The 72,089-nt window shown below is 39.8% G+C and overlaps 1 protein-coding gene and 1 long non-coding RNA gene across 4 annotated transcripts; both read left to right on the top strand.

Annotated features, from left to right (window-relative positions):
* Positions 1-5,991: 5,991 nt before the first annotated feature.
* On the top strand, positions 5,992-7,643 carry LOC134082222 (uncharacterized). The gene is made up of 5 exons (XR_009939606.1): positions 5,992-6,154; positions 6,273-6,363; positions 6,565-6,633; positions 6,768-6,852; positions 7,131-7,643. It is a non-coding gene; the product is annotated as an uncharacterized LOC134082222 (long non-coding RNA).
* A 27,581-nt stretch (positions 7,644-35,224) lies between these two features.
* On the top strand, positions 35,225-60,453 carry etv1 (ETS variant transcription factor 1). 3 transcript variants are annotated; one of them, XM_062537869.1, is made up of 14 exons: positions 35,225-35,315; positions 35,687-35,818; positions 36,165-36,243; positions 36,422-36,469; positions 36,878-37,105; positions 39,620-39,667; positions 42,869-42,998; positions 43,965-44,144; positions 44,520-44,767; positions 56,517-56,585; positions 57,345-57,413; positions 59,012-59,181; positions 59,493-59,594; positions 59,693-60,453. In XM_062537869.1, exons 5-14 carry the CDS (start codon positions 37,045-37,047, stop codon positions 59,912-59,914), a joined length of 1,299 nt encoding a protein of 432 aa, XP_062393853.1. In that variant the 5' UTR covers positions 35,225-35,315; positions 35,687-35,818; positions 36,165-36,243; positions 36,422-36,469; positions 36,878-37,044; the 3' UTR covers positions 59,915-60,453. The 3 variants fall into 3 exon arrangements, with proteins under 3 accessions (XP_062393853.1, XP_062393852.1, XP_062393854.1); XM_062537868.1 differs by having other exon boundaries at positions 36,874-37,105; XM_062537870.1 differs by having other exon boundaries at positions 35,298-35,315; positions 35,697-35,818; positions 36,874-37,105.
* Positions 60,454-72,089: the final 11,636 nt, after the last annotated feature.

The following is a 72,089-nucleotide window of genomic DNA, read 5'->3' as shown; positions in this document are numbered from 1 at the left end:
GAGCCACAGTGACGTCCAGCTAAACCTTGTTAATTTTAACAGCTAGAAGCTGTCATGAAGGAAGGCGGAAAACTAGAGCGATTTAAGTGCAACAGACTTTATTTTCGCAGAGAGAACACATCATACATACATTCATTACAAAACCTTACGACACTGAAATTTGCCCTTTGAAAATAATTTAAAATATATAATTCATGAATGTTGCGTTTGCCAAAGAGAATATAATCATCTCCTATATGGCTATCCTAAGCCATAAAATGTGTCAATATAATATGCTACATTACAGCAAATAGGCTGCACATGTACAGGAAAGGTGTTATGTCCGAGATAGTCCATCAATTCAGCACGGTGCTATGCTGCCTGAAACTTGCGTACGCGAGTTCAGGCTAGATGTGAGATTTGAGCGTTTAGCACCGATCACGTTTACATTGATAAATGCTGTAGCCTACTTTGCGTGGAAACAAGCGTACGCTGGTTTTACGCCTGTTTTTGGTCGTACGCACGTTTCATAAATGAGGGCCATTGTTAGGCTAATTCACTATCTCAAGACTCGTCATGGATATAACACGTTTTTTTTACAGTCTATGGTGTGTGTGTGTGTGTGTGTGTCGGTACGCAAGCTGAGTCAGTAGCCTATAAGTTAGCAACTTTGAGGTTGCAATGCAACTTCCCATTGCCAACCAACTAAGTTGCTAACAGGTTAGCAAATATGGTTTTGGGAAAAGGATTCAGACACTTTCAAGAACAACCAGACAGACGACATCTGGGTTGCCAACTCTCACGCTCCCGCCGTGACACTCACGATTTCAGCATCAATCTCACGCTCTCACGCAGACACAAGAAATGTCACGCCAAAATCCATTCTTCTTTTTCTTCAACCCGTTCATAATCAGTTGGTGACTAGACCACAGCAGATCATAGCCTATTGTAGACAGAAGACGAACTAAGGCATGTATAGGCTATAGGCTATAGGCTCTTTAGATCAATAGCAGGTATAGGTATAATATCTGTCTACAACGTTCTCAGCGCAGAGAAATTATTTGCGGCGGGCGAAGTGCAAAATGCGCACCATTCGTTTCTGTCGGATTGCTCACGAAGTTCACACTGATATGAATGACACTTGACAGAGCGCAATCTTTCTGATGGCAGTTAATGCAATTAATGCAATTAATGAAGCCATTCAGTAGCCTATTCCAGTTTTTAAATTGCAATAGGCCTACATTTCTACTTGTTCTCCAACTTCAGGCAGTAGGCACTGACAGTAACAAAGTTATGTCCGCTTTGTTAACTTGACAGCGAGCGAAGATATTCTATTCTGTCAAAAGTAGGGCCACTGCTGATGAGCTATTCAACATTCTCAACAATTACCCTAGTCTACCTGGCAGAACATGACATCAAATGGGAAAGCTGTGAGGGACTCGGATGGCGCACATACGATAGCAGGTAAAAGAAATGGCCTGCAGACCGTGATAGAGGGGGTAGCGCCCGATGCGCAACGGACGGACTGTTTCATTCAGGGAAGCGCTCGCGTCAGGGCCTGACCTGACCTGACTGAAATTTTGAACGAGGTTGTGCTTCATTTAGCCTATAACACAATGGTAGCCTATAGTTGGCCCTATTTCTGTAATTTTGGAAATCATCTTTTTTTGAAGCAAGGATTAACACCTTGTCAATGACAAAAACTGACGATATTGGTCATTGATTTAGATTTTTATTTTCTCTATTTCTGAACTGATATTTAGGCCTATCTGTAGCCTAACTGTTACTGAGGTATATTTAGCAAGTGACGTTATGTCAATAAATTTGACAATTTTGAGCTTGACCTAGGCTACTACTTTTTTAGAGTGATGATGATGGACAGGTGGGGGTCGAGAAAGCCCCCTTGATCAAAGTGGGGAATGAAAGAAAAAGTTTGAGAACCACTGCAGGCTATGTAGCGCCCCAAAATAATTAACTAGGCTACTGCTCTTCCACTTGTTTAGTTTTATTTTATTTTTTTTACTAGAAAACAAGCATTAGCATCCCAAATCAAATCAAGAGATATTAAAATTATTGACTGATTGTCAATATCAAAACAATTGTGACACATTAAAATTATTATAATGTTTTTCACTGGCTATGGCTCCTAACTGATGCATGAGATATATAGACCTAAATTTATGTATGGATAGATAGATAGATAGCCTAGCCTACAGTACAGCCTTCTGTAAATAGCTATATTGTATTGGATGTGAGTTGTATCGGTCTACAACACCACTAAATGACATTGAGAAACCCATGCTGATATATTATATTCACCTGTGTAACAACCATGTTAGTATATGTTGTGGTCTAGGCGGCCCGTGTGTCTGGCAAGGGGCCTGCACTTAAAGATTGTGCTGATACCTTTTGCAACCCCCCCCCCCTAACTTCACAAAATCTCACTCCAGCCAAACACCCAAAGTTGGCAACCCTGCATCTCTGCCTCCTCACCAAAGGCAGTTGAAAGTTGCTGCATCACTTGGTGAGGGAGGGCTGCTGATATTGAGACTTGAGGTGACCGTATCGGTCACCCCGATATCCCCTTCCCCAACAACACACGTGACTGTTTGTAGGCCTTTTTTGTTTCCAGAAAAGGTACATGTTATGCTACCTTGGGGCTAAAGTTCGATCAAAGTACATGCCAAAATGTGAAGGCCACCTTAGAAAACAAAAATAGCCCCCAACCATTAGGCTATCCCTTTTTCTGACATTGGCTTTCAACTAATACAGATAGCCTAAGTAGACTATTCAACCAAAAACATTGATTGATGAATAACCAATTGATTGGTTATGAGTAACATCTTGGTTAAAACCAGAATGTCTAATAAGGGACGGGCTCTGGTTAAAACAACCAATGCTGGCTTTACCAATGATATTAGTATTTGAACAATCTGTTTTTAGAGTGTAGAGTAATATCAGGGACAGAATATCAAAATATTCACTGAACGATGCATACTGTATTTTGTTTTTGGTTTGCAATGCCTTTGTACATTGGTTGGTCAAAAAAAAAAAAAAAAATCCTATGAGTGAGGGCTGCCCACAAAAAACCTGCATGGGCCCAATGGTACAAAAGTTCCTCTGGGCCAGAATGGGCTAGCCCACACTGGGCCAGCAGGGGCTTTCTGGGGGCAATCAGCTAATTGTGGGCTGCCCAAAGAGAGCCCACAGAGAGCCCAAAGGTTTGGTCCTGACCTGGGCAAGCCCACGCTGGCCCTGCATGGGTTTGTATGGGTTTGGCCCTAGCCCACACTACCCGAAGAAATACCGCATGGGCCCCATATGGGCCCCGCAAGGGCGTGTTTGCTGGGAATGTTTCATACTTTTTATTGATCCTTTATACCAGGGCTATTCAACTTCAGTACCAAGAGGGCCGGATGGAAAAATCACTGGGTTTTCAGGGGCCGCATAAAATAAGACGCCGCAAAATAATTGTATCCAACAATATTTGATAAAATCAGAGTAAAATTCAGTTCAATTCAATTGAATTTTATACACTGGCATAGAAACTAAGAACATAGCCTATTATCCATATCCATAAAAAAAATCTTCTCAGACAGGTGATAGGCTGCGACACAAACTATAGAAGTATTTGAAAACACCCAGGCTAACCATAGTATTTCATACCTGATGTCTGATAGCTGCCATATCATGCATCAGTGGGAAAAATTGCAGTGTTGATTTAACTAGCCTACTTCAAGATAATTAGGCTCATAAGTGTTTCAAACACACACAGCCTACAGCGCCAATCTCTCAAATATACAAGCATTGAATTTAAAGAAAAAGTAATGCCAGCTCTGCCTCTGTTTATCTATTTCACGATTTCTTACCGCCAAAGATTCTAAACTTCGAGCCTGCGCAAATCACAAACAATAACATTCCCACGAGTTGAGTGAAGATGGCTCTGTCTAAAGAAACGTCTAATTGACAACGAGAATCGTTCATTTTACCCTCTGCAACAAATACGAGACTTTCATGTTTATTGTGCAACGAATCCATCGCTGTAAAGAAGGAATATAAAGTCAAGAGGCAGTTCTCTACAAACCACAGCTCCTTCACTAACTTTCCCGAGGGCTTGGAGGAACGGAGACCGGGTATGATTGTAACATTTTTGATTTGCGCACGCTCGAGGTTTAGAATCTTTGGCGGTAAGAAATCATAATTTAATCAACATTTAATGATAACATTTAAAACTAGTTACACATTTGGAAATGTCAGTTTGTGTAGTGATGTGCTGTGAAGAATTAGTCTGGCCAATAGGGGCGGGCAGACAGTGCGCTACTCGCCAATCATATGATCTATGCACACCCGTCAAAGCGAGTTAATTCTCATGATGAGACACGCGGGCCACAGGAAATTTGAAGCGGGCCACATCTGGCCCGCGGGCCGCTAGTTGAATAGGCCTGCTTTATACCCTCCTGCATCACATAAAAAAATCTACCCATTTATATTTAATGGAACATACGTTTCTTCAAGGTCAAAGGTAGCAATTTCCAATGCATTTTGCCATTGGGATTTAATGGGTAAAATTTTAAACTATAGATATCAACTTGAAACTTTCTCAGTTGTTTACTCACATTAAGGCAAAGATTTTTTGTATTGCAAGTTTTCAGAAATGTGATGTTTAGATATGCAAATGAGACCAGTTTTACTTAAATATGCAATAATTTGCATATATTTCTAGAAAACTAAATCTGAACAATAGGTACAGTCAGCTTCAAAATAATTGCTGCATTTTGCTTATATGTTGGATACCAAAAGCCTATGCAAAGGGAATATTAGATAACACTTCATATCACCTCAAAAATGAGGAAATCAAGTCAAGTCAAAATCAATGCGTTTCAATGGAAGTACAGTAAAGAACAAATGATTGTCAATGATATGGTATGATGGAAGTATCTCAATGCATGCCAAGTCACATAAGGAAGATATTGACCTTTAGACAACATATCAAGTGACTTGGAATGCATTGAGATACTTCCATCATACCATATCATTGACAATCATTTGTTCTATAATGTACTTCCATTGAAACGCATTGATTTTGACTTGACTTGACATCCTCATTTCTGAGGTGATATGAAGTGATATCTAATATTCCCATTGTATTTTGGCTTTTGGTATCCAATATATAAGCAAAATGCAGCAATTATTTTGACGCTGACTGTACCTATTGTTCAGATTTAGTGTTCTAGAAATATATGCAAATTATTGCATATTTAAGTAAAACTGGTCTCATTTGCATATCTAAGCATTGCATTTCAGAAAACTTGCAATACAAAAATCGTTGCCATAATGTGAGTAAACAACTGTGAAAGTTTCAAGTTGATATCTTTAGTTTAACATTTTACCCATTTCACCTGTAGTAAATCCCAATGGCAAAATGCATTGGAAATTACTGCCTTTAACCTTGAAAAAAAACTATGTTCCACTAAATATAAATAGGTAGATTTTTAATATGTTAATTAGATATACCTAGGGATCACAAAAAACTTGGAATGATTACTATTGCAATTAGTTATGGGTCAAACGCTAGATTGACTGGCCTATAACCGCTGGTCAGGTTTTAGCTTGCCATTTGGCGTTTTCTTTAATGTGTCAACGTCCTTATTTTTTTTTTTCCATAAAGGTTATCAAGGAAACAAGTGGTGTACTGGATGAAGTTTGATGGACTCTTCTGATCAGGTAAGGAAAGGTCCTAAATTAATGAATATCCACAATTACATTTTGATATATTTTCCTTTTTTTCCCAAGTCAATGAATCAACAATTCCAAGAGGTGAAACAATGCATTTTCGACATCAACCAGTAAATTTAGACGTGTATATTAGAACATTTTTCACGATTAAATGATCTATAAAACATTTGGCCACTGTATTATTATTTCAGATGATCATGTTTTGAGTTAACTCTTGTTTTGTCTGTGTCATGGTGATTGTAGGTGCTGCAGGTGTTCCAGCTACTGTTTGGAGAAGATATTTCCTCTCAATTTATGGAAGTAGGGAATTTTTCTGAAGGCAGAAATCAAGGATTCAAGAACCCAAGTTGGACTCTTGATTCCACTGAGACCACTGTGTGCATTTTGAAATGTTCCAAATGTGTATCACGTCCATACGGAAGAAGTTCCAAGCCCACAAGTGAGTTCACTCACCAGATAGACACACATACGCATATAACACTAATATGTGTGCATGTATTTGTGTCTGTAACGGTTAGTTTATCCCCTCCTTTCATGTGTCTGTTATGACTTTGTAGTGGGCTCTATGAACTGTCCAGGGCAAAGTCGGTCTACCCTGATGACACTCCCTGTTCCTTGATGGTAACCATGGCTGCTGCCCTCAACGTGGTGGGTGTGGACTATAGGGCATGTTATTGAGCATGCTCTAATTTGTTTGTCATAAGTGCTATGCAATACATTAATCCAGAAAGTAATCATGATTATTGCAGTTACTTAAAAGTAGTCTTGAATTTGCGATTAGCCATGTTTTACCAATTCAGTTTGTTGTACAGCATGCATCATTTTGTTTATTCTTACTTTTATTGACAGAGCCCTCAGAAATAAACTGATATCAATAATTAATATGGATGGTGATTGTGGCAAGGGTGCCTCCATAAGGTAATTATCGTTTATATTTGTACATCTGATAGACTTACCTTGCTTATTTTTTTTTAATTCTATGATTTTACAGATTAATCAACAATAACTAATTGTAAGGCAATCTTTTTTATTATTATTATTATTTTTTAAAGGTGCCATCCAGAAGCCCCAGCCTGGAGCCAGTGGCTGCTATTGCAAGACTCATGGGGGATGATCTGCAGGCAAAGCTACGATTAGGTATGATAACACAGAGACATACTACTGCGCAGAAGTGTAGGGTCACTTTCAAATGGCCTCTCTATTAAACTAAATAAATAAATACCGAACATATCTAAGTGCACTCCCAAACTTTCTAATACAAGTATATGTTGTTCACATCTGCATTACTTATAACTATTGTGCCTGACTGCTTGTGTGGGTTTGCTTTTATGTGTCACACACAAGCAGAGTAGTTTGCATTGATTATATTCATGGACAGGGTCAATTGTAATGTATGCTTCCTTTCTCTTTCACAGACACTTGACATTTACTGCGAAAGGTACCATCAGAGCACCTCTCCCTACCCTGCAGGATATCTATACCAGAAAAGTACAACAACGGCCCAAAACTATTTCCAAAAGACATTTCACACCCTGACCATGGACTGTTTAAACCACTGAGGTCAAGCAGACGTCTCTGTTCCCACATGGCTAAAACAGAAAGGAAACAAGGAGTCTTTTCTCAATATGCTGCTCCATCGCTCCACCCCTGAAACATCAGTTTCGATCTTGAACACATGAGGATGTTGCCTCAAGTTTGCCTGCAGACAGTCAATATAGACAGGTGTGTTGTTTTGATTTGATGTTTAGATTGCCATGCATACAGTATCTTTACAATAATGATGAACATGTATGAACAATGAACAAATTCTCATTTGGTTTTACCTACATTGGGATTAAAGGAACACTTAACCGTTTTTTCATATTAAACTACATTATTCCCTTAACTAAGACGAGTTGATACATACCTCTCACGTTTCAATGCGTGCACTCACTGGCTCTGGCGCGCGGCGCATCTTTGATAGCATTTAGCTAGCCCAATGCATTCATTAGGATCCAAACAGAGATGAAGTTAGAAGCGACCAAACACCTCCATGTTTTCCCTATTAAAATACAGCTACACGAGTAGTCACACAACCAAGTATGGTGAGACGAAATAAAACGTGGTGCATTTGTAAGAAGGTTAGAGGGATAACTATATTGTGTGGCGCAATAACATTGGGAGCACTTAGACTCTGCGCAGTAATATCCTCACTCCAAAGTGAAACTGAAAGTGCAGGATATTATTGCGCCACACAATATAGTTATCCCTCTTACCTGCTTACAAATGCACCACGTTTTATTTTGTCTCACCATACTTGGTCGTGTGACTACTCGTGTAACTGTATTTGATAGGGAAAACATGGAGGTGTTATGTCGCTTCTAACTTCATCTCTGTTTGGATCCTAATGAATGCATTGGGCTAGCTAAATGCTATCAAAGATGCACCGCGCGCCAGAGCCAGTGAGTGCACGCATTGAAACGTGAGAGGTATGTATCAACTCATCTTAATTAAGGGAGTAATATAGTTTAATTAAAAAAAAACGGTGAAGTGTTCCTTTAAATAATTTTGATTCTAAGGGCTCTCAGGGAACAAGGAGACGATGGCCCATGGGAGCCATGCAGTTTATTTATTTCAGTTAGCCTATTGGCTGGTTTCATTCTCATTGAGCTCATTTTGTGGGCAGCCGTGGTGTACTGGTTAGCGCACCGGGCTTGTAACCGGAGGGTTGCTGGTTCGATCCCCGACCAGTCCACCATGGCTGAAGTGCCCTAACCCCTCACTGCTCCCCGAGCGCCGCTGGTTGGGCAGGCAGCTCACTGCTCTGGGTTGTGTGATTCACCTCACTGTGTGTTCACTGTGTGCTGTGTGTTCACTAATTCGGTTAAATTGGGTTAAATGCAGAGAACTGAATTTCCCTCACGGGATCAAAAAAGTATATATTCTATTCTATTCTATTCAATGCAATTCAAACCAGCTAATAGGCTAACTGAAATAAAAGCATGCCAATCTCTTGGTATGGTGAAGGGTGTGTGTTGATGTGGGGTGATTTTAATTCCAGAGTCCAAGGGGACATAGTGTCCTGGATACATGAAATAACTGGCATTTTAAAAATAAAACAAATACAAATCTGCTAACCTCTATGGAAATTTAACACATAGGTTAACATAGGCATTCCAATACTTATATCCCCTGTATTTTAAGGAACAATTTATTTATTTACGATACATTATTAATTCACAAAGAAAATGTATGTCCTTAAAGGTTGAATATTTCCTCATTTTTTCATTTAAAGCATTAAGAGCAATTTCCAAAAGATGATTTTATATTGTCAACTTTAGCTTGTGTTCCAATACATTTGGGCTTGACTGTATGTCATTATTTATTAGTTAAATGTTTATGATTGCTTTTTGTAATGTCTGCACCTTAAAGTGTCAAAGTGTCAATGTAGTATATAGTTCATGAAATAAAAGTTTTAAATGCTACGGAATGGTCTATTTTTCTGATCCCCAAACTGATTTCTCAATTGTAACTCCTCCTTCTCAATAGTGTCTCATAGCAATGTCTCCTCATTTGCTCTATTATTTCTCCAAAGGAGAAACAAGTTATAAATGAGACTACACTCAAACATATAGGAGATCTCCACTAGGTCTCCCCTATTTCTCCTGTGTCTCAAACGAATATCTCTTTTGTGGCTCCTTCTTGTCTCATTAATATATGTCTCACCTATTTCTCCTAAGGCCATTTTAGGAGAAAGAACTGAGACAAAAATGATACTTCAATGATCCTAAAATGATCCTTAAATGAGAATCTCAATTTTGGCTCCTGAGCAACAGAAGAGATACAAATGAGAAACATTTTTTTCCTCTGGGTGTTTCTATACCATATATTTTGGAATTCATATATAAGTGTACATATATTGTTGATAATGTTAAGTATAAAAAAGTCATTTGTGTACTGATTTCGAGACTATTACACTTAGTCATTTCTTAAGTGGTGTGTAGGTCTAATTGAGTGTGCATTAGTGGTGTGTGTAATTGAGTGCCTGTCGCTTAGATACGTGAGGGTAGCCTTCAGTCTCAATGTCGGGAGTGAAAAGAAAGTTGCATATAGTGCATGACAAGGATATGTGGAAGCAATTCATTTTGCTTTCTGTGTCATTAGATAAAATACATGTTCAAAACATGTCGATGTTATAAGAGATGAGTGTCTTGCAATGTTTCATTTTTCATCCACACGTTCAAACAAACAGTGCAACAAAAGTGCAACAAATTAGTCTAAATAACATGTAGGCTAGGGAATCAAGTTCATCCACACAAACTATTTAAAGATTTTAAGTTTAAGAGGGTGAGTTCTTAATTAACGATAGGCCTATATATGATTTGTGACATTGATTGTAACAACATACCTAGTCTTTGACCAGATTGGCGATTTTCTCGAGAATTAAGGTTTCTCCCGCGGGTGTCTCCTTCTATCGCAAATTTAGGGTTAGGGTATAGGGTTAGGGTTTGCCGACATTGGTGCTTCTTAGCGTCATCTAGGCTACCGTTGAGGAGTTTGAAAAGGAACGAACGGGTCTCAGCCCAAGATCAGATTTTGTTTTGCATGAGAAAATGGATGTATGGCGTTAGTGCTGTGCGATATGGACAAAAAGTTATTTCCCGATATAGGCAATTCTATACCACGATAACGATATATATCCCGTTATAGTATTTCTACTTAAAATGATATATTTACATCCACACATGAATGCAAATTTTTCTAATCATCACTACCTCTAGTTAGAAGCATTTATCCTGGTCATTGTAAGTGCCATTCACACATGCTATATATTGTTTTTTTCAGCACAGTCTAGGCTACCCAGATCTGCCACAATATCATGTATAAAAACTTGCATTGATTTGATTTAGATTTTTAGGGTGTTTTCACACCTGGTCCCCTTTAAAAGAACCAAACTCAGTCCTCTTTAAGTGGACCAAAAAGTGGACCAACAGAAAAAGAACTCAGTTCTTTTTGTGTTCACACTGTGAGTTTATGAGAAAGAGGACTGGGTTCTCTTCCTGGTCCAGTTAAGCTTTGTTGGGGCCTCAGTCCTCTTTCTGTTCATACCAGGTCCTCTAGAGCTCTCAGACCCCTACTGCACTGAATCAGAGAGGGTTAAAGCAGAGCGAGAGGCCCCAACGTTCGACCATTTCCGCGTTCTATTATTTCAATGGGGTTGGGAGGGAATCCCCCTATGCAGACCAGAGTAAGCCCTCGCTGCATTAATGTCAATGGGAGACTTGTGGAATGTTATCAATAAGTTGGTCATTATGGCTTTCTGGATTTGTTGACTGCATTTTGAAACATTTTGTCATGATCTGTAAGTTGTTCCAATCATTTCAAGCCTAATAGTGTAATTTTTAGTGTATGGATCTGTTTGTTAAGAAAATAAATTAATATCAGACTATGCTGCTGCCGGTTACTGTCTGGTTTCTAGCTAGCTAGCTAGCTAGCCGCTTAGGTAAGGTAACATTTTAAACGGAGCAGTGTAATTTCTTTGAAGTGACAACTACCTGAATAACATTAGTGACATTAGTTGCAATAGTAAATACAGTTTAAGCGGAGTCTTTCAACTATAGTGACCTGGCAGCGCATAGCATAGCTTGTTATGGTTAATGCCATTCACTTACATAGCTTATAAGCTGACGTTTGCTAGCTAGCTAGCTCGGTTCACAGACTAATTAAATTATTCAGTCCTTGTCCTATAGAATGATTCATTGGTATCATGCATGATTTTAGACAGTAATACTGTAAACACAATGTTTATCTGCTCTTATCATGTTAAGAGAGAGAGAGTTTATTTAGTGACTACTGTCCCGTTTTGCTCCCATAGTAACGTATTGTGTTGCAGTATCTTGATAGTAATGAAGGATCTCTGACTGAATCCTGAGTCCCGGCTGAGACGGTCACGTGACCAAGCTACGGCAAACGGAGAAGGTTAAACCACAGTGCAAAAAGGCGAATGGGAACCCGGTGCGCTTTGTGTTCACAATGCCTGGATTAGGCGAACTGTACCGCGGACTTTTTAGCGAACCGTACTGAGACCACCTCCCGAGGTAGTCTCAGTTCGGTTCGTTTTAAAGGGGTCTGGGTACGGTTGGAGTGTTCACATATGCGCAAAAAATGCTGAGTCATCGATCTGAGTTCGTTTAGATGGCTGAAAGGGACCAAGTGTGAAAACACCCTTAAATAATAAAAATGTAAAAAGCATACTATACAATTTTTTACATTTTTATGTATATCTCACCACAGCAAGCTGACAGCTCGACCTGACTTACATGGTTGTGTAGGCCTGACTGCCCTGAAAATGGCAATATAAGAACCATGGTGGAGGTATACTTTGGGGCTGAGCAATTTACAGAAATATGTGGTGTGTGCCTTCCAGAAATAAATGGCAATTTTTATTTAGTGATGAGAAATGACTTTTTGACACTTTTTGCGCTCCATATTTGTTACACTAGCTGATCTGACCTGACTTGTTTGCGGTAGCACACATGTAGTGCACAGATGATGATTCACTATAATATTTTTTTTCTGCATTGCAATAAACAAAGTAAAGGCAAATGTGGATGCAATATGAGTCTTGAATTGGATACCATACAGGAGTTAGCTAGGATCTCAAAACCGTATTATGAACGTGACTTGCCATAGAGAAACACATGAGAACATTGGATTATGAACATCTATTATGCCACACAAAAACATGGGGTAAGTGGAGCTAAATTAAGTTATTATTTTGCTGTCACTTCGTCTGTTTTATGGCCTAGAAGGTTGTATTTGGTATCTGTGGATAGCTCTAGCTCTTCTCTTTCATCTGAGATGCGTTCCATATCTTTCTGATGGCGGTTTCACGAGGAAATCAAACGAGAGTAATGGTAGCCAAAGCTATATGACATTATTATTTCGTCTGTTTTTATTACACAAAAGGATCGATGTCTTTGGTATCAATGGAAAGCTCTGTTTCTCCTCTTTCGTTTGATATGCGTGTCATGTCTGTGCGGTACCGGGGCCGTGAGTATTTCAAGCGAGAGTCCCGGATGCGCGGGTGAACACAGAGCAATATAGACTGTAAATATGATATACTTTGATTTAACTTCATGATTTTATTTTATTTTCATACTTGATCGTACAGACAAGTGTTTAGTCTCGTTGGAAAGCCCCGGTTCTGCTCTTTCGTGCAATATAGGTCATCCCGCTGTGACTAATAATCGCGGAGCAATGTAACAGAAAATAATGGGTGTGTTTTTTGACACACTTTGCGTCCGTCGGGCTCATAGGGTTAATAGCACTACTGCGCACACGAGTGTGTGAGGGGGAAAAGACGTAGGCTACAGCCACAGGATTTTAGGGGAGACCTGCCTTGCGCGCACCGCTTATTCAGAAGAACACAGTCATTCTTAAAAGTATTGTAAAGTAGGCTAACATTAGGTGTTACGACATTTTTAATTTCAGGGTATTGCAATACTTAAGTTGTATCGGTGCACCGTGCAACACTAGTCTTTATGCCAATGTCAAAAAAGTGTCATTTGCTTACTAATCTATTAGTTGCCTTCGTTCATTTGCCTGGCCACCCATCCCAAGTCAGTAGATTAAGTTTACGTTGCCCGCTGCGAGAAGCGGCAACGCATCTGCAGTTATCTGAGCAGTCACAGCCACACACATTAAAATTACGATATAAACGGTAGAGGACTGTATCGTACGATAGACATTTTTCTGTCATACAGCGATATATACCGTAGTATTGCACAGCACTATATGGCGTGTGTGCGTGTGTAAACAGGCAAAATCGTGTGTCACACGCCGAAAGCGTGAGAGTTGGCAGCTCTGTAGGCCTGTCGTTGTGAGATCATTGTGCTACCGATCTCTTAGAAAGAATGAGGAGCCGCAAACAAGGTGTTTTAAACATTGAATCTGTCAGGGGCAAAAGGAACAATGGCACCGAAATAACTATTGTTTACATCAGTCTTTTCGATGGAGATGCGTTTTGTTAGGCTAGCTGGTTTTGACCCAAAAGCAGACCAGGTGAGAAGCAAATGTTCAATTAATTGGTTTTATTTTCCAGTTCAGTTCAAGAGTCAAAGCGCAGAAGATACAAAATCCAACTTAGATCATGAAATAAGGCCAAACAAAAGTCCATTAAGTGTCCATGGAACTAAGGAAGGTCTCGACTACACAGAGCAACCAAACAGGTAGAACAAAGGGCAAACCTCTTCCAGCGGTGAACAGAAAACAGATAATCCAAACAGGCAGAGTATATCCAAAACGAGCAGAGTATATCCACAGGCAGAGTAGCACAGAAACTTGCAAGCACAATCCGACAAGGAGAACTGAGACAGCTGAACTTAAATAGGGAGACAGAGACCAATCATTGGGCAGGAGAAAACAAGGTAACAAGCAAATTAATTGGCAGGACAGGTGTGGACAAAAAGTGGCGGGAAAAGAGGGAGAGTGGCGTCACAACCACAAACACAAAAACACATGGTCCCCAAACAAAGACATGGCATGACCAACAGTACACAAACAGACCAGCAGGGTGTCCCGGACTCAAACACTGACACTACCCCCCCCTCAATGAACGCCTCCAGGCGTCACTTTGCGTTGGGCGGGTTGCCGACTGCGAAAGTCTCTAATTAGGGACGGGTCCAGGATGTGCCGGGCCGGGACCCAGCACCTCTCCTCAAGGCTGTAGCCCTCCCAGTCGACGAGGTACTGGAGCCCCCGACGCCTGACGTCGAGAAGCTTGCATACCGTGTACACGTCAGAAGCGTCAACAAGCCGTGGGGGTGGGGGGGGTTTGGGCGTAGGATGCAAGGGACTGGTGATGAACGGCTTGATTTTGGAGACGTGGAAGGTGGGCTGAATACGGCGAAGGGGAGGGGGGAGCTTGAGGCGGACAGCAGTGGGGCTAAGGGCCCGATGAAACGGGAGGTCAGTTTACGGGACTCCATTCTCAGGGGAAGGTCCCGGGTTGAAAGCCATACCCGCTGGCCCTGGCGGTAGCGTGGAGCTTGGGTGCGGTGCTTGTCAGCCTGGGCCTTCATCTTGATCGAGGTACGAAAGAGGGTTGCCCGGGTGCGTTCGACGGCAGCGGCGGATGAAGGATTCGGCAGAGGGAGACCCCACCTCCAATTCCTGGTCTGGGAAGAGAGGTGGTTGGTAGCCCAAGGAGCACTCGAAAGGGGACCGGCCAGTGGAGGAGGAAATATGGGAGTTGATGGCATACTCTGCCCAAGGTAACTGCCGGCTCCAGGATGTCGGGTTTTGGGAGGCCACGCAGCGAAGAACCGTCTCCAGTTGCTGGTTAGCCCTCTCCGTCTGGCCGTTGGTCTGTGGATGAAACCCAGAAGATAAGCAAACAGATGCCCCAAGGAGCTTACAAAAGGCTTTCCAGAAACTGGACGTAAACTGCGGACCTCTGTCCCGTGCAGCTTGAACACATGTTGAACCATTATATTGGCCGTTTCACTGGCAGATGGAAGGCTGGGTAAAGGAATAAAGTGTACTGACTTAGAGAAGCGGTCAACAACTGTGAGAACAGTGGTGTTGCCATCAGAAGGGGTTAGACCCGTGACAAAGTCGAGGGAGATGTGAGACAAGGGTCTTCTTGGGACTGGCAGGGGTTGCAGTAAGCCAGCAGGAGGTCGTGTGGAGGTCTTGTTCTGGGCACAGACAGGGCAGGCAGCGACGAAGTCACGGACATCCTCCCTCATTGTAGGCCACCAGAAGCGCCGACTGGCTTGAGTTCTTCTAGACCCCGGATGACAGGACAGCTTAGACGAATGACCCCACTGCAGAACCTAAGAACAAACAGAACTTGGAACAAACACTGGCTGGGCCCTGCTTCCCTAGCTTGGGCTGCAGCCACAACAGACTCAATCTCAAAATGCGCTGCCTGGACAAAGCATTGGGCGGGCAGAATGGGATCAGGTTCTTGGATCTTGTCACAGGAGCTGAACTGTCGGGATAGGGCATCAGGCTTCAAGTTCTTGTGGCCAGGACGATAAGACAGAGTAAAATTGAACCTAGAGAAGAACATGGACCAACGAGCCTGGCGAGGACTGACCAGGTGAAACGCTGCTTCAGGTTCAGAAATGCCTCTTCTGCCTTGGTAGACCAGGAGAACTTAACAGAAGTAGAAGTCAAAGCTGTTAGGGGGGCAGCCAATGCACTGTAATTACGTATGAAACATCGATAAAAATTGGCAAACCCAAGGAAGCGTTGGAGTTCTCGCCGGGTAGAGGGTGTAGACCAGAGGTGGGCAATTATTTTTCCCAGGGGGCCAAATGAGCAACTGAAAATATTTTGGCGGGCCGGGCCAAAATGCTGAACTCAATTATGCATAATATACATTTTATTTCTATATAAAAGAGCAGCAAATAGAATTGTTTTGACCACTGGTATCATTTATTCAAATAGAATTTTCAAAATGTGAAACATTTTAAACATTTTCAGTCACATTAATAACACATTAATAACAAAGCAAGGGTTATTATTATTTCAGTGAGAGAAATCTAGTCTCTGTTGAGCTTTAACAAGTCCATCAAAGTCAGGTTGAATGTCTGAGGTGGAGATGCGAAGCACAGCTGACAGATGTGCATCAGTGAGAGAGGATCTGTACCTGGATTTGGCAAACTTCATGATGGAAAATGTCTGTTCACAAATGTAGGTGGATCCAAAGAGAACCAACATCTTCTGAGCATGTCTCCTCATGTTTGGAAAGTTCTCCTCCTTGAGAGCAGAGTAGAACTCTAGCAGTGATGCTGACTTGAAGTGCTCTTTTAGAAGTGGATCAGACTGCAGGTCAATCAGTTCGAGTTGAACGTCAGTGGGTGCACTATCAATGCTGCTGGTAAAGGGAGAGGAAACCAGCAGCATTTCATCCTCAACCTTTCTGAAATCTTGAAAGCGCCTTGAGAATTCCTCATGCAGTGCTCCTAACATGGATGAGTACCTGTGCCGTTGATCAGCTGATGGTTTGACTTATTTGAGGGTTTTCATGTGTTCGAGATTGTTACTGCCTAGTTGCCTTAAAATTAATTGCAACTTTGTCATGAAGGCTTTCACATGGGTATGCATTTCATGAGCAAAAAGGCCCTTGCCCTGCAGTTGTGTGTTCAGTCCGTTCATCATTGCAGTCACATCAACAGCAAATGCTAAATCTGCCATCCAATCCTCATCAGACATCTCTGGTATGGTTTTGCCTTTCATCTCACAGAATTCTTTTATCTCTGATTTCAGATCCCAAAGCCTTTTGAGCACTTTGCCCAGGCTGAGCCATCTGACAGCTGTGTGGTACCTGACATCACCATGTTCGCTCTCTTGCTCCTCCAATAGTGAAACAAACTGCCTATGATTCAATGCTCGTGCTCTAATGAAATTAACTGTTGTAGTAACAACATTAACCACATGACTGAATTTTAGCACAGACTTGCACAACGATTGCTGATGAATGATACAATGTATAAACACCAGTTTCTGCTCTGCGTTGAGTTCACTGACTTTATCTTGCATTCTTCTCAACAGCCCAACATTTTTCCCGGTCAAATTCGGACATCCATCCGTAGTAACACCTGCCAGTTTGTCCCATTCGAGTCCCAGTTTGTCCATGCATGCGTTTACCTCGGTGAACAGATCACTCCCATTGTGGTTCCTTTCATTGTCCGCATTGCTGCCAGCTCCTCCGTAAGCTTGAAGTCGCGCGTTATTCCCCGGAGAAATATGGCCAGCTGGGCTGTGTCACGGATGTCACAGCTCTCATCCAAACCCAAAGAAAAAAAGTCGAACCTTCCCACTTCACTTTGCAGCTGAAACTCCAGATTCTCTGCTATGTTCTCCACCCTTCTCGTCACGGTGCGGCGGGACAGCGGGATGTTTTCAAACGCTTCTTTTTTCTCTGGGCATAGCAGTGCTGCAGACTCGACCATGCACTCTTTCACAAACTCGTTTTTGTATTTCTCGGCATGTTTCGTCTCGTAATGCCGTTTCAAATTGTACTCTTTAAACGCGGCGACATGCTCCCCACAAACCAAACACACAGGTTTACCCTTGACTTCAGTAAAGAAAAAATTAGTTGTCCATATTTGTTTGAAAGTTCTGCTTTCGGCATCCACTTTCCTCTTTTTGGCATGAGCCGACATTTTCGCATTTTCGCATTTTCAGGGATTATAAAGAAGGTCATCAGTTCAGGGGTGACACGGAAGGAATAGAAGACAGGTTGTCAATCACACGCATTTCACATGTAGTTGACGTGCGTGCATTGTGAGAATAAACTGAATTCAATTCTAAAATAAAATAAATGATATTATTATTTATTATGTTTTATTTTGTAATTGTGTAGCCTAATCTTTCGCGGGCCAATCAGAATCATCCCGCGGGCCGCACAATGCCCAGGTCTGGTGTAGACCATTCCACCACTGCCTTGATCTTCTGTTGGTCCATCTCAACAGTACCTGCGGAGACCACATACCCAAGGAAAGAGATGGAGTTCCTGTGAAACTCACACTTTTCGGCTTTCACATAGAGTTGGTTCTCCAGGAGGCGTTGAAGCACCTTTCGGACATGGGATGTGTGTTTGGTTAGGGACCTGGAGAAAATTAGGATATCATCCAAATAAACAAAAACAAACTTATTAATCATATCTCTGAGTACATCGTTTACCAGACATTGAAAAACAGTTGGTGAGGCCAAATGGGAGGACGCAGTACTCATAGTGACCAGAGGTGGTGTTAAAGAGGAATAATGCAGGATTGGCGATTTCAGCTCTGGTTTCGGTTTCGTTTTTCGTTTTCGCTCGTTTTATGCTTGCATATTTCTCTGCAGAGCTTCCCCGACAGCTTTAGCGTGTATATTTATACATATAGGCTATATATAAATATATAAATTGCAAGCGTGGTTCTTCTTGTTCCTTTCGCGTCTCTGACTTCCAGATGTAAACAGCAGACGATCGTTTATCAGAAAGTTGCAAGGTTGTAATATCGGATAGGGATACTAGGGGCGGGAGCAAATGTGACTGTTTTCGATAAAACTTGTCAGTCAAGCAAAACGAGCGATTTTATGACTATGAAAAAGTTGCATAGGGTCTCTTTAAAGGCCTCTTGAAGTAACTCAAATGCTGAAGACATCAAAGGGAACCGGTTCTTGATGGTGACATCATTGAGGTCTCTGTAGTCGATACAAAGTTGTTTGTTGCTAGGCGACGCCGTGGCGCTGCTCTTGTGGCGACCGGCTATGCTGGCATAGTGTTTTTTTGTTGTATTGTTTGTGTTGTCGGTGTTTTTGACGTTTTTGTGTTCCTGCATCGTCTTCCTCTTTGTTTTTGGGTCATGCCGATATGAGATGTGCTGCTGCTCTTGGTCTCAGTGGGACACGGCAGACTTTTTGGAGTTGCATAGTGACGGAGCGTGGGGGGACGCCACTTTGTTTTCGTTGGATTCCATCGGGCTACCGCAACTTCTAAAGGCTGGTTTTGGTTCCATCCGCCATGGGATTTTCTGGATGGACAAGTGGAGGCGGTCTTCCAGATGACGGCCGACCTGTCGGATACACAGGAGAGTTTCTACTGGGTCAGAGAGACTTGCACGGTTGTTTGCTGGCATGTTCGTGGATGGGCCTGTGGAGTGGCCTATTCCTCCGGAGCTATCTTGGGCTGACGGTCGCGGAGGACGAGGGAGGCGAGGCTTCAGCGCTCCGTTGGGGCTGGATGGAGACGGATGCAGCGCTGGAAAGGCACACGGAGGACGAGTCTGTATTTATGTCAACAACCGCTGGTGCTCTACAGCTGTCATTCGAGACTAGGGGACTGGACCCACACACACACACACACATGTCACAAGGTGACTTGGGAGGGAACCAAACGTGTGGCAAATTGTTCCCTTGGGGAAGACAATTGAGGGACACCGCCTGGAACAAGATGGCTGCCCGGGAAACAATGGATTGTTTTAATTGGTATGAATGAGTTGCAGGTGTGTCAGCAGGGGCGGTGATTGGCAAATTGGCCACAGCCCTTACCCTTTAAAGACATTGTCCTATGGACGCGGGGGAGAAGACACACACAGGAGAAGAAGTCCATACCGAGCGGCCGCACGGGTGGGCCAGCGGACTGGACTATGTCGGCGACGGCGCCTCCCGACGGACTGGGAGGCGAGCGCGGGGCTAGGCCTAAGATGTCCCAAGGAACCGGGACTTGCGCGCTGGGTCGGAGGCCCCACATCAACGCTGTATCAAGCCAGGGGAGCAACCCTCTGCCATGCCTAGGGCATGTGGACGAAACCGGACGTGTGAGTAGCAGTTGCAGGCTGCCGAATGCTGCACCGTTGGAATGGACTGTTTATACCTTTTAATGAACTGTGATGCCGCGTAGTGAATACCTCCGTCCAAGGGAGGCCCCAGACCTCTGCCTGTTTGCTCACAAGTGTGTTTGCGGTGGCTACCCATACAAGGACTTTATTTGCTGTGTTTGCTACATATTTTGCACGTTGCCTTAAAGGGATAATCCGGAGTGAAATGCACTTTAGATCAATTTTTCGGACTATTGGGAGTACATACGTTGAGTTGACACCAAAATCATGTCATTCGGATGTATTTTGAGAAAGTTCGAGCTCACCGTTTTTAGCCAAAACTCGTTAGCCTGGAGGTGACTCGGGCATGTCATTTCGCCGCTACAAAACGCTATATTTATACCTCTTCTACTGTTCCAAACAACACTACACTTACGTGGTAGTGAGTAGAGGGTCCCTAAAGCCAAACCGAAGTATCCCCACGTCTTCATGTGGTCGGATAGAGAGTCCAGAATGAATTTAATCGAGTCAGTACCTTTCCGGAAATGTCGCTGTTGCAGCTAGCAACGTTTTCACAACACTTTACTAACATTTCCGGAAAGGTACGGACTCGATTAAATTCATTCTGGACTCTCTATCCGACCACATAAAGACGTGCGGATACTTCGGTTTGGCTTTAGGGAACCTCTACTCACTACCACGTAAGTGTAGTGTTGTTTGGAACAGTAGAAGAGGTATAAAAATAGCGTTTTGTAGCGGCGAAAGGACACGCCCCGGTCACTTCCAGGCTAACGAGTTTTGGCTAAAAACGGTGAGCGCGAACTTTCTCAAAATACATCCGAATGACATGATTTTGGTGTCAACTCAACGTATGTACTCCCAATAGTCCGAAAAATTGATCTAAAGTGCATTTCACTCCGGATTATCCCTTTAATCTTCCCCAGGCTGATATGGGCCGACCGCGGACAGCGTGTCCACTAGCCACCAGTGGCAGAACATTTCCCACTCCCCTTTTCCCCTGTTGTTAATTGTGTGTTTTAAATACGAAATAAATCCTCTATTTTGTTTATTCACCTTGCCTCTGTCGACCTTATTGTTTGGGCGTGGTCAATGCTCCCCTGTGTGGAACGGTAGAATGGGTGGATGCCAGTGGCGCCCCCTACCTGTGACACACACACACACCCTTGTCTGTCCTGTTCTCCCCTTGTCTTGTCTTGTTTGTCTTATATGTTGTGCGTCTTATGTGTCGCTATGCCTGCATGGAGAAATTGCCCCTCGGGGATAAATAACGTTTTTTGAATTGAATTGAATTGAATGGTGAGGAGCCGTATTTCTTCCCCACAAAGAAGAATCCAGCACCAGCAGGAGAAGAGGAAGGACGGATGATGCCTGCTGCCAAGGAATCCTGAATATACTTGTCCATGGCTTCGGTCTTCGGCTGGGAAAGGGAGTAAAGACGCCCTCTAGGGGGGGATGTGTGTTGGGAGTAACGAATTACAAAAGTAATGTAATTACTGTAATGTATTGCTTTTTGCTGTAACGCGGTAATGTAAGGCATTCCAAAAACAAAATGGGTAATATTTTACTCGGTACAAAGGTCAGTAACGCAAGTTACATTGCAATTAAGTGGTGTTTTGTTTTTATTTATACAACAGTTAGGTCCGGTCAAACGATTTAGCAATATCTAATTGGACGAGACGCGTTCTATCAGTGGTGATTTTAACCGATATCACCACTGGTGACTCTTCACAGCTAATAATCACTCCGCGATGGTTGATTCTTCGCTTTGATTTAACTAGAGACGGCATTCCATGTTCTTTGACTTAGCAGTTGCATAGCAACCACACGCATTCTGAGCTAGGCCTACTTCGCATAGCGGAGGAACTGGGCTAAATAAAACGATGGCAAATAATAATTATCCTTCCTAAAAATGCATTGGGGTATCTTTTTTTTGTTGGCAATAGAACTGTTGTATAAAAGCATTATCACACTCGTGGTCGTGGTGTTGTTGGCCAATATCGCCACTGCTGTGGTTCGCCGCAGGCACGAAGCCGAAGGCTGAGTTTACAATTCAGAAATTCAGGTAGCCTATAGATAGGTAGACCTTCTGTAAACTATAATACTTAGTTTTTTTTAAGTAAAACACAATACTGTGACATTGTAATGATTTAATAAAGTTTCTCAGACTCAAGTGCAGTTTGTTTTTTCTTTACTTAAAGAGTCACAAGGCCACAGTCCAAAAAGCAGGGTGAATAATCCAAAAACGTAATCCAAACGTAAAATCCAAAAACGTAGTTTTAAAACAGGTAACTTCTTCAAAGGTTTAGTATAGTTTCCTCAAACAATCCAACAAACAATACCTCACGTTGAGGCAACAGATACTGAGTTCTTTTATAGGGCAAACACTAATTACAAATTACAAGTCACAGGTGTCAATACTCCAGGGAAGCTGCGCCAGATTGGAGTGGGCGTGTCTGTTGCTGTCCCGATTGCTGCAGCGAGTCAGGCCTTACAGTATCCCCCTCTCTACGGGCGGCTCCAGACGACCCCCTGGTGGACGGACGGCCACGTTGACGAGGTGCGGGGCAATCTGGATGGGTGTGATGGAACTCCTCAATGAGAGATGGACACAGGACGTCCCGTGCCGGAATCCAGGACTGCTCCTCCGGGCCATACCCCTCCAAGTCCACAAGGTACTGTAAACGACCCCTCCGCCGCCGAGAATCCAAAAGGGTCTTCACAGCATACGCCGGTTCACCACCTACGTCCAACGACGCCGGGGCATTCACAGGCGTCACCGCTGGTGGATTCATGGGACTGTAATGGACTGGCTTGAGGAGAGAGACATGGAAGGTCGGGGATATACGATATCTCGCGGGGAGCTGCAGGCGATAAGATACCGGGTTAATACGTTTGAGAACTTTAAAAGGACCAATATATCTGGGACTCAGCTTGTGACAGGGGAGACGAAGTCTGATGTCCCGTGTGGACAACCACACTCGTTGCCCAGCCTGGAACTCCTGGTGTGGGCGGCGCCGTCTGTCCGCAAAGTGTTTCTGGTACCGAACCGCCCTCTGCAGGTGTACATGTGCCGACTCCCAGACTCTCTCACTGCGATGGAACCAATCCCCTACTGCCGGTACATCAGTGGAGGACACCTCCCAAGGAAACAGTGGCGGCTGGTATCCTAAGACACACTGAAAGGGAGTTAAACGCAGAAACGTATGACACAAAGAATTTTGAGCATACTCGGCCCACCCCAAATAGCGACTTCAGTCCCTCTGGTTACTGTGACAGTATTGCCTCAGATATCTCCCCATTTCCTGATTCAATCTCTCTGTTCGACCATTAGATTGCGGATGGTAACCAGACGACAAACTAACGGAGACTTGCAGACGTTGGCAAAAGGGAAGTGAATTGGGGGCCCCGATCAGAGACAATATCCTCCTGAATCCCCAAAAAACTGAATACATGATTAAAAAGACACTCCGCCATCTCCATGGCGCTGGGCAAACCAGGCAGAGTAATCAACCGGCACATTTTGGAAAAACGATCAACAATGACCAGAATGGTGGTAAAGCCATTGGACAGAGGGAGGTCAGTGACGAAGTCCACACTGATATGAGACCAGGGACGGTGCGGGATCGGGAGAGGTTCCAACATACCTTCGGGGAGGCCTCGCGAAGCTTTTGATTGAGCACAGACAGGACAGGACAGTATGTAGTCCCTCACATCATCCTTTAAGGAACGCCACCAGAAGCGTCGGGAAACCAGCTCAGTTGTCCGGGTAATTCCTGGATGACCAGAGCTGAGGGAGGAGTGTACCCACTGTATCAATTGAGGCCTCATCGTAGCCGGCACAAATACCTTTTGGGCCGGGGTTTCGGGCGGTGCTGGTTCCCTTTGAAGAGCCTCTTGTATTTGGTTCTCAATCTCCCATCGCACAGGAGCCACGATGCAGGATGGTCTTATGATTGGCTCCGGTGTTGACCTTCCAAGTGGACTGAACTGCCTGGACAGGGCGTCGGCCTTCCCATTTTTAGAACCTGGGCGAAAGGTAATAGAGAAGTCAAACCGGGAAAAAAACAAAGCCCATCTTGCCTGCCTGGAGTTCAGTCTCTTTGCCTCACGGATGTATTCCAGATTCCGATGATCCGTTAGCACAACGAAAGGGTGCGTTGCCCCCTCCAGCCAGTGTCGCCACTCCTCAAGAGCCAATTTCACAGCAAGGAGTTCCCGGTCACCGACATCATAGTTCCTTTCTGTGGGAGACAACTTATGGGAAAAATAAGCACATGGAAAAAGCTTGCTAGGATTGCCATGTCTTTGGGATAGTATAGCGCCTACCCCTACATCAGAAGCATCCACCTCAACTGTAAATGGGAGTGAGGGATCTGGTTGTTTAAGTATGGGAGCCGAACAAAACAGAGTCTTCAGGTCATCAAATGCCCTTTGAGCCCCATCATTCCACTGCAAGACCCCCTTTCCTTTCTTGATGAGGGCTGTGAGAGGAGCCGCTACAGGGCTGAAACCCCTAATGAATCTCCTAAAAAAATTGGCAAAACCAAGAAAGCCCTGGAGACCTCTCACCATCGTCGGTGCAGATCATGTCTGTACTGCCGCTACCTTGTGGTCGTCCATCATCACCCTGTCAGGTCCAATGACATAATCAAGAAAGGCCATGCTTCTCTGGTGAAATTCAAATTTCTCAGCTTTTGCAAACAGTTGATGCTCTCTGAGGCGCTGGAGGACCCTTTGGACATGTTGCACATGTGATAGTGGATCAGAGGAATAAATCAACAAATCATCAATATAAACCATCAAAAACTGTCCCAGAAAATCCCTAAAAATGTCATTCATGAAAGACTGAAAAACAGAGGGGGCGTTAGGGCATAACTGTGTACTCATAATGTCCCCTGGTGGCCACAAAAGCAGTCTTCCATTCATCACCCTCACAAATTCTGATCAGATTGTATGCACTACGAAGATCGAGCTTAGAAAAAATGGTGGTCTTGCGCAGTTGTTCTAGAGCAGCAGGGATCAAAGGCAGAGGATAGCAGAATTTCACTGTGCTGTTGTTAAGGGCTCTGTAGTCAATATAAGGACGGAGGCCTCCATCTTTCTTCTTAACAAAGAAGAATCCGGATGCAGCAGGGGAAGTAGATGGTCTAATGAAACCTTGGCTCAATGCTTCATCAACATATTTCTCCATAGCCTCAGTCTCTGGAAGAGACAAAGGATAGACACAGCTACGAGGTAGTGGGGCCCCATGTAACAACTTGATAGCACAATCTCATAACCTATGAGGTGGTAATTCAGTTGCTCTAGATTTAGAAAACACATCAGAGAATGTGTGATACTCAGATGGTACAGTCATAGCAATAGGCATAGCCTCAGAAGGGCTTTCAATAGATGTGGAACGGCAGGGAAATAATGAGACAAGAGGCCAAACATTGTGGACTCCAAGATTTTAATTCACCATCCTTCCAAGATATAACAGGATCATGGAGGTGTAGCCAGGGATACCCTAGCACTAACTGGTCATGAGGTGAATTAATAACAACAACTTGCAAAGTCAGGGATACAGTCTGGTGTGTGACTTGACCAGTGCCCATAGGCCGTCCATCCAGTGCATTTACTGTCAGCGGTGGATTTATACACTGCAACGGGAGCTTTAGATCAGCAGCCAGTGTGGCATCGATGAAGTTACCAGCTGCCCATGAATCAATTAACGCTGGAAGAGACAGCATTGTCAGAGTAAAACAATTGCGTAGGTAGAGTTAACTGTTGATGTGTAACATTGTGCAAAACAGTCACTCTTACCCCTGTGCCGACAGCTGACGGATTCTTGGGACGTGTAGTGCAGTTTCGAAGCTGATGTCCTGCCCAGAGCGGTAGATATAACAGAGTGGCGACACTCCCATAGACCTCCAGAGGAAACAATGGCGGACGTTTTTTCAGGCTACTTCCGCGTTATGGAGAGCTCAACAGTTCTTAACAGTGACATTCGCGGAATTTGCCTCATTCACTTCCATTGGTGTCTGCCTAACTTTGTCAGCGGTAAGTAAACGAAAGCACGACCTTTTTTTAAACTGTTATATATTTCCTATATAAACTGTACCGGTATGTACTCGTAGTGTTATTCGAGTTGTTTGTGCTGCTCGTTTAACTGTTATTTTTGTATCTTAGTTATGACCGAAATTTCAGAGCATAACGTTACGTTAGCCTACAAAGCTAACCTTAGACGTGGAGGGAGGCTAGCTTAAATGTAATGTTCCTATGTCAATAAGGAATGTCAGACATATCACACTTGGTTACGCTACTGTAGTAGAGCAACGTTAGATAATATATGGGGTTATCAAGGAGTTTGTATGACATTTATAATCCTATTTGCTGAACCTGATGGCGTGAGCTAATGTTAGCTAGTCAGCTCACGCACATTCGAAATGCAATGAAGGGGGAACAGTAACGTGATCTTAATGCATGCATCAGATGTGCTCGTTATCAACGAGTTTGTGATTAAGTTGTTCTTCAGATGAACAGTGGAACTAATTAATGGGATGACATTTCATTTAGACCTGATCTAGCTTGTTAGCTTGCTAGATGGAATGTTTCATGGCACTATGAAGTGAACCTGAAGCTAAACTTGAGATCAGAGAGCATGATATGAACTCGGGTACATCTCTTCACAACAGAAATTTCAGTTATGAACTTCAGGGAGCTGTAGAAGCAAAAACTGTACTATACTCTCCTGCCGTGTGTCACTTATAACTGTCCAGTCCTGCCCCTAGTGCCTCTACTGTTCCAACTCGGGAGTCGGGACAGTGGCAGGAGACTGGAGCTTGGGATAGGGGCGCGTGTACAGTGCAGTACTTCTTTTTGTCTCAACTGCTGTTGGATGTCAGGTTGCAGTCAATATTATTCTACATTGAATGTAGCCTACATTTCTGAGGTCTATATCACCACAGCAGGTTGATGTATTTGATGGAATAATTTTGATTGCAATGACTATCTTGCAGATGCTGAAAGTGACGTGACAAGACATTGTCTTCAATTAAGTGGTCCTTGTAAGTATAATAATTTTCTTTCCTTTTTTTTTTACCTTGTATGGATAACTGAAAAGTGTAGGTTAATGATGCTCTAAGGGCAGAATTAGGTCCATCCATAGAATAAGAACAATGTTTGCAATGATGTAGCCTAGTCTAGTTAGCTGTAGTGGGTATAGGCTACTGTAATCAAAAAATGTTAATATTTTAAGTGGGTAGAGATGGTAATGCTTTTAAGTGGGTATACTATCTCTCTCTGTAGCAGTGCCACTGCTTTGGTTGACACCATAAGGGATTCGGTCGTCCTTGCCCGGACCAACTGCTCCACTTTACTGATGATATTGAAGGCCTCCTGCAATGGACAGGAAAGGGTACCTCTCTTAAATTCCTTCAGTTGTAGCAGTACACTACATTTGCTGTCAGCACAGTCATTGTTGTCTGTACAGCATGCTGGCATTCCTCACAAAGTCAGTTACTGATTACCCTCAGTATTGTTCTTATTACAATAAGAAAAGTCTCCTTGTGTTGATGGCTAAAGTGCAGTGATTTCTTATAGCCTGTCAGCTTTTTATTCTCAAAATAACTATGAAAGATATTGTTGGGAATCATTGGTGTTATAAAAGTTATAAGGTGTGGCACCCCCAACCAACCTTGAAGGGGTCGGCCGTGTATGGGTATGTAAAACTCTTGCTGGCCTTTTGCTTTTGTTTATGCTAATACCTTGATGTGGCATCTGTGAATGTATTGTACCAAGTATACACTGACTTTTACCTGCTCTCTCCATTTTCCACTGTGCCTGTTCTTGCCTAGGACCAAGGATGCAGAGTATGCAGAGTATGAGTATGTGTAGTATTGACTGAAATTATCAGAGAAGGTCATTTTTTATGGTTTAGGTCCAAACGAAGGGACCCTTCCAACCTCAGCATCTCCAACACCTCCTGTCACACCTCCAGCCAAATGTGCTACATCTTCCTCAGTTAACCTTCTTGTAGGTGTGCATGTCCAGCATCCTTTGCACATTAATGTCTTTAGTTGTTCACACACGGTACGGTTGTTCAGATTTGGGAATCTGAAATGTTTTTCAGAATGTCTTTGAAAATATAAATGGGTGTTAACCCTCCTTTTTATATTGCAGTCTCACCATATCTCCCTTACGCCTTTTCTGTGTGTATTCCTGTTCTTGATGTTGTTAAAACACACTTGTTCCACACATTGAAAATGTAATAAACAAATGTATTGAAAACTCAAAATGTATCAGTCATCCTTTTTATGCTGTTCTAAGTGCTTTCTTGAAACAGATGATTGCTTATTGAGTTACAATGTTATTGAAACAGTGGGTGTCCGGAACAAACTGTTGAACAAACTTAACTTTAACATACACACTTTTAACATGTTGGCTGTTATTTATCGTTCTTTGTTAATGTATTTTTATATGTTTATGGCTTAATCTGAAAATATTACTAAGGCTGTGTGGTGGCCATATTTAGGCTATTCCTTAAAATAAACAAATTAACAGATTGACTGCATTGATCTGACTTTTAACGTATAACCTGTTACTGGTTACCATATATTATTTGCTAGATATTTATGGCTTAGGCTACTCCTAAAATTGTGAAGGCTGTGTGTAGGCCTATACTGTATAGTTAGGGTGGCCACCTTCATCTCATCAAAAATAACTGGAGAGGACACTGAACATCTCAAATGCCCACGGTAACATTGGATACAAAATACATACATTTCAACCATGTAAGTTTATTATGCATGACGACAAACTGGCAAATCACGGAACCAGGAATGGAGCTGATGCCGAGAGGTATAGGCTAAATGGCAGTGTCAGCTACCATAGAATAGACTATTTCAGAACGATGTTTGCAGAGCAAACTTGCGATATGTCATGGGCACTAATGTAAACATGTTAACCCACGTTATAGCACTTCAAATTGAACTCGTGTTTGGTTTGTTTCGATGTTTCCCGTGATCATTGCTGTCTATCCCATAGAAATAACATGGCAGCGCCAGGGCTGTTAAGAACTGTTGTAGCGTACATGAACCACGTGACGGCGCGGCGGCGACTTCAAAGAGTGTCGCAACTCTCTCTATCTATGGCTCTGGTCCTGCCTCCCCACAGTACAAGCACAAACACTGCTGTAAGCGCCTTTGTCTCTCCTCCTGAGACAGCGGCGTTCGTCCCAATTGCATTAGTTCCGGGAGGGGGAGTGGCTCAGGTTCAGGAGCAGATAGGGCAGAAAACACAGACGCTCCAGCTGGCCTTCATTCGCGCAGCAGATTGTCAATGGCAATGGACATCCGTATGTAGCGATCCAGTTTACGCACATCAGCACGACAGGCCAATTCTGCTTGCAACATTCAGGATTTAAACCTCTGCGATATATGGTCAGCAATGCTACTTCATCCCATCCACTGCCAGCAGCCAGTGTCCTGAATTCCACGGCATAGTCCGCTGCAGAGCGCTTACCCTGTCGGAGCTCACACAATAAGTTGCCCACGTCTCGGCCAGCTGCAGGGTGATCGAACACCTCCCTGATGAGGGCATGGAATGCCCTTTCAGATGTCAAAGCGTCATGTTCCTGGTGCCATAATGCTGTGACCCACTCAAGTGCTTTGTCAGTAAAAAGCGAAATCACAAAATGAATCTTGTCGATATCAGCAGGGAATCGGTCGTGATAATGAGTGAGATACAGTGAACATTGCATCAAAAAACCCTTGCACTTATTCGGGTTGCCGTCATACTTCTCAGGCAAGGCAATCACTGAAGGTGGCTGATGGCTTAGACTTACAGGTGAAGGAGATCCAGGTGATCGGAGGTTTGCTCGCGTCACCAGGTTATAGTAAGAGGGCTGCCCGTGACCAGACAGCAATATAGGTTCCAATTAAAGAGGAACTATGCAGGATTGGCGATTTCATCTGTTTTCGGTTTTGTTTTTCGTTTTCGCTCGTTTTATGCTTGCATTTTCTCTGCAGAGCTTCCCCGACAGCTTTAGCGTCTATATTTATACATGTATAGGCTATATTTAAATATATAAATTGCAAGCGTGGTTCTACGTCTCAGACTTCCAGATGTAAACAAGGAGCGATCGTCTCCTGCAGAAAGTTGCATAGGGTCTCTTTAAGTTTAAGGGTGGTAGGCAGTGGCATCAATCAATGAGGCAAAGGGGTTCAAAATATTACACATTTATTCATGATAAAATAGATAAATATCAATTCATTATCTACAATAAAACGGGTAAAATGTACAATAAACACAACATTGTGCAAAATGCAGCAAGACAAGACAACAGCCAGCAGTACCGCCACCAGCCACCAGCAGCGCCAGATATCTCACAGCAGTTCCTAGGTCCAGACAGCAGCAAACAAGCAAACTAGTAGGCAGCAGCAGCAAGCAAGCGAACAGGTAGCTTCCGTATAAGCCCAGCCTAGCCAAGCAGTCTGCGCCGTAGCTTATAAGTGGTCCAACAGCACAATACCGTTCCGAGATCCTCCACCGATCATAGGCCACTCAGCGCTCCCACCTCGATCACCAGCAGCGACGTAATCGCTGCGCTGAAACACAACGAGACTTTGGGCAGTGTGGAGGACACTACGATACAAATGCAAGTTACGTCCTTGAAGCAAAAAGGAGCTACTCATCACCGGGTGCAGACCAAATCTGCCACCCGGAATAAAGCTTGTGCGCGTTGCAATACCAAAACCACAGGGCCGCTCATCTGCTGGAGGCTACTTCTGGCTCGGCCGCTGTGACTGGTGTTCCTTGCCGGCTGGGTTCCTCTGCCCAAGACCGTTGGCCCTGCAAATATAAGACATCCCACACACCTGCTCCCACTCATTCAATCAAGCAGGCCCCTCCCATTGGTTCAATTGAGTCTGTTGAGTTCGTTAATTGCCAGTTCATGATTGGGACAAGTCACAGGATTAAAGTCTACATGCAAAAGCACAGCAACCCAAAATCACAACACACAAATATCCAAAAAATAATCAAAAAGGTGCATTAAGACACAACTGTGAAATTACATTCTACACTCGTGAACAAATTACATTTGCCACTGTGTGACACTCGCATCAGATCCACGAGCTCCTGTATCATTAGGTCCACATTAGATGCGTGCACCGGAGTTCCTGCTGAGTCTGTCATCCCAGGTGAGGTATTCTGTAATGATTTAATAAAGTTTCTCAGACTCAAGTGCAGTTTGTTTTTTCTTTACTTAAAGAGTCACAAGGCCACAGTCCAAAAAGCAGGGTGAATAATCCAAAAACGTAATCCAAACGTAGAATCCAAAAACGTAGTTAACAGGTAACTTCGTCAAAGGTTTAGTATAGTTTCCTCAAACAATCCAACAAACAATACCTCACGTTGAGGCAACAGATACTGAGTTCTTTTATAGGGCAAACACTAATTACAAATTACAAGTCACAGGTGTCAATACTCCGGGGAAGCTGCGCCAGATTGGAGTGGGCGTGTCTGTTGCTGTCCCGATTGCTGCAGCGAGTCAGGCCTTACAGATATCCTGCTAATTGTGTGTAGTGTGTTACCTGTTACCTTGAGTTGAGTTCGTGAAATTGTTGTGTCCCTTGGGAACCGGGGAGGGGGGGAGTTTACGCGTGTGCGTGTGAGCTTGTCATAGACGGAGCTTGTGTGTGTTGTGTGTGCGGTTCCGAGAGTGAAGTTGGACATACCGTAGAATTAGGTGCGGTGAATTACTCTGTTATAAATAGTCACCCAGCACCCCACCAACATCCAAATGACAAAATAGTTTAAATTGTTTGTGCTTTGTTTGTGCACGATTGTGCTGGCAAAATAAACATTTGGGCACTATTGTTTCTTCTTGTGTTATAAGCGTTATTTGCTGGCGTGTGACCCCAGGTCACTAAACAAGTTTAATATTCTTATAGCGGTTTGGGCACAAATGTTTATTTTGCCTGCACAATCGTGCACAAACAAAGCACAAATGATTCCAACTTTTTTTTTTAGTCATTTGGGTGTTAATGGGGTGCTGGGAGTGTTAAGAAGATTTTCGTTTAGCACGTTTCTCTGCAGAGCTTCCCCTACAGCTTTAGTGTGTATATTTCACAACACTCTTCAATCGGTCAGTCTGCTTATTCATGTGCATGATCGTGAGGCTCCAAAACTTTCTGTTCGTCGTGCCACCTACCTGGTGGCACAAACTTGCAAGCATGGAAGCGAGACAGCCATCATTGAATCAGGAATAAGTCCAATAACCATTCTAATGATTCCGAAGCTGATCAGTTATGGTAAATTAAGCTAAAAAAACATAGTTCACGTTTAAATGGCCATGCCAGCATATGTTGGTCATTCTTGCAAACCATTACCATCTTACACCAACAATGTCAAGCTTGGCAGGCTGGTGACCAGCAAGACCATCCTCCTCAGATGGTCATGCCAGCATGTCCACCTGGTGGCCTAACCAGCTACACCAGCAAAGACCTGCAAGAGCTGGAAGAAAGCCAGCAAAGATCGGCTCAAACCAGCTAAATCCAGCATGAGTTGTTTTTCAGCATGGTTCTGAATGGCAGATTCTACATGAGAATACTACAATTTGTTGACAGTAGTAACACATGAATGAGCACACTTTTTTGGAGGGAAAAATTGATTTTTGCCAAGAATCGATAAGATGCACAAGCCACTTCTATACTGTATGTTTTATAGCAGCATCTGGAGTATCCACTGGAAACAACAATACCTCTTACAGCTTTACACGTTTACATTTACACACAATTTTGAAAACAGGGCTTTTTTTCTAAACATTTCACACAATTAACCAAACACCACACCCAATTAGCAGAACACAACAGGTTGTTAGCAAAATGGAATATTTCTGTCAAAACAATAAACAAATTGATAAAACCTTGTACTGTTCTCATATCACTAACACATTCTTTGAATGATTCTACACTGTCTCCATCTTATACCAACACAATAAATTCAAAACACATCTGTAAAAACCCTCTTCCAATATATGGATCTTATTCAGACATATTGTTTGAGAGCAGTAGGATCATTTAGATGACAAAAATATATTGATGAACCCTCATCAAGCAATGCACAAAACTGATGCTGCAGACAATAGTTATTTATTTCACTGTACCATATGTTCAGTTACAGTGACAAGTCAATCAACAGAAAATGGCAAATGTATAGTTCTTACCACTGTAAAGTGTAGAAAATAAAAAATCTGTACACAAATAAAAAGTACTGTACACTTACAGTCACTGAAGAAAAACTAAATCAACAATACAAACAAGTAACAACAATACGTAATACTCTAATCATCTCTCCGTCTAGCTGGATCAGGCCATAAGAGTTCATCCACATCACAGGCTATGGGTGCCTCTCATTTGGGCTTTTATACATCCTCCCTCGGTCCTCGGGCCTCGATCCTCATAGATTGACATAAAGAATGATGGGGTGAAAACAATGGGATAGTCTATCCAGTGTTAGTTATAGATGAGTGGGAACGCCCCTCGAGGATTGAGCATCGAGGAGGCATGTTGTGAAGCACCTTATGTCTTCGTTGGCAGGGCAAGACTGCATAACACACCTGTGTGCTGCGTTTTCAATTTTGCACATGTGTGCTTACACACCTGGTGAATGTGATTATTCAATTTGTTCATTAGTGTGGTCATTGGCAAGCCAGGGCTTTGTAATGAGAAGGAAGTACCTTACAATCTTTATCTGTGTCTAAGGTGTGAAAATGTGTTTTACGTTTTGACATTCACTTTGTGTAATGTTTTGCAAAAAGTGTGAAGCTGAATTTGTGCTTACTGTTGTACTACTCTGCGCAGGTGTTTTGCTTCTTAAGTGTTAAGTTTTGTTAACTGTCAGAATTTTAGTGTGTAAACGATTGGAAAAAACTGTAATTACACCGTCTCTTCTAAATCATAATGTAGCAGCATAGCCGCTAAGAACCCGCTATGCTTTCATGTGCTGCCAGCCTGCCACTATGTTTTTGAAGTCAGTGTTGCACAACTGAAATACGCACAGAGTTAGCAATTCATGGAAATGTGTTGAATCTATACAGCCTAATACCTATTCTCCATTCAAACTATACAGTGTGTCTGGAATAAGCAATGTGACAACCAGCCCTGGTCTCCTTAGTTGAAAACTTTTCTTAAATTGAGTCAAATGATTTTACAAGACAGTGCAATTGAGTTAAATGATTTTACAAGACAGTGCTATACTGAAAACAATACCAACCAAATGTTCTGATCTTGATATAAGATTAATAATACAACAATACAGAACTGTAGTCTTATAGAAGCCCAGGACACGTTACACTGAAACAGTCAGGCTAGTAAGCCTAATCAAGCATCATCCCCAGATCTCACACATAATAGTATAATGCAACCAACGCAGAATCTATTTATAGTTTTTTTTCCGAATGGTAAAACCTCCCAAAATTAGTTATCGATCAAGCTTGTCTTCTCAATCTCTATGTAGCTCCATTTTACCTATTTTGCCTATAACTACGTTATACTATGCATAATTTGGAACACATCATGAGCATGCAAAAAAGACAGAGTAGGCCTATAGATACCAGTGTGTATATATATATATATATATATATATATATATATATAACCTTCACTTCAATTATGAATTCAACAAAGAGAGGTGGCAGAGTTTTCAAGTTCCCACTGCCTCACAATAAGATCAGGTTGGTGAGAGGGCTCTTAACAGTCTGTACTCACTGGTGTGTAACATGGCCAAGAATATAAAGATTACTACGCTGCCTGTGAAGAATTGAGCTGTCCTCCTTCATTCGTTGAAGAGTCTTCAATAATCAGTTTTCCTTAAAATAAGCATTTCCATGAAGGATATGCCGATTGCAACGTAGCCTTTGCCTGCAACGTAAAACGTGCTTAAACGAGGATTATGATTCAAACATGGGAATGGGAGTGTCACTTTATGTAGGCTAGTGCAAAACTTACCTTGTCTTACCTTGGGAAGACAAAGGACAAATAAAGTGATTTGTAGCCCCTCAGAACGTAGCCAGTGTATGTAGGCTACATTTGGGAATCACACCAGCCTGACTGACAGTCGACTGAGACTACAAGCCAACCAATCGGAGGGGATTCCGGCTGTTTCGATGGATAGAATAACAGACTCCGATGAATACTGTTCAGCATGAAAAGAGGATGAAGCACTAAACGAGCGCGTAATCTATGCACAGGTTATCATGTTTGAAGTTATTCAGGTGAAGCTCACTTGAATATAGCCTTGGTAAGTTAACACTTTCACTTGCACCATACACGATTTATTTACAGCTTTAACTCGGTGGCTATGATGAAATTAACAGTTAAGTGTCGCGTCCCCCTAAGTTAAGCTACTTCAGAAGCTGATCTGTGGTATTCAGAACTGTCTCAGGGTAAGCAGTATACTAATCTAATATAGTTGTAAACCAAGGACACGTCAACCCCGTATTCTCTCCGGCGATAGATGCGGGCTTGTTGCGCCTTTTAACGTGCTCAATCGGATTTTAATAGACCTAAATAGCCTAAATATACCTATACACAGGTATACATTACCCGTAGCCTTAACGTATAGGCTATTGAATCATTTGTAATAGTTAATGCACGTGTTTATTCCTCAAGGCGAATACAGCTTCTGATCGGTGGGGCGGATGGGACAACACCGCTAATGAAGAGGCTACATCTAAACAGTTAGATGGGACAAAGAACATGGATGGATTTTACGACCAAAAAGTACCTCTCAATAAACCACATGTGAGTCAGATGAAGTTCATTAGCTACAATGATAATATTAGTGATTCTATGATAATGAGTATGATGAACTGTGGTGTGACCAAGTGGGTAGACTATATGAAGGTTAAATGTGTATGATTATTGATTTATTTTCAAATTACATAACAACCTACTGTGAAACATGATAGCCAAATGCCTTCCATAGTTTTGGCCTGTTGACTGTGTTAGCTCCTGTCCTGATTTCTTTTTCCTTCGGAAAAGTAACACAGGCTTAGAGTAATTTCTGCCTGTTCACTCCCAGCAGTAGCCAACATCATTTTTTCTTCTGTATCCCTATGCCCCACCCCCCACTACTTTGAATCCACAGGGGAAGACTTCTGGTGAGAAACCAGTCAATGACAGAAAGCAAAAACACATTCAATCTAACCTGGCATTTGGCACAGAGGGTAAGCTTGGAATTAGGATGGACCAGAGGAAGTTCAATTTACAAGTTGATGTGCACTATACTTAGATGCTTTGATTTCGTTCTCATAGCAGCCTCCGTTCTGATTAAAATGTTCATCTCATAGCTTCAACAATGAGGTCCAAAGTCAAATGTACCACATGTTTTTATTTTTGTTCCAGATCTCTTTCAGGACCTCTATCAGTTACCGGAGACCTGGCTCTGTTCAGGTAGGTGTCTTGGGTGAAATGAAAGTGAAGAGGCTATACAGGGGTGGTGTTTTAGATGTTAGGTTTGTGTCTTTGTGTAGGATGAGCCTCAAGTTACCTTAATGTTTCAGCCAATTGTTTGGCATAGGCACCTTGTGTGTCATGCATGCATTATAGAACTTTCCAAGCTTCAACCTGGGAAGGGGGCAACTGAGAAGACTACCCAGAATGTCATTACATATTACTCTCTTATCAAGCAGCACGCTTAAATTCCCTCTTAGATTTCTGCAAACACTGTATCTCAGTCAACCTGACTACATCCTTGTACTTTTTCTAATCTTTCACCTTTTTTCTTCTTCTGTTTCTCTGTGTATCTCTGCCTCTCCTGTCTTATTCTTTCTTATTTTCTCTTTTTTCACTGTAAGTCAGTTTAAAGGTCTCTCCAGTGCTGAAGATTTATTGTTTCCATTACCCGCTGTTTTGGATAAGTTGGATTGGTTTTATAGTCCACCATTTTGCCATCACTGTGGACTTTTTTCTTCATTTATTTATTTTCTAATGGCAAGATTGGCTGATTTTTGGGTAATTCGAACAAGATGCTTCAGGACATAAGCGCCAGCGTCTTCTTTCCTACCAGCTTGCAGCGCAGACCCGTAGGTTAGTGAATGCTCATTCCCATTGTAAGTTTAATTCCACTCATCTTTAAAAACTATCATAATGTGTAAGATATGTTTCTACCTGTTCATTATCTTATGTGAACAAACTCATGATAATATATTAGTTGCAATGAAAAAGGCAAAAAAGCAGTTGGTGTCTTTCTATGGAAGTTTGGCATATTGCAAAGCATTTGTGTACGTTTTATGAATGTACGTTTAAAGTTAAGTTAATCAACATATTGATAATAGAGCTTTAGAATTTATTAAACATCGCATTTTCAAAAAGGAGCAGTGGTTGCTAATCTGTCAGCATTGCAAGTGCATGATCCAAAAGGAACACTAGTTGCTGATCAGTCATTAAATAAATATTTCTTCGCTGTGTTATGATACACGTATGTTATGTTTAAAATAATTAATAGCGGTTCCAAATACCACAACTCCAATTTGTGATATTTCATTACATTTTAGATGTATGACATGTTAAGTATTTTAAGCAAAAATACATGCATTGATAGAATTAAATTATTTTATACCTATTTTTGTAATACGTCAATGCAGTGTTACTGGGTTTTTAGTAATATTAGTGGCCTAACTTAATGTGATGATAATGATTAAAGCATGCTTAAAACAATACTTATGTTAGGGAATGACCATATCCAAATGTTAGGGTGAAATATTCTATCAAAAATACATATTTTGGAGCTTGTATTTTATCTGTTTAATTAATTATTGTTAACAGTTAATTATTGCATTTTAACTTGTATACAATGTTTAAAATAATTTAGAAATTGTAGGTATTTTGTTTACTGTAATATATTTTGTAATACCATTTATTGTGTTCTGAAAAAAAAAAAAAATACCAACAGATGAATGAGGGACAATCACCATTCCAATAACTTATTTCCTTTTTCATGAACTTAGAATACTTTCAATTTGGTTTAAATATATATTTAAAGTGAAATGTGTGCTCCTCAAAAATATTTCGGGTGGACATTTTTCATGCTCTGTTTCAGCTGTACATTGTAAAGCCTTATATCACCAGGGGGCATCTTAAAGAATAAGACATCTTTTAAATATTTTAGTTTCTCTGGAGGGAAGAAGTGTCTCTATGTAGATATTCCTGAAAGAAATATAATCCTGCCGAGCTCATATCACTGAGATGAACATCTCAACTGTGTAATTTTAAAAGATGACTTCCTGTCTATTAAAATAAAGGAAAGAGCTACATTTCTGCACCCATGTATAAGATTGATTGGGTCTAGTAATTGGAAATAAGAGATCATTATGGGAGACAGATTGTTCTTCAGATAGCATGATAGTGGTGGATAGGTCTCCAGTCTTGGGTTTGAAATTACAAGAAGTGAAAAATAGTTTAAAAAGAATAAATGGATGATTTAATGTCCCACAGTGGTAGGCTTTTGTTCTCATCTGGTGTTTTAGATGTGATTTAGCATGACCCATATTGTTCTTAAATTGATTGACTCAGACATTACATTTGTAATTGACAAGGGGGAAACAGTTTATAGCCTAATCATGTCATATTTTGAAAACCAATGCCTTAGACAAGCAAATTTGTTTAAAAAAAAAAAAAAAAGTTTTCAGTCATCCCACCTATGCTTATAGTAAGATAATGCAGTAATGGCTGTAGACTAACAGTAGCCCATACCAGGATCCCAACAGTTTTCTTTTCACTCTGTTCCTCCCTTTTTTATGAATGGCGGCAACGTTCTTGGCCTGGCATTCTCATTCACATGTTGACACACATCTCCCTCTACCTAGCCTGGTAGGAGCTCTCTCTGTCCTGTCGAACCACATTTTCACTCGCATGCTTTTCAGCTCAACATTCACAGAAACCAATTCCAGTCGTGTTTCCTTATTACATTCTTTTTCCTTTTTGGTTGCCTTTTTACTCTTTTGAATGAGAGATGGTCTGAATCAAGCCCATTCACAAATGTCTTGGGAACATATGACAAGAAATATAAATATTGTTTTTGAAGATTCATGACCAGTGTTTAGACATGAAACTGATTGTAGTCTTCCATGATGGAACTCTCTTAAAGATCGTTTTCATTTGTAAAATTGAACTTAAAGGCACATTGCAAATGTATGTGTATAAAAATGTGATGTCAACAAACATACAGGTGAGGCCTCGGTCAAAGCTTCAGAACCTCAATAGAGATTAGTAACAAATGCTAAGCAAATGTTCTTTTTTAAAAAAGCAAATGTTTCACACTTTTGTTCTGAAATTATGGACAGGATTGGCCTCTTGACTATTTTGCATTTGTGAGTTTGTGGTCTGATTAATGCTGATTTTAAAGCTGGGTGTGCTTAAACTTATTTAACCTTTAAATGGTTAGTCACAGAAACAGTTCCACATAACAGTTTGTTCTATTCATAGTGAGCTTTTCGTCCACATATGGTGTATTTACAGAAGCCTGCCTTTTGAAACATTTCATACTTGACATTTCACCCTTATTCAAACATTACTTTTATCCTCTCATTTTTCCCGATCAAGCTCTGGAGAATGATGAACAGTTTGTTCCAGACTTTCATAGTGAGAACTGTGAGTATAATCAGACTTTTTATTAGACTTAATTATGCAAATGAGTCTAAATAATTTACATGGTGACTGACCACAATACAAAGAGATATACAGAGAATTTTTATTATCACTAAAACTGACCTGGCATTACAGCTCCCTCTGGAGGTTAATTTCCTTGGTAAAACACGGTCCTGATGCCAAACTCTCATATGCATGATCCGGGATGATGTATCCTGTAGCTCCTGTAGAGTAGAGGGTAAAGAGAAAAGGGTAGAGAAATGTATTCAAAATTGTGGGAGCACACCTGCAGTGAAAATTTATGTTATGTAAATCTGTCTTAGATAACTCTGGATAAAAACATCATCTTAACAAGTAAATGTTCGTAATTTAAAAATCTTTATGTAAGCTGTTATCTTGAAAGCTTTAAAATATAATATATAATGACACACGCTGTAATGCGAGTCCACTGCAATTTCGGTAGAATTATGCCAGTTTCATACTTCTACAGTTGTCGAAAACTGTAGTATTGAATGCCTCTTAATAGGCAAGTTAAGGTCATATTTCAGCTTATATTTTACCATTTATTTGCACGTTTAATGTTGAAGTTGGCTATTTTTGTGTTAAAACATACAGTACATGCTTGTCCAAGCATGCTGTCTTCTTAAAATGGACATAGGAAGCGCAGTTGGCATAGTTGTAGGCGGCAAAATGGTAGTGCCAGCGTCGGAAGTGGCAAGGACCATGAATGGCATGGCAGGGTGCGATACAAGCTTATGTTTTAAAAATTAGCCGAGAGGGGGCATGTTGCACACCTCATCAAAACAGGGTCCGGCTTGTCCATTTCTGGAACAGCATCCCATCTCTGCTCTCTTTCACATGCATAATGTGTTACTTTCTGCAATTGTTTGTATTATCTGATTACCCTCCATCAGGACTTTAATATCTTCAAGATATATATTGAAGATACACATGTACATTCTTGAAGATGCATATCAAAATGATGAAACTGCTATGACTGATGTTCCATAATATATCTGCGCTGTGCTATTATTATATTATTATTATTATATCAATCATGTACTTATTAGCTAGTTAGCTAGAACCATGCTATTTTGCCTGTTTTTGCCTGGTGCTTTGTGCCTGTTTTTAGAATAGACACATTATGGTTCCAGAGAACAAGTGTTTACCACTGTTGAGATACACACATAATTGTGCGAGTCATTTTACGGTTGCTGCACATCCTGAGTGCAGCACAGAATAATGAATCAATTTTGCAGTAAGACAGAAACATTAAAGAAATAAGTAGTTTCTTAGCATTTTATTCACTGTTCATGGTAATGTACTGTCATTTCCATGCTGGTGTTTGAAATACATTGCTGTTGCATGTATGGCAATGTTAGCATGTATGCACAGGTGGGGCAGTCAAGAGCAGATGGACACGGTCAAGGGAAGTTAGGCTTCAGAGTGGGCAGCCTCAGCACTCCCATATGGGCAAGTCATGTTACAAGCAGGGCTGAGATGTTATACAGTCACAATCAATTTTAGGTACAGCCAGTGCCATGTTTTTTTGTTATCATCATTTCTACCAAACACTAGTACATTTGAAGGGATGTGTCTATTTGTATTTGAACAATCACAGAAGAGTATTTTAGGTAATTTAAAATGTCAGCTATTATTGATTCGTATTCATCTCACTCTGTATTCTTTGATACTTCCTACACACACTGATAGTGTATTATTCCTGTCATCAACAGCGAAACTATAGTTTTAATATTTTTACGCACTACTCACAATCAACCACGCACAATTGCATTATGCAATATCTACTATTCGTTTTGCCACATTAATATGATCTACCTCACAATTTCCAGTGTCACAAGAATATTAGACTTACACAGTATAATAACATTTTACATTACATGGAATACAATGCAACAGCCAGTGGAGGAACATGAAATGCACAATGTCAATACAGTGTCTATCCTATAAACAGCCTTATTTTCATTAGACGTAAATCCAATATGAACTGAATGTTGAATTTGTACAGGATGTAATGAGTATTTTTTGAAAAAAAAAAAAACATTATCCATGGTTCTTGCATATTTGGAAGTTAATTCATTAAATAAAATATTGACAAACAAATAACCAAAACCCTTGGTAAATTCAGGGGCATTGTGCAAGAAATGGTATTAAACAAGACTCTTCTCCCTACCCTTTTTTTACACTATTAACGTTGTCTGCAGAGAGCCTCTGCATAGATGTGTAATGATTTTCTATCATTGAGTGATTAAGTTGTGTCCAAAGGCTTTACTATATGCTTTTCAAAACTGCTCAATGGTTTGGTCCCAAATGAAAATGTACACTAACTGTTATCCATAAACAGACCATAGGTTGTTGTAAGACCACAGTTTCCCTTTAAATTGGGCATATTCAAATACTTGTCATTACAGTACATATTAATTTAGAGGCTATTGTAAAACTTAAAAGATTCACATTAAAAATCTGGTTGGAACATGGGCAGCATACTGTACCTCGGTAAACTTAAGGTCAGGTATACCTTTGCAATAGGGTTGTCTGAAAATCTGTTTGCTCTTTGCGTATTGTTTGTTTTACTTAAACAAAATAAGCTGACCCATTTTGTTTTAAATATACGGAGACCGATTCAATTCTTATTATTTTTAAATCAGTTATTGTAGTAGTTTACGTTCCATTTCACTCCATCACTTCACTCCATCCATCACAAAGGCTCATCAGAATTATGTGTATACAGGGTAAAAGTTCAGCATAGGGTGGCAAAGTAGACCTAAAACATTTGTAGATAGGAACAAAAAACTCTTTGGAAGAACATTGCACTCAGGGAAGGAATTGGCATGCTGCACATTTAGAATATAATTTTCTATGATGGGCTCCAGAATCATTTGCACTTTCCATATAACATCAATTCTACATCACCCACAATTTAATCTTTTATTTGGATAGTACAGTGTAGAGAGACGGGAAACAAGTGGGAGGGAGATTTGGGGTATGATCAGGAAATGACTGCATGTGGGACTCAAACTCTGTTTCGGTGGGCTCATGAAACTGTGCATGGGGAGATACTGCTACTTGTGCTACAATAATACTACATCAAAACATGTGTATTTCCTGTACATGTATGGAAGACCTGCAAAATGTTCAATTCAATTTTCTGTAGTTTCATTTTGCTGTCTTTTGCTTTTACAGTGTCATTCCACCACCTGCATCTGAAAATTAAAACAGAGCCACATAGCCCCTGTGCAAAACTCAGTACATCCTGCAGCCACGAGCCATCGTACAAGCTGCATTATGGGGAGAAGTGCCTGTATAATATCAGGTGGGTATCTTAATGTAATACAATTCATACTTTCTCTTTTACAGAAGTGCTTCCTTTTAGATGTAAGAGACACAAGTATATATATATTTAAGAAGAATTGTGAAAACTATTAAGAAAAATGGATCACTTTGAATATGGGTGAATAGAATCAATTTCAATACGACTTTATGAATATGGCGAACACAAGCCCATCACCATATTATTGATTTTTTCAGTTATAGTGACAGTATGCTCATAATGTTTTGATATTTCTAGTCTTATGTTTATGTGACTCGTTTGTCTAACTATAGCATTTCTTTAAAAAATAATAATAATAAAAAAGAAACAACAGAGAAACTACTGTAAGCTCTGCATCTAATAATCTATCAGCAGAAGAGTTAGATAGCCTCCTAAACACAACTGCGGCTGCTAATGCACACTTCATTTTCATTGATTAGATTCACTGTCCTCCCTGTGCTCTTCCATACTTTCTCTGTGCTCATTCCACAGTAATCTTGATTTCTTTTTGGAAGTTCCATTTGGACATTATTAAATACTGTGTGAATGTGTTCTAGTAATTAGTTTTTTTTTTTTTTTGTTAAGTTAAAATTACAACCTTTTAGCATTGCCAAATGGAGGCTATGTTTGTTTGAATGCACAGACATCTGCACAAGAATTCAGACTCCACTCCAGTGAGGAACGATACTGGGATACATTTGGATGAGAAAGAAATTAAACTACTAATTGAATATAGCAGATATCCCCTTATATTACTATTAATATTTATTAAGATTTAACAATGTCTTTGTGGCAAATGTTGATACTTTTTTGCTTCGATGGGGTATGCAAAAAGATAAATCCAAAAATGTAAAAAAGTAACAGAGATATAGTATCTGCTGAGGTTAATTTGATTTGTCTGTTATCTTATTGTAATGTTCCAAGCAGTATGTTAGTGAAAAAATATGATGTTTATCTTTGTGTCCACAGTGCCTGTGAGCAAAAGCATATTGCAGGCATGAAGGCGACTAATCCGGTGCCTCCACCCAGCAGCACTCCAGTGTCCCCCCATCATGCATCCCCCATAACATCCAACCCTAAGCCAGACAGGACCTTCCCTCACGTAGCTACTGCGCAAGCTACTGACAGCACATATACCATGGAACACAGGTCTGTGTAAAATGTCTAAAATGTTTAGGTTTCAAAGTCAACTCTCTGATAGCTGTTTTTATAAAGTTGTATGGTGAATATACCTCAATAACATCAGATAACATCACTTTTGTTTATTTAACATCATTTTTGTTAGCATGTTTAGGTAACACTTAAAAGTTGATTTTGTACTTCTGACAATAAAGAATGTAAATGAGATTGAACAAGATACATGGATATGTTTCTAGTTTATTCTTACATCTCTGCAAACATGCATAATAATGTAACTGAAGAAGACTCACTTGTGCAATACTTTTCACATATGCATGCTCTGTATAGAATCAAATACAGGAGTTTAGGCCTCTCTTCACTAGTATGTCTCTGTGTCCACTATAGGTTCCGACGTCAGCTTTCAGAACCATGCCACTCCTTTCCTTCACCGCAAAGTCTGCCTCGTGATGGGCGCCCTATGTGTCATCGGCAGCTATCTGAACCCAGTCTCCTGTTTGCCCCCCAGGGCTTCAAGCAGGAGTACCACGATTCCTTGTTTGAACATCCCATCATGGCAGGTGCCCCTCTTCCCCAGATGTTTCATCCTTCTATGATCATAAAACAAGAGCCACAAGATTTCACTTATGACTCAGGTACTATATACTTTTACTCAACCCAACCAAGACTGCTCAACTATGGTCAAACCATCAGTCGTTGTGTACTTATCACTCCATTGTATTTGACCATGCTAATGATCATATACTATTCTCACCTAATATTTTGTTACCCGCAATTGTATTTAGTAACTAGAAAAGCACTCAGAGAGCGCAAACCTGTGCCAAGCAAAAACATAACCGCCTCCTGGACCCAGACTGTGATACGGATCACTCCCAAAAATGAATAATTTCTCCCTTCGTCATTTCAGACCTTCTCTGAAAATTTCATAAAAATCCATCCATAACTTTTTGAGTTATCTTACGAATGCGAACAAACAAAAAAAATAAATAAAAAATTGCCATTTGAAAAAAAGTAGTTTTTGTGTAATCTAACCATACTCTTAACTTTTCTTATAACACCTCTAGCCCATTATGACACTTTAATATTCAAGTCCATTGTAAAGTAATTAAATACATTTTTTGCATGTGTATGTACTGTAAGTTTCCATTTTGAGAAGCAATTCATATTGTGGGCCAAGTGTAAATCAATATTTGGGCACTTTATGAAAAGGTGAATTGAGTCAATAGTCCACCATGTTTTTAAATGGAAAGGCTTCAAGTGATGATAAGTTTAAGAAATTGAATCTTGAGTAAAAATTAAGTTGGACAGTTGCCAGCTGAAATTCCAACAGTGAAGATTGTATTATCCCCGTGTGCCTATACTCCATAGTGGATACCTTTGGAATCAAGAGGTGCACAAGAAATGTTAGACATAGATTATAGTGCATTTTATTACAGTTTTTTTCAGTCGCTAACAAGCGTTTGTCCAAACTCTGAACACAATTAGCACAGCATCTTTCTATTGTGGCCATACCATTCAGACATTTCATGTCGTTTTCACACAATATGCCGTCAGTGAACACATTTCCACAGTGTTTACATTTTCTTAACAGACAAGCCATATAACATTTTGGATCGTTTTTCTATTATTTACGAATGTTAACACACAACATCCCACAATAGCAAACGCAATATTCCAAACCTTACATACACTATAAAAACTTCTGTTTCTGCAATGGTTCAAAATCAATATATACTGTATCCGCTGATAATAAACAAACAATTGAATAAATGACACACAGCTGATTTCTGTTGGGTAAACGGGGCCAACCACAGCTAATTCCAGTCTGGCTTAGACTCACTCACTTTGAGGAGGAGTGAAGTTTTTGGAAACAGAAACAGAACAATACAAACAATGTAACGTCTGAACGAGGACAAGTAAAAGCAAGGGGTCCAGGGAGAACAGCAGGCCCAGTGAGAGATGCAGTGAGAGGTGCAGGAGCACTGAGAGGAGCAGGTGAAGATATTACAGTTTTTTTCAATCACTACCAAGCGCTTACCCATACTTCAGATACTTTTTCTAAAATCTTAACACAGACTCACACCTACAAAAGACAATTGACCAAATTAATAATTTTCTTCTCAAAAACACATTTTGTTAATACTGTATACACTAACTTTTCATTTCTCTGCACACACTAACTTTACCAAAACACTGGAAATCCTAATCAAACTTAGAATATTTTGTCAAAGAATAAAACTTGTTTTCACTTCACAATGTACATGCAGTCAATCAAAGTACACCAGGTTTCAAAATACTGGCTATTGTTGACATTACAAAAACTTAATAGACTTTTGTGTTTCAGTTTTACAGGTATTTGCATGCAAAACATGCAATCCACCATTTTTACTCTAATTCTTTTGATTGGGAACTGTATGTTCACATGTAATGTTCACGTTCAAAAGCCTGGATAAAAAGGGGAGTGAGGGAACTAAAAAAACACAATATTACTGTGTGTAATCTCTGCACCTGCTCCACTCAATGCTCCTGCACTTCTCACTGCACCTCTCACTGCATCTCTCACTGGGCCTGCTCTTCTCCCTGGGTCCCTTACTTTTACTCATCCAGACATTACAGTGTTTGCCTTTTTTGTTTCTGTTTCCAAAACATCACTCCTCAAAGTTCTCCTTTTACTGTATAATGTCAATGTAATATAAAAAATAACCCCTGCAACTCAGTCTAAGCCAGACTGGAATTAGCTGTTGACCAATTGACCCACTTTACCCAACATAAATCAGTTGTGTGTCATTTATTCAATTGTTTGTTTATTAGCAGCTGAGATATATATTTTTTGAACTGATATCATTGCAGAAGCAGAGGATTTTATACCGTATCTAAGGTTTTGAATATTGTTTTAACTATTTTGGGATGTTGTGTGTTAAAGGTAAACTATGCAGCGTTTTTTCAGTTAATCAATTCGTTCCATACTGTTATATATGATTAAAGCAACACCATGTAAGTTTTGCTTTTGGGGTCCCCCTACAGTTGGGAAACGGTCATTTCTTCTACTAATGTCGTAAAATCTGTCACGGTTACACCAGAAGCAAGTTAGTACAGTATAGGCTAGACTTGAGACTGCACATTAAATATTAAATTATGTGGTACTATGATACCAGTTATGTGATACATTTGTAAAACTAGGCTTTCAGCTCAGGTCTGTGCACGTTTCAGTATTGGGATAATGTTGGTAATTGTTGGTCTTATTAGAATTACTTATTAGAAAAAAAAACGATTACGATATTTATGAGCAATAGCGTGGCCTAATCTAGGGTGGTCATTTTTAGTGTCTTTATAACATAAAAAAAAAAATCGATGGTCACCAGATATTGTATACTATGGTATTCACGTCCATAGTGGCATATATTTGCACGCCCAAAATGTTTTGAGAGGCAGAGCTCTTATAATATGATGACAGAATCTTACAAGTGATAACTTTGTTTTTCAAGATAATTGTTTGGTCAGTAGCCTATACGTGGTAGATTTACACGTTGCGCTATAACTAGCATAATCAGTGCAGTTTGATTGGCAGCATGATGACACTAGATGACAGAGCTAGGATACACGTGCTTTTGTTGACAAGCCGAATTCTGCAGGAGGAGTTCTCACCTCTTGGGCAAACTCGGACTGCCTGCGTTGCGTGTGAAATGTATATTCCAGGTAGCCTAGCCTATAGCATACATTTCAGCATATTATCATATGAATATAATTTCATGGGTTTTATTTTTTTCAAACGCCAAAAGATCACGTAGCTCATGTTTATAAGGCATCTAGCTACTGTCTATTCAACGCTTGCACGGAATTTGAGGAAGTGGTGGGGGAAGTGTATGCTGTAAAGCAGTCGAATTTTGTAGTTCTTTTTGTGCGCGGGTTCACACCTGAAAAACTACATGGTGTTGCTTTAAATGAGTCATTACCGGTCGAACAATGTTTTTGTCGGCCGCCCTAGTGGTCTGGAGCGTAGAACCACGCTTGCAACTTCAGGAGCCCTCGGGCACGAACCCATGCTCTACTCCAGGAAGCATGTAAAGTCTCATGAAAAGACACGGCAGACTTACCCATTGAGGAGTTTTGTAAAATATACACGCTAAAGCTGTAGGGGAATCTCTGCAGAGAAATATGCAAGCATAAAACGAGTGAAAACGGGGAAAAAAAAGTGAAAACGAAACCGGCGATGAAATCTCCAATCCTGCATAGTTTTCCTTTAACATTCGTGAATAAAAGAAAAACTATTCATCATTTTGTTGAGAGGTATAGCTTGTCTGTTAAGAAAATGTAAGCATTGTAAAAATGTATTCACTGACTGCATACTGTGTGAAAACGACATGAAATGTGTGAATGGTATGTATGGCCACAAAAGACCGATGCGGTGCTAACTGTGCTTAGAGTTTTGAAAATATGTCAACTGAATGGACAAACGCTTGTTAGCGATTGAAAAAAACTGTAGACAGTCATTTTGTGCTTTTGATATTTTGTTCACTGTAGGCAATGCTGTAAAACTTTTTCTGTTATATAGCCTACTGTAAACAGTAGCCTATTTATACTGCACCTCCTGTAGTGAACATAAAAAAACTGGAATGTGAACATTACATGTGGACATACAGTTCCCAACCAAGAAATTTAGTGTAAAAATGCTGGATTGCATGTTTTGCATGCACTACTTGTAAAACTGAAACATACAAGTCTAGGCAGTTTTTGTAATGTCAACAGTAGCCAGTATTTTGAAACCTCCAGTAGTGTACTCTGATTGACTGCATGTATCTTGTGAAGTGAAAACAAGCTTCATTCTTTGACAGAAAAATTTCATTTTGAGTCAGATTTCCAGTGCTTTGGTAAAGTTAGTGTGTGCAGGGAAATGACGAGTTAGTTTATATGTACAAAATGTGGTGTAACAACATGGAATGTGTTTTTGAGAGGAAAATTATCCATTTGGCCAATTGTGTTTTGTAGGTGTGAGTCTGTGTTAAGAGTTCAGACAAAGTATCTGAAGTATGGGTAAGCGCTTGTTAGCGATTGAAAAAAACTGTAGTAGTGTTTTGAACTTTGGTCATATGATTTGATTTGTTGAATAGGTTTAATGAACTACTAAAAGCACAATTCATAAATGCATCTTACTGGCTTCTGTCTTCCTCTCCCAACCACTTATCATGGGACTCTCAATATCTTTTCCTGGAATGACTCATAGGGTAGTGATATGATGGTGAAATTAAGACTTGGAAAATGTTGATGGTAAATTTTGGCGCAGTGCAAATTAGCACATTTAAATTTGTATCAGCTGAACGATGTGGAGATAAATAGGTCTGATTCTTTTACTTGTTGTAAATGTAAATTATTGCTATTATATTTTTTATTAGGGATTAGCCTTCTTTTGATATTAGGCTGTTTGATATAACATAATGTATTGAGTTATTTTACAGACTTCCTTTTGACATTCCTTTTGGATTATAACAGATTCTCTACCAAAACGTTTTACCCTTTAGTGTAACACCTGCCCTGTTGCATAAATGTCATGTTTAACCTCATTACAATGGCAATCATAAAGACCGGTAGAGAGGGTATTTGAAATAATGAGATAGTAAAGAATGGTGTGATTATCTCCATATTGTTTTATGAATAGGGCCTATACTGCACAAAATCCAAACCTTAACTTGTGTAGCTGTCTTGAATTCAGCATATTAATCTATTTTATTTCATGATTTATTTACTCATTGAGACTAAACTACTGTATATGAGATTATTTGTCTTATTTCAAGAAATTCCATAAAAAAAAAAAAAACAATACAATACAATAATTTGCCTATGCAATTTTTGGGGAAAGTGACTGAAAGTTAGATTATTTACATTCTTATTATGGGACATTTTTGTCTAGAAACAAGCTGTTGCTCATAACAGGCAGTAACGAACTGGGTTCAAAAAATGGCCCTGGCATTTTCCAACAACACATAGCCCTATGTAAACTCACCCTTAAAGGTTATGACACTTTTTCACACAATTTTATTTTTGGAAAGGCCTTTTCTTTTTCTTTTTTGCAATGTAGAACATGTTGTTAACATGTTGGTGCTCCCCATTCTCAGCTAACTTTCTATCTCTGCTATTCCTATTATAAAAGACAACGTTCAGAGTTACAGAAATGAAAACTGTTCAGTTTCGGTCCATGAAAAACCTGCTTTACCTCTTTATAGTCCTTTGGTTTGGCCTCTGTCAACTGCAATCAACTCAGGATATCGTCAGCCTTATCACCCATTGTGTAAATGACAGAATTCACCTGGTATTCACCTTCTTTTTCTATCAAACATGAAGCCATTCTGAAGCATTTCAATCTTTTTATCCATGTGGACCACGAGCTTAGTTCGAAGTCGAACACGCTTTCAACTCACACTTTCTCTTGCTCTACAGGTCACCCGTTTTCACTCTCCACACCAAAAAACTTCTCCAACACGTTATCTGTGACTCTAGACTGTCGTGAGTTTTGAGCTGACACTATGTAGGCCTATTGTTCCTCTAACTATTTGTTTAAGGACACAACGATCAGGATGCAAGTAGACAACTTTTATTATTAGCCTACTTCTTCATTTTAACCTAAACTATTCAGAGCGGCTCTACGTGGCCATATTATGCCATTACACTGCCACGCAAAAAAAGAATAAACACTTCCTGGATCTGGACGGTGATTTAAGTGTTTCTTCCTTGACCTTCCCTGAAAAGTTTTTTTAAATCCATCTATAACTTTTTGAGTTATCTTGCTAACAAACAGACAAACAAACGGACAAACATACATACAAACAAACCCTGATGAAAACATAACCTCCTTGGCGGAGGTACAGTAAATCGTTTTGTATCTACTTAGAGTTAGGATAGTATGAAGGAAAATAAAAACCTAGCAATTTTATGTAGGCTAAATGTATTATTATGTACCCAGTTCTTAATTAACATTATATCCTAGGAAATCAAGGTTGATATCTAAGTAAGTCAGTACTATTTCTTTATAAAGCACATTTCCAAAAGTTCACACTGACCAAAGTGCTGTATATAGTGTAAAAAGGTAAAGAAATCAAATCAAATAAATAATAATAAGTAAAAAATAACAATACTGAATACACATAAACAGCAAAGGCCCGGTCACCTTTTTGTTTTAATCGGGAGTGGTGGATGTTTAGAAGACCCTGATTGCAAGATCTCAGGGACCTAGTGGGGGATTAGGAGGTCTGAAATGTAAGATGGGGTCTGGCCATGCGTTGAGGGCTTTGATCACCATCTGTAAGTGGATCCTTTGATGCTCTGGCAGCCAGTGAAGGGATGCACGGACAGGTTAGCATTCTTGCTGCTGCATTCTGGGCCATTTGGAGGCATTGTATGAGGGACTGGGGGAGACCAAGGTAGAGGGAGTTACAGTAATCCAGCTGCCAAGAGATAGGCCTTTGTGCACAATCATTTCTCTCTCTTACTGTCAACTCACTGACATCTTGAAATCATTGTTCTCATGCTTTGGAGGAAAGGAATATTTGTGTTTTTCAGGTGTGCTGTCCCAAGTCCTTACTGCGATGTTACACAGGATAGGCAGGTAGCATAAATAAGGATTCCAGACACTCGGTATAAGAAACCAAACATGCCTTTTAAGCAGTACTCACACTGTATGCTCATAAACAACTTGAGTTGTCATGGGGCATTTTCATTCAATAATATTCATAACTCAGAAAAACACACAACTACCATACATTAATGCATTATACTTACAAATGTACGTATTTGTAGCCAAACTGAACTAAATACATTTACTATTCAGTTATAGTATTCAGATATCTCCTCTGTAGTCTTTTTTTGCCACTTCTTCCACCTCTAATTCTTTCTGACAATTTTCATTTTGCTTATGCAGTCAGTCAGCTATCCATCCAGACCATGTCGTAGACCAATACAACTTGCAAAATCCTTGTTTGAATACATTCCGGCATTGTCACTATTTTCTCGCCATTTAGCCTATGCATTTTTTCTTAATTGATTATCAGTAAAACTTTCACCTACTAAACATGCAATGTATTAGCATGCAATATAGTACTCCTTACTTATTTGAGATCTTAGTAAATCAGGTCCAGTAAGTGCATTTTGTGCAAACTGCACTAATGTACTGTATTTCCTGCAAAAGTGTGTAACTTGCTCAAAATGCTGAGTTTATGTCTCAAAGGCAATAATCAAGTGCCATAAGAATGAGTCCTTATCCCATTGTTTACAAACAAGATAGTCAGGGCCAGATGTACTTTTTAACGTTTTGCGCCCATTTCAGGCGTAACGTGCGCGTATAAACATGGGGAGGATATGTACAAACAAGCTGCAATGAGGGAAACGCTCAGACTGCCTGCCGTGGGAGCTGAAAATGGCTATTTCCGTGTCATGCATATTAATTCCTGGGCGGATCAGGTGAAAATGGGTGTGACGCGCAAGTACAGGGGAGGAGAGGTGCTAATAGCGATTGATTAAGTATTCCGTATGAAAACAGCGCACGTCTATTTTGCGCTGAAAAACTTCCGCCTTCTGAAAGCAGGTGTAATCCAGATTGCGGTTAAATGCGTCTATTAGAAAAACTTTTAGATACAGCTGAATCAATATTCAGAGCATCCGTTTTCTTCATTGTACTATGTCAAAAGCAACCTTAACTTTTGTTTGCCTCTCTAAAATCGTATTTTCTCTTTCACGACATAGCCTACACTTCCCAATCTGTTAGACTAGGAATTAAGTCATATCCCAAGTCTACGTGCAGTAAATAGTTCAAGTATTTTTTAAGTGGATTTGAAGAACTACTAGGCTCGTTGACATCTCTTTGAATCGTGTATGACCGCTAAACTTTGATTATTTTTATTGCTGCAATATTCAACTGCTCTCGTTGTTCAGCTCTGCATGCGCAATTGGCGTGATACAGGGGGCGGGAACGGGCGGCTCTGAACGCAATTAACGTAATGTAGTGACAGCTTAGTAAATACTACACAATATAGCAAAGCACAGCGTTCGCACTCTGCGCATACAAAAACTCACTATTTGCGCCGTCTTAGTACATCTGGCCCACAATGCTTTGTCATTTTGTCAATAAAACAGTTTACTCAGTAATTATTTCCAATGCGAACACTTTTTCTCAGTCACTGCATTCAGTCAGTCAGTCAGTCAATGCAGCTCTCAAAACAGTTTGTACAAACTGCAGTAGTTAGCCTGCAAATACACATAACTTGCATTGTAGCCCCCTCTGGTCCTTGGCCTATTCCTATTTCTCAACCTTGCAGGGCTTATTGCTTTTATGGAACAGTTACTATACTTGCAAGGTTCACAAGATAAGCATACAGTAGGCTACATGTTATTGAGATTGAATGGTCATTATTCCTCCAAGCAATGTAGGTCTTCAGTGACAATGGTTGTTAAGCAACATGCAGACATTTTGTATGCCATCTCAGGTTCTCGCTTAGACCATTGCAAAATATGCTTTGCCAGTATATTTCAACAAATCTGAACCTGTTGATTGGATTTTTAAGAATGTCTGTTTGTTTGACATAGAAAAAAAAACAGTTTAATCGTAGGATCCTGTCTCCAGATTAGGTAAGCATTTTCTGTGTTAAAAGTCAGATGGCCTTTTACTGAAAGATGACTTCATTGATAAAATTAAGGCTTGTTATTGGACAAGGGGTCTGTTTATTGTTTTGGCTCTGTTAGATCTTAATTTCCTGTAAGCCAGGCTTTGTTTGGTCCTTCTGAAGAGTTGGAAGCTAATTGTCTCCCATGGGTCAAGGCCAGCAGCCCAGTGCTGATTAATAAATCTACTCTCGGCTTGTGTTTATTCATAACACTGAAATTTCACAGAAGTGGTCACTCCTAGTGATTCAGTGATTCTAATCCAGTTCTTTCCTCACAAATGTAGTCAGATCAACATTTTGTGTTGTGATGAATGTCCAGAAACACTGGCAATAGTCAGTAATTTTACTGCTGGATACAACACCTTCCCTCACAAGCAGATTAGAATGGCAAGTTGTACATTTCCTACACATGCATACATAGGAAGATTGAGGGAAAAGTGGACATTTTTGTGTGAAAACATGGGAGGATAAGAACTGACAGTGATAGGTTAGGTATTCTGAAATAAGTATCAAAACTACAAATTAAAATGTTTGCCTTGTAAAAGGAAGTTGAATCCAGACTGATTACATTTGTCAATAGGAGAAACTTCTAAAGGAATCAGTAGTCAATTTATATCATGTTAAAACTTTTTTTTTTTTTGCTTTTCACATCATCCACTTCTCTCTGCAGATGCCGGCTAGACTCTTTAAATGTGTTTGTTGCAGCTTCTCAAGTATCTCTATCGCTAAAGTTTGGATTCCTTTTTAATGTTGATTAATTTCAACTGTGCTTGTGATTGAATGGTGCCTTTCACTTGTGGGCATCACACATTATGAGTAGAGCAAAGCGCTGACTATAAGATGAGCTTCAGGTTTTGAAATAGAACATAAAATGCTCATTGTGATTTCTGTGGACTAACCATGTGCCTGTTCGCACTGTGTTTGTACATTTTAGTATATCTGGTCCCAGTTCCTTACAAAAAACACACTGAACACCTCTTGTATCTTGTGATCCACAAGTGGGATAACCCAACCGTATGTCATAGTCCATGGAGTATCCATGAAGTATCCATTTTGTAGCAAGCTGAACAAAGTCCAAATCATCTGACATCTTCTTCAGGGGTGGATTCTGGTTGGTGGATTCTCCTTGATGGAAAACTTTGGATCTCAGCAGGAACTCAAATTCAAGATTATATCAAGTCGCTTAGCAAAGCTAATTGATGCAAGCAAGATTCAAGACTTATATAAGATAGTACAATTGTTGGATCAACTACGAAGGTTAGCTTTTTGCTAACATGGTATGATGCATTGTTTAACTAACCTGCATCTAACTTACGATTGTGTCCCAGTACTTTGTAAGTCTGGACCATGATTGTTTTCCAATTTCAATAGTCTGGACTAAGGTGGTTAATGACTTATACACATGGACACCTGCAAATAATAGAAACCTAATTTTAAAATCAAAATGTAAAAAAATGTGCACCTTGTATTATTATCTGCATGTGTGGGACTTTGACTTACATGCAGATAATGCTTACATGGCTGCAAATCGACTTTCAAATTATGTAATTTCTATAACATTTTAACCTATGGGTGTATGGTGGTTAGAAGTATAACATATCAACCAGAAACCTACATCCATTTATAGGTTAGTGTGAATGTGTGTGTGTGTGTGTGTGTGTGTGTGTGTGTGTGTGTACACACATGTGTGTGATCATAGACAGACGGACAGACAGACAGGGAACAGACACTTATTGTCCATTTTTTCATAAGCATGGTTGCCTGGTGGGAAAAAAAAACTGTGGAAGGCTGCAGATCCGGGGCTTGAGGCTGCAGTACCGCTTATCAGGCCCTTTAGCATTTGAGGGTAAAAGAGCACTGGTGTTATCATTTTGTCACGCCCGTGGCCATCCTCAAAATGCAATGTTGAAATGCTACTGACTGATAGAAAACATAGCATCTAGTTAAGAGCTTGCTGTCATATACTTATTTTGTACAATTACAACCACAATAAAACAAAAAAAAAACCCAGAAAGCTGTCTCTGTAACCTTACAATAGGACTTGGAAGTCATTAAAGGTGAAGAACACGTTTGTTTTCCCTCTTTCTGATTGCTTTCTTGATGGCGTTACCTGAATGTGTCTTTGCTGACTTGGTTGATTTGGTCTCTCCAGCCTTTGTTCACAGGAAATGATAGCATGGCTAGGGCTGATTAGATTACCACTAATATTTCTGACATGTTCATTATGGCGAATAACCATGGAAACAACCCTGTTAATGAGAAGAGCACTATCATTTTACTCACTTAGAAAACTGCTCATTGTATCCTGTGGCATGGAGATCCCCATTCAAAATCATATGTTGTCTTTGTAAACAGTGGTCTTATCAAGGAATATAGTGTCAAATAGGGCTCTTATTGAGTATTGTGCAATATGATGTTTACATTTCTTGGAATCCTGACAGCATGATCGTTTCCCAAGCAGGGTAAACAATAAAAGGAAAACCTGTTACTTCAAATTAATCTTTTGAAAAATGAGGGTTAATTACTGAAATGTTAATGTACAGTATGATCTCCAGGTTACTGTATTGTGTAAAATATCAGTGTTGGGATTATCAATGTGTTGGCATGCCATCTCTTTTTAAGTCTAATTGTATCATGCTTGCAGAGAAAACAAAACAGGCCTTATGACAGGTGGCAACTGTCAAATATCCTTGACTTATTTTTTTGGTTAATTCACTCTTTGTTCTGATTTCTACAGAAGTGCCCAGCTGTCATTCTGTATGTCTGAGACACGAGGGGTATCTGCCTTACCCTAACAGGACTGAAGGTAATTGGAAACTCAATTTTACAAATGTAACATATTAGTTAGTAAGTGAAGTGATCGTCTCCACCACCGAAGAGTTATCACACAAAACGTTACATGACCCTGGCCACTTGAGAGAAGAAACTGTAAAACCCAAATAAACTCAGAGTGTTTCATAAGAAGCATGTTATTGTTTTCATTAAAAAAGGGAAAACAAATTTGAACCCTGCTTTGAAAACAAATATGAACCCTGCTAAAAAAATCAGAGTAATTAAGCTATCGTTATAAGTTATCGTGCCGTTTGTGTCTCATATGACCCTGTGCAGAATTCATGCCACCGTTCAGCTGGGAATTATTCATATACCTTTATGTTTAAGTTGTTGTTTCATGAGTAAAATAAATTGATGCACTCACTCAATCTATTTTCTGTACAAATTAAGCCTTTTTACCTGGATACCTGATGATTTTGTGTGTTTTATTTTCCACAATTAGTTAGTCCAGTACCATTCCATTTTATGTTAATTTATCCAAAATATCCATCTCACATTCCTTTTTCAATACTATTAATATGTGTGTTGGGTGTGTTAAATCACATATTCTCAATTTGCACAGTTGCACCACACACACACACACACACACATACACACACACAGGGAGAGAGAGGGAGTGTGAGAGAGAGAGAGACAGAGACACACACACACACACACACACACACACACACACACTCTTTAGGGATTTGTTTATCTCAAAGCAGATATTTCCTCAATACTCTGTTTCTCACAGGTTGCATGTTCGATAAAGTGACACGACACTTCTATGACGATACATGCGTGGTGCCAGAAAAAACAGAGGGTGAGTTTTTAATATGTTCATGCTTATTGATATTTACAGTATCTTTCTTTTTGTCATTTCAGAATCATCCATAAATGCACACTTGGCAGCAATGCACAAAAATAATACTGATTTAAAGTATGATATAGAGTGCAGATTGAGTACAAAACAAGCTGTTGATGGTTTTGACTGATGTTTAAGGTGTTTAAAAAGCTGACATTGTATCCAAAAAGAATACAGTGCCTATAAAACATATTAACCCCCTGGATGTATACCCATTTTATTGATGAATAAAATATATTATTTGATAAATGAAATCATGGTCAATATCATTTGGCTTTTTTGTTTTGTTTTGTTTTTTACAAGAATTAGAAAAAACGGTAACACTTTACTTGACGGGTTCATTCATAACACATTCATAACAGCTGTCATGAACTGCATATGAAGCATTCATGACTGATTCATGAAACATGACTCAACATTCATACCAACACTTTCATGAATGTGGAAGACAAAAGACATATCTCTCCCCAGCCAACTGCCTTGGTGGCCTCCACCAGTCTGTTCCTTGCACGGTCACTCAGTTTGTGGGGATGGCCTCTTCTAGGCAGATTACACATTTGACGATGGATTTGATGGACTTTATATATATATATATATATATATATATATATATATATATATAGGTGTGTGTGTGTGTGTGTGTGTGTGTGTACATAGTCATATTTTATTTGCTGTATATAGCACATTTAAAAGCAACAGCATTACACCAAACTGCTTTACATAACATAAATAAATAATAACAATTAAAGTATAACAATAATCAATAATAATAATAATAATAATACAATATTAATTGACAAAAAAAAGAAAAACGGACTAGTGTAAAATATATAAAAAGAGTTTGATTCCAAAACGCTATATATCCATTTTAAAAAAATATTAAAAGGTCATGTTATTTAATTGTGTATTTCAATTAATATCAATAAAAATGCAGTTGTTTTGTTTTGATTGAGTAAAGATAAATCAACTAAACATACACTGTAATTACTTGCAAAACAAAATGTAAAAAAATATTTATGAAAATGTATTAAAATGGTGGATATAGCGTTTTGGAACCAAACTCTGACTGTTACATTTTAATAAGCTTTTTTCAGAGTTGCTTAGAGTGTGTATCTAAGACAGCGGCAAAATAAACGAAAATGATAGTAGCAGTGGTATAAGCGGGATAATCAACTCCGCGCCGTGCGTTTCTAGGAAAATAATGCACTTATCGAAGTGTAAAGTCCCCTCCGCCTGCGGCGTCGGGTCCTTATTACCACTTCGAACGTGCATTATTTTCCTAGAAACGCACGGCGCGTCATTGATTATCCCTTACATATACATTCACTGCACTCAGGCAATTTGTATTTCACTAATTGTGAAAAAAGGGCAAATCAAATTTACTGAGATTCCATCTACAAAAGCAATGAAAGAATACATATCTACCTTTTATATAAGCACTGTACATTACAATTAAATTGTAAGTGATAGTTTGAAAACGAAGAAACTGAAGTTTCTAGGATATTTTTATATGAAGGACAAACATTTAGTTTTGTGAAACTGCTATTGATCCCCAGGTGATATCAAGCAGGAGGTAGGGCTGTATCGTGAAGGACCCACCTACCAGCGCCGTGGCTCTCTACAACTTTGGCAATTTCTGGTGGCTCTGTTGGATGATCCGTCAAATTCACACTTTATTGCCTGGACTGGGCGTGGTATGGAATTCAAGCTCATAGAGCCAGAAGAGGTAAGAGTTGGAGAAAATGAGTTGTCACACTTTCAACAGACACTTCTTTTTGATATGTGTTTGGATGTCAAAGGACATACTATGTTATCTTGCACATATGTATATGTTATCAATATCATGCACATATTACATACATTTTCTCTGATGTCCATAGTGTTTCTCTGATCAAGTGTCTTATTTCCATACAAACACTAATTTAATCCTCTGGTCTAGTCAGGAAACAAGGCTGTTGAGAATAGTTTGTTAAATTATATGATTAGTAATGGACAAATTGATTCACATCTAATTTGATGTACATGTGCCTTTCGAAGGTTGCCCGACGATGGGGGATTCAGAAAAATCGCCCTGCAATGAATTATGACAAACTCAGTCGTTCATTACGTTATTACTATGAAAAAGGGATCATGCAAAAGGTTGGAGATTGTCTCAATTCTCTGTTCTGTTTCACATACTTGTGAATTTAAGAATATACACAAGAACTGTTCTTCTCTGTCTTGTTCCATGGTAACAGGTGGCTGGGGAGAGATATGTCTACAAGTTTGTGTGTGACCCAGAAGCACTATTCTCCATGGCATTCCCAGACAATCAACGGCCTGTCTTGAAAACAGACGTGGAACGCCAGATCAATGAGGAAGACACTGTGCCACTGTCACACTTTGATGAGAGCATGGCATATATGCAGGAAGGAACATATTGCAGCTCACGTCCCTACAACGAAGGCTATGTCTACTGATGCCTGTTGACCACAAACATTTATTTTCTGCTATGATGACTAAGACCATTTGAGAGACAAAAGAGCATTCACAAATTCTTTCTACTGTCTCCGTCTCTCTCTATGTCTGCCCTGGTGCTGTACCCTCATCCCTTCTACAATGACAACCAGGACTCAGCAAGCACTTTAGAAACAGTGACTGTGAGGGTGTAACTCACTCATAGAGCAAACTGTTCACTCAATCTTTCTGTCTGTGTGGAATTAAAATGTTACTGAGAAAGACAGCGGTTACAGCATGCCACATATGCCACATCACCAGAAAAAAAAAAAAAACATCCCCGAGAAAAGCATTCACACAAATGTATTTCACTGTTTCCAGTGTTTTCTCTACTGATTTTCTTAGTTGTATCATAATATGTGTAATATACAATGATTTGTCATGCGCTGCTGTGATCCAAGTTGCATTCATCTTTATGTGAAATGAGTTCAAATCAATTGTGGTAAACTGAATGCGACAGTTTCATAATATAATTCCACAAATAAAACTACTGAAAAATCAACTGTTTTTCTTTTTATATGAAAAAAAAAACAAATTATTTGACAGTGTTACAAAGGTTGTCTTTGTTAAGTCAGTATGGTCACAGAAGTAGTTTAATAATCCCCCCGGACTTATTCAATAGTAATATGAATTATTAGCTCGTACAATGCTCCTGATCAAGGGCAATGTAAATACACAAAGTAATGTTTAATGTCCACATTATCCTTTTCAATTTCTTTCTATTCATAGAGCACTAGTAACAGTATAGATATCCATTTTCAAGGAGCCCGAAGCCTAAGCCCCTAAAGCTAGCACATAGGCAATGTGATCCAGAGAAAAATCCATGTTACCAGGAAGAATCCTTGAGAATCCAGCTAAAAAAAAGGAGACCCATCTGCCTGATGCCAACTTGTATAAAGAGAAAAGGGGGGTATTAATTAACCGTGTTGGCGTCCAAGTGACAGTGGGAGTTAATGTTGGTCGTACTGCAGACTGTTCATTTATCCACTGTCAACTTAGCAACAATAACAACAATCTTCTGCCATGACGTGGGAATGTGAGCCACAAGATTTCCATTTTTAGAAGGGAGAGGGGGATTTATCTACACCGAATCAGAGTAAGCTCAATTTATGTCTCTTTAACTCTTTCAGGATTGTCTAGAGGTATGCAAACTCATCAAGGATGTAAAAGGTTTCTACCCCAATAGTTAATCAAATAAAACAAAGCACAACATGCATGACATAGAATAACACAAAAAGAAGCACAGCTTATGTTTTATTACAGGAAAAGGCCATACTTATTTATTTTTTTGGTCTCTATGGGAGTTTCAAAAGCATTTAGGCAAAAAATTGATTTAACAACTACAAGCTATACAGTAGTGCATTGAGCATGGGATCCCCCCCCCCCCCCCCCCCCTACTTAACTATATAACAACGTAAAATTGGCCCTTTACCCCAAATGTGTACACAAATTCTCATAAATTGTTGTTCCAAAACAAATCTAAAGGCAAATTATTACCCTTGATCAGGGTGAAAAGTACTGTATATGTATCTATTAATTTGTCAATGTACTGTATGTGTCCACTCACATTTTTGAATAATTAGAGTGCATGAAAATGCACTCTACTGTTATCCGATTTATTAGAGTGCATGCAAATGCACTCTACTGTTATCCGACATCTTCTTATCGATATTATTACAGTGCATGAAAATGCACTGTACTGTTATTCCAAGTCTTCTTATTACAGTGCATGAAAATGCAATGTACTGTTCTTCCTCGGTCTTCTTCTTCTTCTTCTTATTATTACATTGCATGTCAATGCAATGTACTGTTATCACTGTTCTTCTTAAAATTATAGTTATTCTTCTTCCGACCAAAATCAACGATCAAAGGCTCTAAAACCACTGAACCGTTTAACGTCATTCAAACACTCCTACACAGGTCTTGTAACGGAGATTTGTTAAATGTATTTTTCACATTTGTGAACTTTATACTTTTTGAGATATTTACAATAAAAGAGTTCAAAAATCCCATAGACTTAACGTTGAGACCCTTTGGCGGCAAAGTTTAATTGTTACGTCAGTGCTCAGCTGTCTGTAATCAAGGATCTTTGATCCAAATGCCACCGTCCGCTGCACCAGGCTACAGCTATGAAAACATTGATTCGACCATGCCACTGCTGTAAACCAGGACGTTATCGTCTTGTCTCCTGCTAGCAGCTACTCCTTACTTGATTTGTTTATATCGTTACAGTAACCGGTTTGCTCTCGGTAACGTTATCAACAGCTAAAGACAATCTAACCTAACGTCAACGTAAACACTGTATTTCGATAACGACAAGCAAGTTACTAGCACTAAATGGTGCAACTAGTTGCTTGTAACTTTACAAGCAACTAGTTGCACCATTTAGGTTCAAGCCTTCTTATCACAGTCGTTTCTAGTACAAACTGCATTGCTATAATTTTCACGTTTGTTTGTTAGCAAGCTAGTCGTCCAGGCAATCATGTAAAGCTTTCGGAATCATTCACAAATTTAAAACCTTTGTTAACAGCTTATTGTACATTCCTATTAGGACAATCACACACCTGGAAACACTTCGAAGAACATACTAGCTCATCCTGTAATGTGTAGCCTACATAAAATATCCTACTGTAAGCTAACGTTACTTTTGCTAGATATCCTACCTGTTGCTGCATCATCGTTGATTGATTGGCGCTGTTTGAGATTGTATTCCGTATTCCAATGGTGTCTAAATCTATAGCCTCTACTTTTAACCTGCATTAGTGTAGATATGAAGGCTATGTAAGCTATCCTACCAGTCGTCACTGTAGGCTACTAAAGTGTCAGCTCTTGCAACTCGTTTTAAGTAGGCAACTTCATTTCAGTCTTTTACATTCTAATAAATGAAGAGTTATTTTCCAAAATAGCCTATATCCACAATTTTGATGCATTTTCATAAATCACTTTTTAAATGTGACTTTCCAAGTAATTTCAGTGAGTGGAATTGTAATTGGGTTATTGTTATTCTATTCTTCTGTGTTGTCTTTTTAACAATAGGCCTAATACAAAAGCAACCTTTTTGCATTTACATGCAATGGTAATTCCTTCCATGGAATTACATTTTCTAGTTATTACAGTGCATGAAAATGCACTGTACTGTTCTTCCTATTCTTAAACTTCATCTTCTTATTATTACAGTGCATGAAAATGCACTGTACTGTTCTTCCTAGGCTTCTTATTATTACAGTGCATGAAAATGCACTGTACTGTTCTTCCTAGGCTTTTTCTTTTTCTTCTTCTTATTATTACAGTGCATGAAAATGCACTGTACTGTTCTTCCTATTCTTCTTATTATTACAGTGCATGAAAATGCACTGTACTGTTCTTCCTAGTCTTCAACTTCTTCATCTTCTTATTATTACAGTGCATGAAAATGCACTGTACTGTTCTTCCTATTCTTAAACTTCATCTTCTTATTATTACAGTGCATGAAAATGCACTGTACTGTTCTTCCTATTCTTAAACTTCATCTTCTTATTATTATAGTGCATGAAAATGCACTATACTGTTATTCCAAGTCTTCTTATTATTACAGTGCATGAAAATGCACTGTACTGTTATTCCAAGTCTTCTTCCGCAACTTCTTCTTATTATTCTTCTTCTAACGCACGCAATTCAGCTTGAACCGTTTAACGTAGAAACTCCATTCAAACTATGTCGCGTAGGTCTTGCTTATGCCATGTGTGCTTTCTATTTTTCAACTTGCTAACTTTTATACTTTTTAAACTATTAGTTAAAAACTATTACAATTTCCCCCATAGACTTAACATGGCCCATTATGACATCACGGCAGCAATTAGAATGTTACCCCAGCTGGTCAGCCACCTGGGCACCAACTGTCAGTTTCTCTCAGGCTTTACAATCTCTCTGAAGACTACATATTCTGTTCCCCTGTATCCTCTGCGCACAACAGTATCAAAATAAGTCCTCCTTATTCCATTCAACTTTATATCCATTCATCTTCTTCAAACCATTCACTCATCCACCCATTCTAAACAGTCTGCCTATCAACATCAATTAGACGCTCTACATTCAACTTTTAAACAATCTACTCTGTCTCAGGCTGGCTCTCTTAAGACTAGCCAGTTAAATTGATTACACCTGTATCTGTATCCACTACTCTCAGTAGAGAGCTGTGTCTCTCCATTCTACAAGAATATAAGGCACATTCCATCCAACATTCTATTCATTCATCTTCTTCAGACCATTCACTCATCCACCCATTAAACTGTCTATCAACATCTATTAAACAATCTGTCTATCAACATCCATTAAACTCTCTGTCTATCAACATTAATTAGACTATCTACATTCAACTTTTTAATTATTTACTCTGTCTCAGGCTTTAAGAGTACTCTGGCTCTCTTAAGACTAGCCAGTTAAATTGATTACACCTGTGTCAACTACTCTCAGAGAGCTGTATCAGTGTCTCTCTTAACAAGAATATAAGGCACATTCCATCCAACCTTCTATCCATTCATCTTCTTCAGACCATTCACTCATCCACCCATTAAACTGTCAATCAATATCTATTAAACAATCTGCCTATCAACATCCATTAAACATTCTGTCTATCAACATTAATTAGACTATCTACATACAACTTTTAAAGTATTTACTGTGGGTCCCTCTCAAGCAGCGTTTATATGTCCTCCCTCGCTCCTCGATCCTCAATGATCTACATAAAGAAAGATAGAAGAAGGGCTAGACTATCCCATTGTTGCCGCTCCATCATTCTTTATGTAGATGAGTGAGGAGCGAGAGAGGACGCGTAAACGCTATATGAGAGGCACCTTCTGTCTCAGGCTTTAAGCATACAATCTCATTAAGACTACAAATCCTGTTTCACTACGTCCTCTGTCCACTGTTTCAAAATAAAGGTCCTCACTGCAATAATACACTATTAAATCATTTAACCATTGAAACTACTCAACTATTGAACTGTTCAACCATTCCAACTGTCAGTTATCATCCACTATGCCTCCAGTCAACTACATGAAACCTCCATGTACCTAGCAACCAACATAGCAACCATTAAAATTAAGTGTTTATGACCGTTTCCATAGCAACCAACATGATTATACTGCAGTAACTTCTTGTTTCCTGATAGTGACCACCATGGATACCCTAGCAACAAATGTTTCAAAATAAAAGTCCTCACTAGCAAGTTAGCTAGTTAGCATTGTTAGCATAGTTAGCATTTTTAGTATAACTGCAAAAAATCATCAACTAAGTTAGCTAATCAACCTGGTTAGCATTGTTAGCAAATTTAGCATTTTTAGCATAGTTAGCATTTTTAGCATTACTGTTAGAAATCATCGGTTAAGTTAGCTAATCAACCTGGTTAGCATTGTTAGTAAAGTTAGCATTGCTAGCATAATAAGCATTTTTAGCGTAACTGCTAGAAATCATTAGCTAAGTTAGCTAATCAACATTTTAACATGAATAGAAATCATTAGTTAAGTTAGAACTGGAACGTTTCATCTTTAAAACGTCTACCTTCACACTATCAACTCTCTGTAAACTATGCAACCACCATGTTTACCCTAGCTACACCTTAGTAACCATATCTACATTATCTATCTATTTTTGCATTTTCATGCACTGGTAATTCCTTGGAATTGCATTTCTAGTTAAACTTCTTCTTCTAACGCAGCCAATTCAGCTTCAACCGTTTAACATAGAAACTTCATTCAAACGTTGTTGCGTAGGTCTTGCTTATGCCATGCCTGCTTTGTATTTTTCAACTTTGTAACTTTTATACTTTTTAAACTATTAGTTAAAAACTATTACAATTTCCCCCATAGACTTAACATTGCTCATTATGACATCACGGCAGCAATTAGAATCTTACGCCAGGTGGCCAGCCACCTGGGCACCAACTGTCAGTTTCTCTTAGGCTTTACAATCTCTCTGAAGACTACATATTCTGTTCCCCTGTATCCTCTGCGCACAACAGTATCAAAATAAGTCCTCCTAATTCCATTCAACTTCATATCCATTCATCTTCTTCAAACCATTCACTCATCCACCCATTCTAAACAGTCTGCCTATCAACATCAATTAGACACTCAACATTCAACTTTTAAACAATCTACTCTGTCTCAGGCTGGCTCTCTTAAGACTAGCCAGTTAAATTGATTACACCTGTATCTGTATCCACTACTCTCAGTAGAGAGCTGTGTCTCTCCATTCTACAAGAATATAAGGCACATTCCATCCAACATTCTATCCATTCATCTTCTTCAGACCATTCACTCATCCACCCATTAAACTGTCTATCAACATCTATTAAACAATCTGTCTATCAACATCCATTAAACTCTCTGTCTATCAACATTAATTAGACTATCTACATTCAACTTTTAAATGATTTACTCTGTCTCAGGCTTTAAGAGTACTCTGGCTCTCTTAAGACTAGCCAGTTAAATTGATTACACCTGTGTCAACTACTCTCAGAGAGCTGTATCAGTTGCTGCGTTTACATGAGAGCTTTAATTCCGAATAAAACCAAGTTAAATCGGAATAAAAGTTAATTCCGCTTTAAAAGAGACCATGTAAACGCTTATTCCGCTTGAAAATGATTATTCCGAATTAAACTTAATTCCGATTTAAGTGGTTGGTTTATTCCGATGTTAAAGCGGAATTAACTCCCCTCCTTGATCATGTAAACCTTTATTCCGATTAAAAGTTTATTCCGTTTGTTTGGCGCATGCTCGTACAAGGAGGAAGAAGAAGCGCATGCTCGTTTCATTGTTAATTCGGCTCCGTCTTCTTCCCCCCTTCTCCGACAGTCTTCTCCTCCTCAGCTAGAAAACGTGAAGCTTGACAATATCCTCGAGCTGCTGGTTAAATAGTAGGCCTATTATCAGACTTACTGTGAAACCCGTTTTCATTATGTTATTGTCCATGCTGTAACGTTAACCCGAGATGACAAAAAAGTTGCTAGCCAGCTAAAGTTTGTTTTCTTCCGGTAGACCTTATACGTGAATTTACTACGACGTCACAATACCATAATTTAAACGAAAAATTCTTCCGGGTGGCTAAAGCGAAGCGTTCTCACTATTAAACAAGCATTTCCATATAATTTAACCAGGCCTGGGAGGTTGAGAAAACGTAGTAAATGGTTTGAATGAATTATGTTCTTGTTGCTGGGTGCTTTGTGATGTTTGCAGCACTAGGGGGATATACCTTTAAGAACACGGGGGAGTTATGGGATAGAAAACAGAACAGGCAGGAAAGCGGGAAGCTAGATGGTCAGGGTGATTGTATGCACGTTATGCATGAACATAATAAATATGCCGGAGTTACACAGCTATTTGCGAAACGTTGTTGTCATCTGTGAGAGCCAGGACAGGATTATTACATATGTCCTAACCAGACACGATGAAAGCGAACATCATAAGACACGATGAAAGCGAACATCATAAGATCCTTCTAATCGGAGTGTCCTGACTGCAGGCATGCAATACAACGTGAGATAAACTTTTGTCAGACGCCCAGTTTCTCTTTCTGAGATGGGACAAGATTCAGATCGCCAACAGGTAAACTGATTTAAGAACAGACGTGGTGAAAATTCAGACAGATGAGGGAATACACTCAGAAGATCGTATGAATGCTGTACATTTGTCATGTAATTTGTAAAGGAGCCCAGCATTGAGTAGCCTAGTTATTTTAGTCACTGTTGTTTTGACTCACAATGTGTTAGGCTATGATGGATGGTTTGTTTCCCTGTCATCCAATTAAAAAGGCCACTATCGTTTTCTGTCGCTCAGATCGGATGGCAGTGACCTTTTTTGACGGTATATGGATAGGTCGCTGTAGCCTAGCGCTACTCCGCTAGGCATTTACTCAAACTACTAGCGGTAACGATGAAACCAATGTGGTACACACATCAATCATCCATCAGCGGTAGCCTGCAACGATGTTTTTGTACAGTTCCCCCTATGTATTTTGCACTTACAGTAGCTGCAAGCCTACGTTGACACTGTTGAACAGCAAGCAGACTCGCCAGGACAATGAGCGCCTTACTGACTTTAGACAGGTGAAATTGACGAGTGACAGCAACAGAAAGATACTTAGTCGGTATATCGTTTAGGATAGCGTATTGGCTATGACTGTACGAGAGACTAACACAATGTGCATTAAGGTTAAGCACGCTATTTCAGTGTGGCAGATAACGTGAACTTGAAGACTAATAGGCTACATCGACACAGTGTTTTGACTTGACCAAATGGTATAATGTCTAAATAAAGGTTCACTGAAAATGCCTTCATGAATATATTTTATTATGGATCAAGATTTACACATGAAACTGAAGTCTTGCTGTCTTCTCACTCATTTTGTTGACGTCCTCTTACCCTCCTCACCTAGTCCGTATAGTCTCCGCTGGATATGTTGTTTCTGATGGAAACCGATAAAACCCTAATGAATATGCTGAATATCTGGCGGCGCAACCCTAAATGCAACAGGTTTTCGTCATGTAACTGTCGCCACAACACGTTTTCGTTAACTACTTGATCAATAACAATGTTTTAACTACGTTTACAGTAGCCGTTTACAGTAGTAAATCAATGGAAGCAACTCGCGTTCTGCCACCCGGAAGTATTTTTTGGCCCATTCAGGCCATTGTTTACCAACATTCTGAAATCACGTATTAGGCTACGTTCATGCGCCGCCTGTCCAATCGGAACCCTTCCCGACCCCCAGACGTTCAGCAGAATACAATAAAGCGTAATTAACGTATGTTCCATGTAAACACCAATTCGGAATTATTATTTCCATGTAAACTCGAAGGAGAATATTTTAATTCTGATCTATTTAATTCTGAATAAACTAATTCGGAATTAAAAACATCATGTAAACGTGGCCAGTGTCTCTCTTAACAAGAATATAAGGCACATTCCATCCAACCTTCTATCCATTCATCTTCTTCAGACCATTCACTCATCCACCCATTAAACTGTCAATCAATATCTATTAAACAATCTGCCTATCAACATCCATTAAACATTCTGTCTATCAACATTAATTAGACTATCTACATACAGCTTTTAAAGTATTTACTGTGGGTCCCTCTCAAGCAGCGTTTATATGTCCTCCCTCGCTCCTCGATCCTCAATGATCTACATAAAGAAAGATAGAAGAAGGGCTAGACTATCCCATTGTTGCCGCTCCATCATTCTTTATGTAGATCAGTGAGGAGCGAGAGAGGACGCGTAAACGCTATATGAGAGGCACCTTCTGTCTCAGGCTTTAAGCATACAATCTCATTAAGACTACAGATCCTGTTTCACTACTTCCTCTGTCCACAACTGTTTCAAAATAAAGGTCCTCACTGCAATAATACACTATTAAATCATTTAACCATTGAAACTACTCAACTATTGAACTGTTCAACCATTCCAACTGTCAGTTATCATCCACTATGCCTCCAGTCAACTACATGAAACCTCCATGTACCTAGCAACCAACATAGCAACCATTAAAATTAAGTGTTTATGACCGTTTCCATAGCAACCAACATGATTATACTGCAGTAACTTCTTGTTTCTTGATAGTGGCCACCATGGATACCCTAGCAACAAATGTTTCAAAATAAAAGTCCTCACTAGCAAGTTAGGTAGTTAGCATGGTTAGCATTGTTAGCATTGTTAGCATTTTTAGCATAACTGCAAAAAATCATCAAATAAGTTAGCTAATCAACCTGGTTAGCATTGTTAGCAAATTTACTATTGTTAACATAGTTAGCAGTTTTAGCATTGCTGCTAGAAATCATTGGTTAAGTTAGCTAATCAACCTGGTTAGCATTGTTAGTAAAGTTAGCATTGCTAGCATAATTAACATTTTTAGCGTAACTGCTAGAAATCATTAGCTAAGTTAGCTAATCAACATTTTAACATGAATAGAAATCATTAGTTAAGTTAGAACTGGAATGTTTCATCTTTAAACAGTCTACCTTCACACTATCAACTCTCTGTAAACTATGCAACCACCATGTTTACCCTAGCTAAACCTTAGTAACCATATCTACATTATCTATCTATTTCTGCATTTTCATGCACTGGTAATTCCTTGGAATTGCATTTCTAGTTCTTCTTCTAACGCACGCAATTCAGCTTCAACCGCTTAACGTAGAAACTCCATTCAACTTTTGTCCCGTAGGTCTTACTTACGCGATGTGGGCAAAGTATTTTTCAACTTTGTAACTTTTATACTTTTTAAACTATTAGTTAAAAACTATTACAATTTCCCCCATAGACTTAACATTGCTCATTATGACATCACGGCAGCAATTAGAATCTTACTCCAGCTGGTCAGCCACCTGGGCACCAACTGTCAGTTTCTCTCAGGCAATCTCTCTGAAGACTACATATTCTGTTCCCCTGTATCCTCTGTGCACAACAGTATCAAAATAAGTCCTCCTAATTCCATCCAACTTTATATCCATTCATCTTCTTCAAACCATTCACTCATCCACCCATTCTAAACAGTCTGCCTATCAACATCAATTAGACGTTCTATATTCAACTTTTAAACAATCTACTCTGTCTCAGGCTGGCTCTCTTAAGACTAGCCAGTTAAATTGATTACACCTGTATCTGTATCCACTACTCTCAGTAGAGAGCTGTGTCTCTCCATTCTACAAGAATATAAGGCACATTCCATTCAACATTCTATCCATTCATCTTCTTCAGACCATTCACTCATCCACCCATTCTAAACAGTCTGCCTATCAACATCAATTAGACGTTCTACATTCAACTTTTAAACAATCTACTCTGTCTCAGGCTGGCTCTCTTAAGACTAGCCAGTTAAATTGATTACACCTGTATCTGTATCCACTACTCTCAGTAGAGAGCTGTGTCTCTCCATTCTACAAGAATATAAGGCACATTCCATTCAACATTCTATCCATTCATCTTCTTCAGACCATTCACTCATCCACCCATTAAACTGTCTATCAACATCTATTAAACAACCTGTCTATCAACATCCATTAAACTCTCTGTCTATCAACATTAATTAGACTATCTACATTCAACTTTTTAATTATTTACTCTGTCTCAGGCTTTAAGAGTACACTCTGGCTCTCTTAAGACTAGCCAGTTAAATTGATTACACCTGTGTCAACTACTCTCAGAGAGCTGTCAGAGAGCTGTATCAGTGTCTCTCTTAACAAGAATATAAGGCACATTCCATCCAACCTTCTATCCATTCATCTTCTTCAGACCATTCACTCATCCACCATTAAACTGTCAATCAATATCTATTAAACAATCTGCCTATCAACATCCACTAAACATTCTGTCTATCAACATTAATTAGACTATCTACATACAACTTTTAAAGTATTTACTGTGGGTCCCTCTCAAGCAGCGTTTATATGTCCTCCCTCGCTCCTCGATCCTCAATGATCTACATAAAGAAAGATAGAAGAAGGGCTAGACTATCCCATTGTTGCCGCTCCATCATTCTTTATGTAGATCAGTGAGGAGCGAGAGAGGACGCGTAAACGCTATATGAGAGGCACCTTCTGTCTCAGGCTTTAAGCATACAATCTCATTAAGACTACAGATCCTGTTAACTGTTTCCTCTGTCCACAACTGTTTCAAAATAAAAGTCCTCACTGCAATAATACACTATTAAATCATTTGACCATTGAAACTACTCAACTATTTAACTGTTCAACCATTCCAACTGTCAGTTATCATCAACTATGCCTCCAGTCAACTACATGAAACCTCCATGTACCTAGCAACCAACATAGCAACCATTAAAATTAAGTGTTTATGACCGTTTCCATAGCAACCAACATGATTATACTGCAGTAACTTCTTGTTTCCTGATAGTGGCCACCATGGATACCCTAGCAACAAATGTTTCAAAATAAAAGTCCTCACTAGCAAGTTAGCTAGTTAGCAAAGTTAGCATTGTTAGCATAGTTAACATTTTTAGCATAACTGCAAAAAATCATCAACTAAGTTAGCTAATCAACCTGGTTAGCATTGTTAGCAAATCTAGCATTGTTAGCATAGTTAGCATTTTTAGCATTACTGCTAGAAATCATCGGTTAAGTTAGCTAATCAACCTGGTTAG

Source organism: Sardina pilchardus, chromosome 6, assembly GCF_963854185.1.
Source record: "Sardina pilchardus chromosome 6, fSarPil1.1, whole genome shotgun sequence".
NCBI lineage: Eukaryota > Metazoa > Chordata > Actinopteri > Clupeiformes > Clupeidae > Sardina > Sardina pilchardus.
Note: the sequence above shows the minus strand (reverse complement) of the source record. Positions and strands in the feature narration are given on the sequence as shown.

Coding starts and splice junctions, on each gene's coding strand:
- etv1 (XM_062537869.1), top strand. CDS start 37,045: ATGCTTCAGGACATAAGCGCCAGCGTCTTCTTTCCTACCAGCTTGCAG. Junction 42,999..43,964: donor AAGTGCCTGTATAATATCAG/GTGGGTATCTTA, acceptor TTGTGTCCACAG/TGCCTGTGAGCAAAAGCATA. Junction 56,586..57,344: donor TTACCCTAACAGGACTGAAG/GTAATTGGAAAC, acceptor TGTTTCTCACAG/GTTGCATGTTCGATAAAGTG.